The sequence below is a fragment of the Loxodonta africana genome, chromosome 10 (assembly GCF_030014295.1).
Source record: "Loxodonta africana isolate mLoxAfr1 chromosome 10, mLoxAfr1.hap2, whole genome shotgun sequence".
Taxonomy (NCBI): domain Eukaryota; kingdom Metazoa; phylum Chordata; class Mammalia; order Proboscidea; family Elephantidae; genus Loxodonta; species Loxodonta africana.
In genome coordinates, this window is record NC_087351.1 from 16,189,467 (window position 1) to 16,261,555 (window position 72,089).

The window sequence follows — 72,089 nt, forward strand, 5'->3', positions numbered from 1 at the left end:
GCTTCAGTCTTTTTTTTTTTAAATTTGTTTATAAAATTGATATGGTATTTGTCTCCAGATGACGCCAAGAACCTTCGAGAAACCTTGGAAGAAAAGAATTTTAAGAGCAGCAGATGGTATTTATGAATCTGTTTTTGAGCCTGAGTCAAAACAAAACATTCTAGGCTGAGGTAATAGGCCTTGCCTGCCCTATAGCGTCTTTCTTTGCCCTTCTCACTCTAAATGAGTCTGAGCCTTCTAGGTCTCCTGTGGTGACCACCACACCTGACCAACTGGACACTTGAGCTTCTGAGAAGGACTCTGGAATAAGAGCTACATGTTATGATTGTAGAGTCCTTGTGTCTCCCATCCTGTTTTCATCCAGCCTCAGGTGAAAGTGTAGGACCTGCTGGTTTGTCTCCTCACCTCAGGTGAGAGATCCTGACTTACCTTGGCCCCAGTGGAGCCTACCAGATGGAGCCACAAAGAAGTCATTTGGAGAAAGAGTTGTGTTTGGGGTCCACTTATTTTGCTTCATGGGGGGTGTATCCTTGGTTTTTGCTTGGGAGGGAGCCTAAATAAAAGGAATCCTGAAAAGTTAAAATCCGTTCTTTTTGATGAAAGGAATTGATATTTTTTTTTCCAGAAGAAAATTGAGCCCCTTTTGGAAGAAATAAGAAGGAGAGCCTTACTTTGTCTCAAGGGAAGCATTTGGAAGCTCAGTATCTATGTTCTTCTGAAGAGAAAGGGGGAGCCTTGAAATACTGTAGGGCTAAAGTCATTAAAATACTTTTTAGCATGTGATAGGGAATTTGGAAATGTGCTGGGTTTGTCTTTTGATCGCACCAGGAGGGGTAGGCTTTTCTCTTGCGCTGTGCGGTCTCTGGCAGTCAGGATCCTGGGTGAGAATCCTGCCAGCACACGGGTGGGGGGTGTGAGGGTGGTGCCTCAGAAGCCTCTCTGATTGTGCTGTGGCCTGTGATCGGCCTTGGCTTTCAGGGCATGGACGTGGAGGGGACGAGAATCTCAGCCTCAGATTCCTGCCCTGTTACCTACTGACTGTGATTCTAGGTGAACTATTTCATGTCTTTGGGCCTGGGCCTGAAGATAATGATATCTGCCTTTGAAAGTTGTGGAGCCGTGGTGGTGCAGTGGTTAAGAGCTTGGCTGGTAACCAAAAGGTCAGCAGTTCGAATCCACCAGTTGCTCCTTGGAAACCCTACAGGGTAGTTCTACTCTGTCGTATAGGGTTGCTATGGGTCAGAATCAACTTGACAGCAATGGATGTTTTGAAAGCTGTCTTGAGGATTGAGGGTGAGAACAGAGGTGATGGGTGGCCCATTTTGGGTCTTCAGCCAGCACTGAGCCTTCCTGAGGCCTCTCTTTGTCCGAGCTTACCTGAAGTTTGTCTTGAAGAAGGAGGTTCTCTATAGGGCTTTGTGAGCAGTGTGACCCAGTTAAGAAATTAGAAAGTATGAATGAATTTACGTCATTAAAAAACAAACATTGACTTTAGCATGAGACAAAGAGCACAAACTCTAATCTCACAGCTCCAGGTTCATATTTTATTTTTTATTCATAGCCCCTCAAGAAAGAGTAGCTATTATTTCTCCACAAAGCCTCTTTGCTACTGTAGAAACACTCAGTAATGAAGTGTTAGGGCTAGGCAAAAGAGTGCCCAGGTTTTCTGATGCTCAGTCTACTGGTTACTATGTTGCTTGTTGGCTCAGTCATTTAACAAATGCACAAACATCTATCAGAGGGCAGTGGTTCAATGGTAGCATGCTCGCCTTCCATGTGGGAGACTCGGATTCCATTCCTGGCCAGTGTACTCATATGCAGCCACCTCCCATATGTCAGTGAAAGGTTGTTTGCTGCTATGATGCTGAACAGGTTTCATCAGTGGAATAAAATGGACGAGGAAGAAAGGCCTGGTGTCTACTTCCAAAAATCAGCCAGTGAAAACCCTGTGGATCGCAGTGGGGATGGCGCGGGAGCAGGCAGCATTTCATTCAGTTGTGGGTGGGGTTTCAAATAGATGGTTTTAAATGCTCACTATGTATCAAGCACTGTGTTAAGAATTTTACACTGATTATTTTTATTAAATAATAGGAATTTTTACCATATATTGAGGTTCTACTGTCTGCTGGGAGCTGTATTTCATGATTTACAAGCTTTGGCTCTGATGGTCAAAAGAATACTATGTTATCTATCATTTATTAAACACTTACATTTTTTTAACATGTGTACACACTGTATCAAGCCCTTTACATACATTATCGCAATCTTGGACCACACCCCAACCGCTTTCTTCTATTTCCCAATATGCTCTGGGGACCTTGGACATCTTTGCAGTTGTTGAAATACGTCATGCTTTTTCCAACCTCAGGGCCTTGTCACTTGCTGTTCCATCTTCCTATGTGTTTGCAGGCTTGCCTTCTTCACATCATACAGATCTTAGCCCTAATATCTTTTCTTTAGTGAGCCCTTCTCTGACCATATCAACTCCACTACCACCCACCACATCAAGTCATTCTCTACTCTGTCTCTATCCTGTCAGCCTGTCCTTAAACATTATTTTTAGCCTTTTTTTTTTTTTTTCTAAGCAGGTTCCCTTTACAAAAAAGCAAAAGGTTTCAAAGAGGACCTATTGGCAGTTTGTAACCCCCAACATGTAAAGCTGAGATGATCATTAAAAAACAATTTTGCAAAAATGTTACAAATTCCACTAATTTCCAAGGAGTGCCTTAAAATTCCAATTTACTTCTGGTTGGAGTTGCAGTGTTATCAAACAAATAAAATTAAATGACTTTCTTAGGACACTAACTGGATAGACTAAGACTGGGTTCTTTTCTCAAATTCTGCCACGTGGTAGCTGGCAAATTATTGTCCTGGAGCCTCTATTTCTTCATCTGTACAATGAGTGCGCTGTGTTGATTGACCTCATTGAGCCCTTCCAGTACTATCTCCTAAATATGCATATGTTATTTTGTTAGTTGCTGTCAAGTTGGCTCTGACTCATGGTGACCTTAGGTATAATGGAATGAAACACTGCCTAGTCCTGTACCATATTCATATATGCATATACCCATTGCCATCAAGTTGGTTCTGACTCATAGAGATCCGATAGGACAGAATAAAACTGCCCCCATAGGGTTTCCAAGTCTGAAATCTTTACAGAAGCTGACTGCCACATCTTTCTCCCGAAGAGTGGCTGATGAATTTTAACTATGGACCTTTTGGTTAGCAGCCAAGCTATTGAAAGTGAAAGTGAGGAGGACTTGAAGCATTTACTGATGATCAAAGACTACAGCCTTCAGGGTGGATTATACCTCAACATAAAGAAAACAAAAATCTTCACAACTAGACCAATAAGCAACATCATGATAAAGAGAGAAAATACTGAAGTTGTCAAGAATTTCATTTTACTCGGACCCACAGTCAATGCCCACGGAAGCAGCAACCAAGAAATCAAACAATGTATTGCATTGGGCAAATGTGCTATAAAAGACCTCTTTAAAGTGTTGAAAAGCAAAGAAGTCACTCTGAGGACTAAGGTATGCTTGACCCAAACCATGGTATTTTCAATTGCCTCATATGCATACAAAAGTTGAACAACGAATAAGGAAGACCAAAGAAGAATTGACACCTTTGAATGATGGTGTCGGCAAAGAATATTGAATATACATGGATGCCAGGAGAACAAAAAAATCTTTCTAAGAGGAAGTACAGCTAGAATGTTCCTTAGAACCAAGGGTAACGAGACTTCGTCTCACTTACTTTGGACGTGTTATTAGGAGGGACCAATCTCTGGAGAAGTAGTACACCATGCTTGGTAAAATAAAGGGCTAGGGGAAATGAGAAAGACCCTCAATGAGATGGATTGACACAGTGGCTGAAATAATGGGCTCAAATGTAGCAATGATGGTGAGGATGGTCCAGGACCAGGCAATGTTTGGTTCTGTTCTACATAAGGTTGCTGTGAGTCTAAGCCAATTCCACGGCACCAAGCAACAACCATTTATTAAGGTTCAGCTACACGCCAGCTACATGCTGTCCATATATTATCTGATTTAATTCTCACAGCATTCCCAAAGCTAGCTCTTTTTATTCCCGATTTTATAGATTAGGAAGCAGACACTCAGAGTTTACGGGACTTACCCACCAAAATCACATTCCAATAAGGTTTTAGCCTGTATCCATCTGATTCAAATGTTAGCTCCTAACCACTTTGGAAAACTGCCTATCTTAGGGCCTCTGGTAGTTGAAGGCCTATCTTCCAAGTAGGAGGTTAGATTGCTGTCAGAAGAGAGATCTCTCTCTAAGTAGGAGTCATGGAATGATTTACAACTTCTGTATTATAACTAGAAGTTGAAGCAGCAAAGTTCCAAATCACACTGAAGGTTATGTTTATTCTTCCAAAGCCTCTGGCGTTTTTTGTGAATTCGGATCGCATCATCTCTGGAAATTGGATTTAGTGTTTTCCCAGTAACTTTGCAGACTTTACGTTAATTAATTACTTAGCTAAGTAACTAAAGCCTAGAATCTTAAATTTCAAATCCTTTTCTTGACCATATTTACAATAACTGGTTTCTTCTTGGTCTTTTTCAAATAGACTAAGCCGTTCCCTGCAACATATAACCATGTGTGCTCAGCTCTATGTATCGGGGAGGTAGAACCCATATGTTTTCCAAGTTATATGGATTTAATTATATTATGCAGACATAGTTCAAACGTTTTTTGGGAGAATTTGTTCTAACCTCTAAAATTAGATCAAAGTGCACGCACATGCAAATATGCACACACATATTTTGGCTTTATTCCTCTGTTTCTAAAGACTCTCCCTATTGACTGACCTAGTCTGTGAATTCCAGAAAAAACATTTTTTTTCCTGAAGACAGAATATGTCTTTGACTCCACATTTGCCCTCTTAAAATACTGCTGTGTGGGGAAGTGGTCGGTTCATGTTTGCTGACTTTGGGATCGATAGGACCTCACAACATACCTAGTCTAGTGTAACCTAGACTTGCCTGGATCATAAGAGTCATCTGGATATTCTTGAACTCTGAGTGAGAACTTTAGAGTCAGAATCTGCGGGGAAGGTGCCTGGCAATCTGTAGTTTTAACAAATGTGCCAAGTGATTTTAATCCTCCTGCAGATTTGGGAAATTGATCTCTCTGTTTCCCAGGGGATGCAAAGGTCTCTTCCACAGCACCACCAGTAATTTTTGGTTTTAGCTCTTTGGCTCAAGAAACACAGACCAAGCCATTTTAGCCCCTGTAATGGGGGAAGTTAGTATGAAGACATAGAGCATTCCTTTGGGAATCCAAGACTAGGTAGTGGCATATAGCTAGGCCTATTGGAGGGAGGCTTCTAGCCTTTCAGTGATTATGTCCCTTCTCTCTGTGCATCTAGTTCATTTTCCTCTTTCTACTAGCTGGCTTTCCCATGAGTTTAGCTTATAGATGGTTCATAACAGCCAGCTTGGCTCTGAGTCATCTCATGACACTTGACCCTTTCCCAAACCCCACTGATTGAGTATTTCAGTTTCCCGATATAATATTTCTAAGGAAGGACTCTGATAAGCCTAGCTCAGAGTTCTGAGCCAGGTCACCAGAGTCACAGTTATGGGCAGTCTATCCATGTCCTTGAAAATAACACTCCGAATACTGTTGAGGAAAGGCAGAAAACAGTCATTTTGTTATTTGATTATTATGATATTGGACATATATCTCCAGGTTGTAGATTACATTTGTTGAAAAACCTCTTGGTTGTAATTTTGGCCGATGGGTGAGATGTTGGAACTAGTTTGCACGGTGGCTTATTCTACTGAAGAAAAGCACTCTTCCATGATGTGGAGCTTTCATCGTTGTTAGTCGCTGTTGAGTAGGTTCTGACTCATGGTGACCCCCTGTGTGGAGAGTAGAACTGCTTCATAGAGCTTTCAAGGCTGTGACCTTTCGGAAACAGACCACCAGGCCTGTCTCCCAAGGTGCCCTTGGGTGTGTTGGAACTGCCAACCTTTCATCTAGTCGTCAAACAATTAACCGTTTGTGCCATACTGGGACCCAATGTGGAACTAGACGTACGCAAATGACTAAATAGCAAAAAATAATGAAAAAAAAATATGAGAAAACTTTGAACAGCTAGTAGGTTTTGTGTAGTTGGAATTCCTAGAGCTTTTCACTTCTATTTTTTTTGCTTTGGGGATTTAAATGGCCTTTCCAGGATGTGGGTGGTACCTCTGAGAAAGGATCAGGATCAGAAACACAGAAGCAATGGTCAAGGGGGGACCTGCTTTTCATAATGTTCCGTTTCACCTGGAATGGATCAGTGACTTTTCAGTTCTTAGAGGCCAATTTAAGAATCAAACCAGTTGACCTTACTTTGTTGTTGTTCCTGATTTTCTAATCTGGGTGAGCTGCTGCCCCAAGGAAGAACTCAGTCATGACCTGACTTCTTTTCAATTTCACTTCTTTGGGACTTGTATAGATGTTAATATGGCTGTCGCTTGACTCTCTTACTGAGCAAAGATTAAATCAAAATAAAATTTTCTTCTTTCTGATCTCAGATTTACTGTTGTTTTGGGAAATGTCACAGGAGCAAAGGCACTGTTATTTCACTAAAAATAGCGATGTCAGAAGTTAAGAGTCATGTCAAAAACTTCTAGAGGTTTTGGCTCCAGAAGTCCCATGATGTCTGGTGACAAGTTATTTCAGGCCCATATGATAAAAAAAAAGTTGTCTAGTGGGACTTTAAGAAAAAAACAAAAAACGACTGTATAATCTAGTCCACAAATTACCCTTGGCTTTTCTGCCTTTTTCTTTTTGACTGCCCTTCTTTTGTCCATGGGCAGAAAAAGCTTGGATAGGAGACTAATCTCAAATGAGTCAGGTTTTCTTCTAGTTGAAAATGTTGATGGATGTTGACATTAAAAAACTTGCTATAATAAAATTTTGGGTCTGAGGTTTTAAATTATTCGAACTGATCTTTCTGTGTGAACATTTAAATCTGGCTGTCTCACACTGGTATATTTGTGAGGCTACCCACTGCCTAAATGTGAGAAGGCTACAGAAGAAACCCGAGGAAAAGTTATGCCTCCCTATTTAAAGTGTCCAGAAGGTAAAAGCTATTACACACAAACAAAAGATCATAACCAGCCCTGGATTACCCGCCACCAAGGGCCACAGATACTTAGAGAAGGACAATTCTGTAATGCATGCATCTTTGAAATAGATTTCTCTGAGAAATGAGAGTATAAAGAAATTTGACATTCTGTCTGTTTTACATTACCTATTTAGAAAGTCATTTTCTGCTTTAGTTTGCTAGGGTTGCCATTAACAGAATAGCACGAAATGTGTGGCTTAAAAGAACAGAAATGGAGTCCTGGTGGCGCAGTGGTTAAGAGCTTGGCTGCTAACCAAAAGGCTGGCAGTTTGAATCTATCAGCTACTCCTTGGAAACCCTAATGGGGCAGTTCTACTCTGTCCTATAGGGTCCTTATAAGTCGGAATTGACACAAAGGCAATGGGTTTAGGTTTTTTTTTTTTTTTGGTTTAAAGAACAGAAATTTATTTTCTCACAGTTTAAGAGACTAGAAGTCTGAGTTCAGGGTTTCAGCTCTAGGGCAATGTCCTTCTTTGTCTCTTTCAGCTTCTAGTCCTTTTGCTGTCGAGTTGATTCCCATTCATGGCAGCCCCCTGTGTTTCAGAGTAGAAGTACGCTCTGTAATGTTCTCAGCTTCTGGGAGCTGCTGGCGATCCTTGGTGCTGCTTTGCTGCGTATAGACACATCTGTCCTCATTGTCACATGGCGTCTACCTTCCCCTGTGGGTCCGTCTGTGTCTGTACTCCCCTGTATAAGACACCACTCAGAAGAATTAGGTTGAAGATCCATCCTACTTCTGTGCGACTTCAATAACATAACAACAGAGAAACCCCATTTCCAAACAGAATCGTGTTCACAGGTACAGAGGTTAGGACTTCGACATATATTTTTGAGGGACACAATTGAATCCCTAACAATTTCCAACCAGGTTAGAAAAATGTTTGTCAGATTTATGATACTTTCATTGCTTCGTTTTTATACTAAAATTTTTTCTCCACCGAGGCATTTTCAGGTATCAAGTATGAACAAGGGCTAAAACCGTTCTTCACAAGGTTAGCTAATTGTCTCAACAACCCATGAGGACAAGAAACATGGCTGCTTTTTCCTGCTATTTCTTGGTGTATGGCAGAGCGATACCACACGGCAGGTGCTTGGTGAACACTCGATCAAGTCAATCATACCCTTGGGTGGTGGCTGTGATTTGGTGCATCAGGTGACAGCTTGAGGAAGTATATAAAGATGGGAACTAGCCAAATTAGAACAGAGGTTGGGGCACAGAGGATGGCTGAAAAGAACATTGTATAGTCAGGAGAAGGTAAGACTACAGAGGGTTATGAAAGTGTGTGTTCGACAAGACCAGCAAAAGAGAGCTACTGAGTTGCCAGAGCAGAAGAATAGTGTTGAATTTTTTTTTTTAAAGTATTTTGCAAAGTTATGCGAAAAATGAGTTGGAATGAGCATATAAATCAGCGACTTATTTGTGAGTTAGTGAGGCCTAGAAATAGCTGATGAAAGCTGAAATAGACCTAAAGGAGAAAACTAAAAACTGTTCTAAGGGACAGATGCTAGAACCTAGTGACAGGATAGAAATAAAGGGTTGAAGGAGAAATGGGAAGTAAAGTCTGGAAGACTAAAAGAAGGGAACTAGTATAGAAGGGGAGGGGGCAATTAGAAAGGGGAACCAATGTGGATGGGTGGGCAATTTGGGAAACGAAGTGCCTGGTTCAGTTTGTGCTGAAAGCAATTGTGGGACATCTATTTGTATATGATGGGATTTATGCAAGCTGAGAGAGGTGAGAGGTCATGAGAGATTAAGGTCAGGTTATAAATCTGAGGAGCATTAGCACGGAAGTGACAGATTATGGTATGGAAGGGTAGAGAGGGATGAGCAGAAGGCCAGGAGCCTTGAGGTCAAAATGAGGGCAGTAGCTGGTCAAGCTAGATGAAGTTCACCTAATTGTGAACCTATTTTGATTAGGGGATGTTTCCTGTTTATCTTTGTATCCCCAGTGTAAACTGCCATGGCTATCTACTAGTAGGGGTAATCAAGAAATATTTGTCAGGAGAATATAATTCCTGCTGTATTGTAATTAATTGGGGGCAATCAGAGAAACTCAAGGGGGCAAACATCCAAAGTCCTCACTAGGAGAAAGTGACTTCATTTTAGCTGCATTGATGATCCGTTTGGCCTCCCCTTGTGTATCATCCACTAGCCGCTCCTTGGAAACCCTGTGGGGGCAGTTTTACTCTGTCCTATAGGATTGCTGTCTTAGGCTGAGTTCTCCAGAGAAGCAAAACCAGTAAAGCGTATAAGAACATACATATAGAGAGATTTATATCAAGGAAGCTGCTTGCATGATTGTAGAGGCTGGAATGTCCCAAGTCCTGTAGATCAGGGATCAACTCACAGCAACAAGTTTTATCTATATTCCACTTTATTCTCATTAAGTGAAAAATAATAAGCAAGATGTTAGCACATGTTGGGTGTAAAAGGACAAGTTAAGCACCAGCATTCTTTTTTCTTAACAAAAATAAATAACCTCAACAGCAAGCTTGTTCAGTATTTATAGTGTGTTTGGTGCTAACGAAACGGCCCTGCCCTAGGTCTATAATCACAATGAGATAGGTTCTATGAAAGTTAGCTTTGGCCCTGTTCCTCATGCTGCCATCGTTCTGTCTCCTCGTTGGCTGGCATCCTTCTTCCATCACGGAGCAACAGTATTGCTTAAACAAACCAGCCTTCTAATTATTTGTCCTTATGAGTGGCAGTTCCATATGTAAAGGTGTGAGAATAGCCCAAGACTGTATGATATCATATCTCAAACAGACCATTCTTATCTCTACAATCAAACTACACCATTTTATGGTCTTAAAAATGTACACTTTCTTCAAACACTTGCTTTATTGACTCTGTACCCATCCTGTCAACGAGACATTGGCAAGGTCTTGGCTTATAGAATTCATAAAGTCCCAAAGACCTGCCAGGATATTTCCATTGCTTTCCCCCACTTTCTCATTCCTCAGCAGGCTTCTAGGGGAGCCTATGAGTGTACGTTTTGTACAATAGTCATCTTGGTGGATATGAAGTTTTAAATGGCGCCTTTCTTTGCAGGTACGTTGGCAGACAGAATATTGCTGGCAAAATGGACGATTTCAGACTCTCAGCCTAGGGTAGGAAAGTGCATTTTGAATTGCTTATTCATTCTCCCTTTAAGGGCTCCTTTCTCAACATTCCACTCAGCACCCAGTGAGTTGGGAGGATTTTATTTGCTGTTTATTGAAGAGAGTTTCTTCATGAAAAGGCAAAATCAAGACTTTTTCTTTGACATCTTTTGTTTTTTTTTTTTCTTTGACAAAGAGTAGATTCACAGCCCAAAGCCCTTTGACTTCTTTGGGTTTGGCATCTCTCCTTAGAGCCTGCTCGTCCTGTCTCTGTATTTATATTCCTGTAGACACCGTAGCTTTTTTCTCCCAAACAACTTGTGATGCTTTTCAGCTTAGACTTGGCCTCTGGCGCCTGGAAAGCTCAAGCACTCAGAGGCTATGTTAAGAGGTGCGTTAGGGAGTTGAAAGGGAAATGCTTCTTTGGGTCAGACTTCTCCCTGGGCATTATACATTGCTCTGTTTTCTTCATTCCCTTCTCCCTGGCCAAATGAGCACTATCTGAGAACTCACATGATTACGTAATACCTAGCTGGGGCATCAATTGGGATATCCCTAAATAGAGTAATGATTACATGATACATGGTATCCTATGAGTTGGATGCCTCTGAGAAGCTGAGCTTCCTTTATAAAAAGTCTAGTTTGGAGAGTGGAGTGTGAGGAGGATAATACAAGGTACCTACAGGTTGTCATTTACTCATTCATTCAACACACGTTTACTGAGTACCCACCACTGGCCAGACCTTAGGTATTCAGAATTAAAGCTTGATCCCACTGGCAGCATGGCAAAGTGGAAAAAAACTTAGGATTTAGAGTCAGAAGACCCGGGTTTGAGTCTTGGCTCTGCCACCTGCTGACTTGGGAAGGTCAATATAGGAGCAATGAGGATAGAGTGATTAATTTGGCCTGGGATAGTTGGAAAGAGAAATTCAGAATGAGTTATATTTGACCTGGTTCTCAAGGAATGATTGGGAGCTTGTCAGATGGAAGAGACAAGGTGGGTAGGAGTCGTAGGTCAATGGAACAGTAAAAGGAACGTCACCTATAATGAAAACACGCGACACCTACAGGGGATAGTGAGCCGTCTGCTGAGGCCAGAACATCTAGTGTGTGGGAAGAAACTGTGGAGGATATTACTGGAAAGGTGGATTGGTGCTAGCTTGTGAAGACCCTTGAATGCCTGGGAAGGAATTTGATCTTCAGCCTACTGCCGGGGTGCTCTAACCTTGGTTTTAACCAGAAGAGTCATATGGTTATATTTGCATTTTATATACTCCTGGCAGCCTGCTGAGGTGGATTAGAGGCATTGGGCCTGGAGGGGATGGAGGAAGACCAGGAGTTTTTTCCTAGTCCAGATGATAGATGAGACTTATGAAAGGTGGCATTATTGTTTTTCAGGTCTATTTCAATAAAGCATCACTGATACCTCTGTTCAAGGGGTGTCCAGTGAGCACACATAGATGGGTAGTAGAAAACTGTCCTGGAGAGTAGGTGACAACCGGCTGGTTACTGGGCTGTTCCATGGTGCCTTTGAAGTCCCAAGGGAGCAGGCCAGAGAGAGACCCCTGGGGTTCTCCAGTGCAAGGTTTCAAGAGCTCAGTGGTGAGGGCCCAGCCACTTTTCTAAGGGCAGCATGCCAGCCTTTTGGGGACCGTTCCTTGACCCAGAGAGTATGAGAGAGCCCTCAGTTTTCTCTGCATGAGCCTTTTGTCATTAGACCCCACAAGGGATCTATTTTGGCAAAAACCTTAGTTGAGCCTGGCTGGAAGCCTCTGTTGTTACATTTGTTGGACGCAGCTGGTACTCTATGGAGCTGACAGAATAAAAGTAGTCATAGCCACAATGCCAGTGAAAGCTAATAGAGGAACAATATTAGTCTAGGAACAGCTAAAGGAAAGGACCATTGGGCTGGGCATTATGATATGGTGATGAAGTTGGTATTTGCTGCAGGGTCATGTAGAGGTTGAATGGTGTCATCTGGATGAGTGAAAGGTTCTGTTATGGAAACTGATGGGAAGAGTGCAAAGTAAAATGTGGTCTCCTACAATTTATGACTTTTTATTTTATGTGAGGAAGAAGCCTAAGTAGCAGGACTACTGAGCCGATTGTCAGGAAATGTTTCAGTCCTGTGTTTGTTACTGATTTGTCAAGTGAGTCACCTAATCTTTTGTGCTTGAGATATACCATCTGCCATTCAAAGAGAATGATCTCTAGTCCTTCTCTGCTGACAAAAATGCAGGAAGTACACTTTCAATGGTAAGGATTAGATACTGTTGGAAATAGGCATCCACGTCAGTCCAGCTGGTGAGAGCACCATTAACTTTTATAAGTTAATGTTTTCTTGATCCATGAAATGGGGTGAATAGCTACCTTGCTAGGTCATAAGGATAAACTGTGATGAGGTATATAAAGTGACCAGCTTATTATAATTATTATTATAATTGGGTGCTTCCTTCCACTCTACTTATATGCCCACTCCAGTAAGCCTAGATTCAATCAGATGTGTGAGGTTGCCTGTTTCACAGCCACTGACTGTACTCTGATATCAACCCAATCTCTTTGAATTGCAGGAACTGGAGACAGGTAGGAATGTTATGTGCTCAGTCGAAAGCTGTCATAATTACAATGAAAACCACTTGGAGCTCACACATTTTACAATCCCAGATTAACCCTATCTTCCAATATGGAGCATGGTTTCTTTCCAAATCACCGTTATGGATTGTTAGATACATCTGGGATCATCACCCTTTGAAATGAAATCCAAGAGGCAGGAATTCTTCATATTGATCCTAAAATGACTTCACATTCCAGGACCTAGAGTCTTTCTACTTAGGGCTTACTATGCAATGGCTCTCACTGCCTACAGGATGCAGTCCCAAGTGCTCAGCATAGTGTATGAGGCCTTCCATGTGAATATCCCACACTAGACCACTTATAGTTTACCAGATGTGGCAGGCAATCACTGTCTGTAAATGCATGGGGTGTTCTCCTGCCCTGTACTAGCCTAACCCTCCTATCCAATCTATTGCAAATATCCCCTCTTCAGTGAAGCCTCCCCCGACTCCTGCCACATTCTCCAGGATAAATAATAACTGCTCCTTTATAATTCCATTATGACGTATACATACTTCCCTTATACCATTTCCCTCACTAATTGTAATCATTTTCATATTTGTCTCTGAACTATGAGCTCCCAGAGGACAGGAACCATGTCTGTGTAAATTGGCTGCATCTCAACTAGTTGTCCTTACAGAATTGTGTCATGAAAATAAAAAATTGTTCTGAATTTTACTATGTTATCTGCTCCCTGCCCTTTTTTTGGCACCAGAAAATTCAGAGGAAAACTTAACTGTAGTGTATAGGGATTTATGGTCAGTATATCTCTGTTTAATTTTCTCTTGGCCTTTACTTCTCCTTTTCATCTGATTTATATGTATGGAACATTTCCCACTTTTACGGTATATATCCTTGCAATCATCCTCAAATCACTTGAGGAATAGCTTGTAGTGTATATTAAAAATACCATCTTATTAGTCAGTTTCCTTTGGCTTACAAAATGCAGCTTTCATATTTTCAAGGTACGGAGCAGCTGGCATTCTGCCCTGGTTTCTTTTTCTTATTTTTAAAATAGTGTTATTGAGATATAATTTACATAAGATATAGTTCACCTGCTCAAAGTGTACAGTTCAACGGTTTTTTTTAGCATGCTCAGAGTTATGCAACCATCACCATAATCTAATTTTAGAACATTTTCATCACTCCACAAAAAACCTTGTACTGATTAGCAGTCATTCCCATCCCCCTCTCCTGATCCCCATACAGCCCTAACCAAAAACCCATTGCCATCAATTGGATTCCAACTCACAATGACCCTATCGAACAGAGTAGAACTGCCCCCTAGGGTTTCTTAGGCTGTAATCTTTAGGGAAGCAGACTGCCACATCTTCCTCTCAAAGAGTGGCTGATGGATTTGAACCGCTGACCTTTTGGTTAGCATCGGATCTCTTAACAACTGCACCACTAGGGCTCCTTTTCAACCAGCCCTAGGCAACCATCATTATCCTTTCTGTCTCTATAGGTTTGCCTTTTCTGTACATGAAGTTGAACTTACTTATTTTCTCTTTTGCTTCAATTATACATCTAAAGCACAAATGATAAAAAAGAGAAAAAAGATATTGGTATGTAATTTTCTCTGTCTTGTGATATCTTTTTCTGATTTTGGTTTCAGGGTAATACTCAGAATGAGTTTGAAGGTGTTCTGTTTTCTTTTCTAGAAGAGTTTGTGAAGGCTTGGAGTTAATTCTTCTTTAAACGCTTGGTAGAATTCACTAGTGAAACCATTGGGCCTGAGTCTTTTTTTGTGGGAAGATGCAAACTACTGAAACTAACTCAAAAAGTAGAAAATCTGAATAGACCTATAAGAAGTAAAAGATTAAATTAATAAATAAAATTTTTTAAGTTATTTATTTATTTATTTAAAAAAGTTTATTTATTTTAAAAAAGTTTATTTATTAATTTAATCTTTTACTTCTTATAGGTCTATTCAGATTTTCTATTTTTTGAGTTAGTTTCAGTAGTTTGCATCTTTCTAGGAATTTTTCCATTTCATCTAAATTATCCAATTTGTTAGCACAGCTTTTCATAGCATTCCTTTATAACTTTATTTCTGTAAGGTTGGTGATGATGTCTCTTATCTCATTCCTGATTTTAGTGATTTGAGTCTTCTGTTTTTTTTTTCCCCCTTATCAGCCTTGCTAAAGTTTTGTCAATTTTATTGATCCTTTCAAATAACCAACTTTTAGTTTCATTGATTTTCTCTATTGTTTTTCTAGTCTCCATTTAATTTTTTTGTATTTGTATCTTATTTTCTTCCTTCTGCTTACTTTGAGTTTAGTTTTTCTTATTCTAATATCTAGAAACTAACTTGAAAGATTGAATTATTCTATAGAGATCTTTCTTCTTTTTAAATATAGATATTTACAGTTATAAGTTTCCCTCTAAGTACTGCTTTGTTTTTATTTGTCTTAAGTACTTTCTAATATTCCTTGTGATTTCTTCTTTGACCCATTGATTATTTAGGAGTGTGTTGCTTAATTTCCACATATTTGTGTATTTTTCAAACTCCTCTTCATTTCTAATTTCTTGAAGAACATAATTTCTATGATTTTAATTCTTTTAAATCTATTGAAGTGTGTTTTGTAGCCAAGTACATCATTTATTTCTCTAGAATATTCCATGTTGTGATGGTTAATGTTATGTGTCAACTTATTGAGGCCATGATTCCCAATAGTATCTAATTATTCTCCATTTTATGTGTTGTAAATCCTAAACTGTATGAGACAGGGTTAGTGTGGGGTGTATCTTAAGTCGCATCCTTAATAGAGGATGTGACTGAAGCTACAGCCTTACTCAAGTCACACCCTTGTTCAAGTTACACCCTTATCTGATGTAAGGGGAATTTCTTTGAGGGTGTGGCCTGCATCCAACATATATGGATGCTCTGGCAAAGCTTTCTTTCACCCTGGATCCTGCATCTAGCTTGTTGTCACCTGACCTCCAGTTCTTGGAACTTGAGCCTACGTGTGACCTGCTGATTGTGGGACTCACCAGCTTATGCAGTCCTGTGAGCCAGCTGCCTACCATCTGACCTGTTGATTTTGGGATATACCAGCTTCTGCAGCTTTGTGTGCCAACAGCCTACCATCTGACCTGCTGATTGTGGGTTCATCAGCCCCTGCAACCATGTGACGCCTGACCCATGGATTTGGGACTTTCTAGCCTCCACAACCACATGAGCTATTTTCTTGAGATAAATTTCTATATAGGTATATGCTTCACTGGTTTTGCTTCTCTAAAGAACCCAACCTAAGATGTTTGGTACAAGAGTGATTCTAGAGAAACAAAATTGTAAGGATGAGTTTTCTAAATTGGTTCTCAAGACTGGCTTGTCTTAAAGGTGCTGATGATTGCCTCCAGTAGTAAAGAGGGCACTGCTAATCCATGGCATGAGGTGGCAATGGAAAAAAGCAAAATATCAACATCAACAGATCAGATATTTATGAGAAACAAGGCTCTGGATGACTGCATATTGGATACTTTTCTACAGTTTTATTAGAATGAGAAGTATAAGGAGGCTGGTTTGTTGATCTTATTTTCACTAGAAAAAGTGGTAAAAGAAAGAGATAAGCTCAGGGCTTCAGAGTCACAGCTCAAGTGCCACATAAAAGGCCTGAAAGGTGCCACTTGTGCTCTGAAAGAAAGCCTTATTTCTTGTGGTAACAGAGCTGATATTGCTGAAAACGAAACCCAGAGTCTTACTATAATAGTGGCTGAATTACAACTGCATTGAATTCCCAACATTGAATGGTGTCTGAAGTTAAAGTGAGGGCATTGACTGGGAAGAAATGGGATCCTGGAACTTGAGATGGGAACATATGGGCAGACAATCAGGAAGATGGGGACATTGGGCCCCTAAATTCCGTTGAATCAGTCCTGCCACCAACACCACCCTTCCCATCAGAAGAGGTTACTCCATCTCTGTCTGCTAAGCCACCTTCTGCATGAAAACCATTCTCCCTTCCACCTCCATTTGATGAGATTAGCCCAGCTGTGCCTGAGTTCAGAAGAATGTGTCTTTTGCTGTCGTTGGGTGGAGTGTTCTCTAGATGTGTAGTTTATAATTTTGTCCAAGTCTTCTATATCCCTACTGAATCTTTTAATCTAGTTTTCTTATTCATTATTGAGAGTGGGGTATGGAAATCCCCAACTGTTTTTGTTGAATCATCTATCTCTCCCTTTAATTCTTTCAGTTTTTACTTTATGCATTTCAACATTCTGTTGTTAGGTATGTATATATTTATAATTGTTATATCTTCCTGAGGAAATAACCCTTTATTATTACAAAATGCCCCTCTTTATCTCTAATAACACTTTTTGTCTAAAGTCTATTTTATCTGATATTAATATAGGCACTCTAACTCTCTGTGGTTGTTGTTTGCATGGTATATCCTTTTCCATCATTTTACCCTTTTTTTGGTTGAAAATTAAAAAAAATTAATAATTTTTGAAAATTGAGGTAAATTTACATACAGTAAGATGAAGAGATTTTAAGTGCTCAGTTTAATGACTTTTGACAATGATACACATTTCATAGCCACCACACCAAACAAGGTATAAAAAATTTATAACATCTCATTAAGTTCTCTTGTGTCTCTTTCCTGTTAATCCTCACCGCCCCCTGCTATAGGCAAATACTAATTTCTATCACAATAGATTTTTTTCGCCTGTTCTGGAATTTCGTATAAATGAAATCATACGGTATATATTTTATTTTATGTCTGGCTACTTTTGCTACACATGTTTTTAAGATTCATCCATGTTGTTGCATGTATCAGTAGTTCATTCTTTTTTTTTTCCTGAGTAATATTCCATTAAAACGAATATACCACAATTTTAGAGATTTTTCTTATATTCCTATTTTGCTGAGTTAATTATGAATATTTCATTTTTTAAATGCTTTTTCTGTACATTAGATGTATATGATTTTTCTTTTTCTTTTGTTAATATGATGCATTAAATTGAGTAGTTTTTGAATAGTAAACCAATCTTGTATTTCTGGGGTAAGCCCCACTTGTTTATTAGATATTATTCCCCTGGGAGGTACAAGTGGTTAATGTGTTCGACTGCTAACCAAAAGGTTGGTTGTTCAAGTTCAGCTGGCAGTGCCTCAGAAGGAAGTCCTTGAGATATACTTCTAAAAATCCAGCCATTGAAAACCCTTTGTAGCATAGTTCTACTCTGACACACATGGAGTTGTCCTGAGTTGGAATTGACTCGATGGTAACTGTTTTTTTTGGATTCAAGCTGCTAACATTTTCTTAATTACTTTTGCCTCTATAGTCATGAGGGATATTGATTTATAATATTTTTTACTTGTAATTTTTTTAGATTTTGTATCAGAGTTATTCTGGCCTCAGAAGATGTGTTGGGAAGTCTTCCCTCATCTCTACATTTTGAAGTAAATTTTGTAAGATTGCTAACATCTATTGTTTATATATTTGATAAAAATCACCAGTGAAGACACTTGGGCCTGGAGTTTTCTTTGTGGGGGAGGTACTTCGTAATGAATTCAATTTCCTGGTATAGTTTATTTAGATTTTCCATTTAATTGGTTTTGGTAAGTTTTATTTTTCAAGGGAGTTGTTCATTTCATCTAAGTTGTTAAATTATTAGCATATAGTTTTTAAAAATATTTCACTATTATCCTTTTAATGACTGCAAGATCTGTAGTGATATTCCCTCTTTCATCCTTGATATTGGTAATTTGTGTCTTCTTTTTTTCTTAGTTTTGCTAGGGGTTTATCAATTTTATTAATCTTTTTAAAGACTTAGCTTTTTACTTGTGATTTTCTCTCTTGTTTGTCTGTTTTCTATTCCATTTATTCCCACTCTTATACTTATTTGAATAAAAGATCTTGCCAAGAACCTGAGAGAATGGCTTCTTCCTTTTATTCGGGTGAAAGAATGGTCTCTGACAGCTATTTGCTTTGGAGCAGGATTTTAACAGGCTCCTCATCTCCAAACCTACTGGACACTACTAACATGGGGATTTCACTAGGCCCACTCAGAAGGAATAGCATTGCTTTTAATAATTTAATTAATTAATTTTTCATTGTTGTTGAAAATATAAACCCTGGTGGCGTAGTGGTTAAGAGCTATGGCAGTTAACCAAAAGGTTGGTAGTTCTAATCTACCAGGCACTCCTTGGAAACCCTATGGAGCAGTTCTATTCTGTTCTATAGTGTTGTTGAAAATATACACAGCAAAACATACACCAATTCAGCAATTCCTACATGTATAAGTTAGTGACATTGATTACATTCTTCAAATTGCACAACCATTCTCATCTTACTTTTCTGAATTGTTCCTTCCCCATTTAATATAAGCTCACTGCCCCTAAGCTTCCTATCTAATCTTTGGAGTTGCTGTTTTGCATTTGATTCCATACAGATAGCTCTTTAAAAGTGCACAATGCTCAAGGTAGACGGAATAGCATTGTTTAAATGGAGACATGCCCCAAATACTTTTATCTTAGGTAGGGAACCAAGCTGATTGCCTAAACCTGGCTCAAATGATTAAATAGGTAGCCTCAAGTCTCACAGATAGTTAATGACAGGCCTGAGATTACACTCCAGGTCTCCTTGTTCTCTGGGCCATGACTTTCCACCACATCCTGTTTCCTTACTTTCACATCTGTTATCTTATGGATGCTCAGCACAGTCAAGGAGACTAAAAGCTGAGGCACACTTTCAGGGCAGTCCCCAAAAGCAAACATTTATATGACCATGTAGTTGAAATGATAAAACAGGTACAGTGAGCCTCCTCCTCTCAGAACATTATTACATATTTTATTCTTAATTATTGCTTTCCTTTAAAAGGCATCTTAGTGTCATGGAAACACAATCATCATAAGCCAGTTGTAAACAACTGTCAGCACACGAGGAGAGCTTGCTTAATAGGAATTCTTGTGAAAAAAGGCCAGGAGAATTCATTGACTGTTTTCCCAGAATCAGTCAACACTGAAACTCAGCCAGTAAACAATTAATTCTTTCTTGGGCTACAAATATAGACAAAGTATTCATTGTCCTGATTATGAGAGAAAATAGTCCCACTGTACCCTGCACTTTAAGACCACATCTGAAATATCCCCAGTTATGAGTAAAACTTAAGAGTGATATTGACAATTTAATGAGCACTCAGAGAATACCCAACAAAAGGCACACTTCTGCACACTCCACCTTTGGTGGGCCCTTGTGAGAACGTAACACATTTGTTCAGATAGTGGAAGTGAGGTTTGGGGGAAGGAAAAAGACATCTTTTTTCCTGCAGGATAGAAAGCAAGATGATGATAAGTGGATGAAACTTTCAGAGGAGGAGATTTTGACTCAGCCTAAGGAGGGTATTTCTAACCATTAGGGGTGCTCAACGTCTCCATCATTGGAGGGTTTACATAGGAGTGGATAACTACTGGCCCAAAGTACTGGAGAAGGCCTTCCTGCACTGAAGAGTGGGAACTTGAACTATATGATTTTACTCCTCTGCCAACCATGAGAGATTTTGCCTTTACCTGGAGCTGTGGCCTGAGTAGAAGTTTTTAAGACAAGGTGAGAAACACCAGACTTCAGAGTCAGGAGGAGGGAAACACCACAGTTGGACTCACATGAGTGGCAGGAGGCTACCTAGAGGACATGATCTTGAGGTCTTAGTTACTTGGTTGCTTTATGTGGATTTCTCCTGATTCGCAGGTCAATTCCTGCATGTTCAGTTTATCTACTTTTTCACAAGACCATAAAAGCAATACTTTTTTGGAGGGAAGATGCAATAGAATCCAACAAAGTATGCTCTGGAAAAGCTTATTGAATCTGGCCTGATAAATCTTTGTTTTGACTGTTTTTTAAGTATATTCCACCTTTTAAATACTAGGAGGGTTTCTGATCAGTGTCTGGATACTTTGTAAGCCCTTATCAAGCATGTAGGGCACATCTAAAAAGCACTTGGTCAATCAAGTAGAGTAGGGGAAGAGGCAAGAAGAATAGAGCTATTTGAAGGTGAGGGTATTTAAAGCCTTCTCAAACTCCTGTCAGCATTAGTTGACTCCAAAGAGTTTGGGTCTTGAAGGACAGTTTGCCATTCTCCAATGAAGTGCCCACATTCATGTGAGGTAAAGTTCAGTGCTGCTCAGGCTTTGAACTTGACCACATAGTTGGCTATAAGCACTAGAGAATAGGACAATGAAGGTATATAAAATCTTTATCAGATGTGAGTCCCAACTTGTACATCAAAAGTTGCCCCATTGATTGAGTGAAAACAATGGATAGAAATATCACTTCCAAACTGTATTGAGATAGTAATCATTACAAACTGGTGTAGTAATCATAGTAAGTTTTTGTTAAGGATTTTGCTGTGTGGACTCCTATATGGATGGAGTTAAAGAGGAGTATTCCTGTCCTTAGGGGGTTTGGTCAGCTCTTAAAAGTCTGTTATGCAGAAGTTTTCATCACCATGCAGACAACTATATCATCACAAAGCTCAGTGAACTAGATATTTAAATCACATGTAAGAAATGAAGCTAGTGTAAACAAAGAGTCTGCTCAGGAAAAAATAAACAAAAACATCCAAAACTTTATTGGCACTAAGCTAAGAGGACACTGGTTACAGGAAACGTGTCACTGATAGTTTCCTGAGTCCTGGGATGCATATATAGGTTTGGGTCCTTTATTATTACATGGGCCTCTGGAGTAGATTGGGATTAAAATAAAGCAGGTGATGGGAAGAAGTGAAAAATCAGATGACCCGACAGAACTAGTGGCGTGTCTTATTGTGATATTGTGAAAGTACGACCAGTTCTACCAGTTTATTTTTGGTGAATGGGTCAAAGTTTAGAATCTATTTATGGGGATCAGTTATTACCCAGAAGGGTACAATGTTCTTTGCAGCAAGAGCAACATAAATATCTACGGGTTTAGTGAGTCACAGTTTTTCTTGCTGGAGGCTGGTTTTAGAGTCTCCACACTGGGAACTCTGCCCGAGCTGGTTAACCATTACAGGTAAATGCAGCTTCATGAGGTCCCTGTTGTCACCTCCTTTCTCTAACCACCAGCACTTTGGGATAGGATAAAAAAGTTATGATGATGACAATGACAATGATGATGACAGTAATAATAATAGTAGCTTTCATTTTGAGTGCTAAGGACCCATATATCAAAGACTGTTTATGGAAAAACAATCTGTAAAACTAAAGGCACTTAGCAGCTATGTTTTGGTTGATATCTTCCGACTGTATCCACTGTTGGTGGCTCATCTTACTTTCTATTACAAACTTTAATAGATTGTTATTTGTACGCATGATGCTGACATCTTCAGAAGTTTCCATGTTTAAGCTCAAGCAAAATTCCATTAATTGCTCTGCGTGAATATTTCCTTTCCCACTAATGCAGCGAATACCATTGTGATGACACAGGACACGGCCAGTTTCTTCAAGGTCTTGGCCCCTGTATACACTTCTCAGGGAATTAAGACACCCAGGAAATGCCAGTATCCTGATGAGAAGAGGCAAAGAGGCTTTTACTTCAAAGGATGCTTAAGACATTGCTGGAGACTGGTCAGACTTGGGGGTGTGCGTGTAGAGGGTAGGCAAGCTAGGGCAGGAACTGCCTCAAGCAGAGTCAGCTCTTTACTGCCTCATAGGTGGCTCCTTTTCATTCCAACAATTAGAATGGAAAGATCACAGGGATGTCAGTGAGAATAGGCTTGATTCAAGAGGAGGCTTTCTCTTTGTGGGAAGATTCTGGAGTTCACTTTGATGTCAAAGGCATAATGGTTAAGAACACAGGCTTGGGGGCAAGACCCAACTGAGCATCTATCTTATATGATCCTCAGGTTTTTCTTTTGTGATGGGGGATAATGCCTTTTAGTTCACAGGTTTGTGTGGGATGGATTAAAGCAGCCTTTCATACAGCTAACTCCCTTAATTCTTTCAGGTCCCTGTCATATTGCTTTCTCAGAAAGGTTTTCCCTAGTGGTGCAGTGGTTAAGTATTCAGCTGCTAACCAGAAGGTTGGCAGTTCAAGTCCACTGGCCACTCCTTGGAAATGCTATGGTGCAGTTCTACTCTGTCCTACAAGTTCTCTATAAGTCAGAATCAACACAATGGCAATGGGTTTGGTTTTGGTTTACTTTGTGTAAAATAGACCCTACTGCTTTGTTATAACTTCTTATACCCTTATGCTTCTTTAGTTTTCTCTATAGTGTTTACCATTACTCAATTTATATATATATTTATATATATATATTTTTACTGCTTCTCTCTTCCTCACTAGAATGTAGGCTTAATCAGGGTAGGAATTTTTAGCCTTATTCTCTGCTGTATCCTTAGTTCCTTGAGGAGTATCTGGCACATAACAGGTGCTGAATAAATGTATTAAATGCATAAAAGGATGGATGGATGAATGAATGTAAGATGTTTTGTATAGTAAGGAGTACTTGATGGATGGAGACTTGTTATCAATTATATGTTGATGGGGTTTTGGGTAGAAAGCTAATAGCCTTGATATAGTCTCTTCAATTCTGGAAGGAACTGTCTCATTCTACTTTTGGTTGGGCTAGACAAAACATGGAGGGCCCAAGGGCTGGTGGTCAGTGCAGCAGTGTCTAGAGACCCTAATCAGGCTTCTGGTGGCATGAGATTCAGTCGATAGGATCTGGAGGAAATTCCTCAACTCTCTCTACACATGGGAATCAAGCAGTGCTTCCAAGTCACAATCGGATACTACAGATGGCCACTGCATTTGGGGGGTCAGCATGGTCAAGGCAACATTAGCTTGCTGCAAGGTCTACACCATCTTCTCCCTCTTTTCCTTCTGTTATAGGGATAGGGAATGGGCTTTTGCTCAATGTTTTCCTTCTGGTCTAAACTTGCATGATGAATATTTATTTCTTTTTAACAGCTTTGCCTAGAAAATAAGGTCACAGTCATAGTTAATCAACTTGAACTCCTCTACAGTGTTCTGCGGCTTTCACGATCATGATAATCTCAAGAAATCTTCAGGGTCCTAATTTATATCCAAAGGATATTCCTAATCACTTCCACTTTGCTCCTGCAGACAGAGTTCAAATGTGCCTTATTGTGCTAACCAGGGTCCTCTGAGAAGCATAGGCCAGGATGAAATTAAATGTGCAAGGATATTATTAAAGAAAATGCGTATGTGAAAAGATACAGGGAGGGAGCCAGAGAAAGCTGGGATGACAGTCAGATCATGATGTGAGCATGACTCTGAGGGAAAAAGAAAGGGAAGGAAGGCTAGGTGGAAGCATCTGAGACTGTCATGATGTTTAAAGTTTGGTAAAGCCACTCAGAAGTCCTGTGTCGAAGGTGGCTAACAAAGGAGTCCTGCATCTCCCACGATAGAGTATCCCTGCCACACTCTGTCGTTTGCAGGAAGGAGCCCTTAGAAAGTGTGCTTGGCACAAACGAATCAATGGATTTAAAAATGCAGCAGCTAGGACCCTAGTTCAATTTCACTCTGTTTAGTAGGAGGTTATGAGTCACATTCTCATGGTCGTCACTTTCCTTGAAGCAGGAAGATATGTGCCGTAACCATCCCCTAAACCTGGTTGCTTTGGAATATAGTACCAGGCTGCCAAGTGGGTGAGCTGGTCCTAAGCCTCTCCATGAAACTTCAAAGGAAATGAGCTAACAAAGACATGATAATGGCAGGGGTAGAGCCTCATCTTTCAGTGATTGTCCCAGCCTCAGTGGTTCTCCAGTGTTCCAGGACCCAAGAACGCACCACTTGAAAGTTGATTGGTGTCCCCAAATATCAGGACTCTTTGGACCGCCCTAGGTTTCCCCTTCCTCAGGACACAAGCTTGTGCTCAGTAGGGCTAGGTCAGTACCAGTTCCAGCAGATACCACCTCAAAACACCAGAACCACTCTTCTCATTCTCAGTGGTCCAACTTGGTACACAGGCTATCCCACTGGCCCACGCTCTTTCTACTCATGATTCTTTATCTTCATGAGACCTGTAGCTCCTTGTCCTGGGCCAGGATCAGGGCCACCCAAGTCCATCTTGACTAGTTTCCACTAAGGGGATTCTCAAGGACTTGTAGTCTCTTTCCTCTCAAAAGGACCACTGGGATCCTTATGAAAATTTGCTCGCCCTTTCCTTAGCACCTTAACATTCATGCTCCAGTAGTTTACCTCTGGGAGAAAATTAGGGAACACATGCCTTACTGTATAGCTCTACAACCCTTGCTAGCTGAGAATGAGAGCAGTTGAAATAACAGCTCAGACAAATATTTTCCATAATCTGTAGAGAGTAATCAATACTTGTAAGGAAAGTTTCTTGGCAACAGGGTGAACATTCCATTTTCTGAAGTGTTTTTGTGTGCTTGACTTTGTGGCCTCATGCCTTTTCATTATATCTCAACAACTGGTTAACGGGAATTCTCAGAACCGTTTGTGCAGCTGATTTGTACTGAGTTCCTTCTGTTTTCCTAGATTTTTGGTATAATGGGAGTAGGTCTAAGTCAACTAAATGGCTCATGTCTTTCCCTGGGACCTTCATCTCCTGTGAACACTTGCTCTCTGATTTGTCCGTAGGAAGACACGGCTGTGAGCCAGTGGGCTGTGTGCCCCTTAGCAACTGATGGGAAGCCTTCTTGGGAACTTCAGAGCACATACTGGGGGTGGGAGAGGCCTTGTGTTTTATCTTTTTAGAGCTCCTTGCTCCCAAATAAATGGCTATAAATGGAGATGAAGGGATAAGACTTGTGACTAATTTCTCTGGGGAGCCTAAACATCTCCACTCTTGACTCCAGTGTGTTGCCTCCTCCGTCTTCCCTCTGCGAGACTCACAGCAACTCTGTGACAAGGTGGGTGTTTGTGATCTAGTTCAGGATGGGGAATAGTCCAGTCCTCCTCATGGGCGGTGTTCTTTCCATGACGGGGCTGACGCTCAGGCTGTGGAATCTCAGTGAGCTGAGGGAACAGGCGGTGTGTGTCAGATTGATTCAGCTGAGGAAGTCACAGCCTTGTTTTGCCTCATAAGGCTGTGATTCCGGTGGAGAAGGAGCTGTCTCAGTTTGAAAATCCAGAGCTCTGAGCCATCCCAGATGACATCTGTAGTTTTTCCAGTACACATTTGCCTTCCTTGGTTCCTTGCAATGCTTTCGTTGTGCAATCACACTTGGCAGGGTCTTCGTCCTTTGAATCTGTACTTTTCAGCTCTGACGTTTCAAAAATAGCCACTGAAGCATCTTTATCAAGGTGGTTTATCGTAAAGCAGAACTGCTCCCATTGACATTTCTTGTAACCAGTCTTAGGAAAGGGATGACCTAGGAGGGCGAAAAGTGTAGTGGAAGGAGGGCTGGCTTTGGAATTGGACAGGCCAGAGTTCAAATCCTGGCTTCCAGGTCCATTTGATGTTCTATAAATGGAGAAGATAGCATCAACCTAGTAGGGTTGCTGTAAGGATTTGGCATGATGTAAACCATGTGTTAAGTAAATAGATGGACTCAGTAAGTTTTGTATGAATATGCGGCCTGTGTGTGTGTGTGTGTGTGTGTGTGTATGTGTAGTGATGGTTTTAGTGCTAGAGGTGGGAGTCCTTAAAGCTGATTGTATATGTGAAGAATGTCAGCTCTCTTTTTAGCCCTTAGTAAATCACACACACTCACATGTTCCTTGGAAACCTTGACATTACTTTTGATAAATAATTTGCTTCTGAGGTTGGTCAAAGATGACATGTGTCTGAGTTAGTCCTCAAACCTCCAAGCTCGTATGCTGTCTGGGAATGTCCGAAATGGGTTCTGTGCTGATATGCCCAGACACAGGCCAAGGTCTTCCCTTTTCAACCATCAACTGGTAGCAGGTACAATCAAGAGATGACCAACTGCTTCTCTCACTAACGTCCAAGATTTCCTGACAGAAATCTTTCTGAATCCTAGTTTGAGAGGTCTGGGAAATAGAGAAATATTTTTCTCCAACTCTTGCAATAATTCCCCATCACTGCAGCATTTGTGTTGCTTTCAATGAGTTTATGACAGACCTTCTTTGGCACAGTAAGAAAAGACACAATCCCTTCCCTTAAGAAGCCTCTCTGCGAAAATATGGGTTGCCAGCATCTTAACACATTTAGTAAATGTTTGATGTTTCATAATTATAAAATGGAGCCCCAAGCAATATATTTGAAACAAACAAAACAATTAATTTGTGCCTGGGACAAGTTTGCAAATTTACCTCATCACTTCTTTTAACTATTGATGTGTCCAGCTTTGCTTTCATTATTTAATTCCTTACCATACTGATTAATTAAACAAATATTTATGGATACCTACTACATTCCAGGCACTGTTGAAGTGGGGATACGATGAGGAACACGAAAAAGAAAACTGCTGTCTTTTAGGGAGGTTATAGCCCATGAGTTGAGCCCAGGCAATAGGAGAAGGGCACTGAAGCTAGACTTGGCAGCAGAAGAAAGAAAACCATAACCAAGACCTCAGAATGAGTTAGTATGGCTGGGTCCTGAATGCAAGGGAAGAAATGGCTGCTGAGGGGAGGTGGGACCAAATAATCAGAACTTGCCAGCTTTGAAAGCTATGGTGAAGACCTTAGGTTCCATACTGAGATCACTGGGGAGTCTGTGAAGGAATTTAATTGTGTGTGTCGAGAGGAAGGCCAGCATTTCATTTTTGAAAAATCTCATCGGTGGCAATGTAGAAAATGGGTTGGAGGGGCTAAAATCTGGAAACTGGGAGGATATTTAGGGGCTATTCCGATAGTCAGTGCAACACATGATGGTGACCTCAACTATGGCAGTGGAAACAGAAGGGGATGATGGATTTAAAATATTATTTAGAAGATGGAATCATTAGGATTTAATAGTTTGTTGGGCAGACCAACCAAAGAAGAAAGAGAAGATAAATATGATACCAACTTTCCTAACTTGCATAACCGTTATATGCCGGTGGCATTTACTGAGATAAAGAGCATAAGAAAAGGAACACGTTTAGAGGAAAGAGTGAATTCCATTTAGGATATGTGGAATTTGAGATATTGGTGAGATCATTTGTGGTTATTGAGTATACAGTTAGATATTTATATCTGAAATTCTGAAGAAATATCAAGCCAGTAAAGATAGATTTGGAAGTTATAGATGGTAATTTAGGCCATGGGGATTCACCCACTGCAGTGTGATTGATTACTTTTTTGTGGCCTTTGTAGTTATGGTCTTGCAACTCCCACCCAGGTGATTGGGTGGGACTGTGTGATAAGGTAATTGTGGCCCACCAAGGGGATTAGAAGAACAATGTCCTGGGTATTCCTGAGTCTGAATTGTAACTGTTACTTCCCTAATAAACACCATATTTGTGAATATGGCCTGTGAGTTCTGTGTGGTCATTGCAATGAATTATCGAACCCAGTAGAAACGGTTGTGGGAGGGACAGCTGGTGTCAGAATTGGTAAAGATGATGGAGAGAGAAGGCTCGTCTAGCCTCTGCCTCATGGAAGTCAGTCTTGCACTGTTGATCTTGATTCTTCTTCTGCCTTATGGGGTTGGAGGAGGTCAGACATGGCCCCCAAGCAGTTTTTATACCCACCAAGAGTGTGTAGAGTGAGAAGAAGACCAAGGGCAGATTTTTAAGGAAAATATGGGCAAGGGAAGAGAAACACCCAAAGGAAAGAAGGAAGAGCAACAGAGAAGTAGGAAGAGAAGTGGAAGTTGTGGGCAGAGTGGTGGGAAAAAGGCAGTTTCAAGGAGGAAGAGGTCAATGTGTCCAGTGCAGGTTAGATGTCAAGTAAGATAAAGATTGAAAAATTTCCTTGGACTTTAACGCAAATGGGGCTGTTGTTTATCTTGACTTTAACTGTTTTAGTGAAGTAGAAGTAGTGATGGAAACCAGATGCCAGTGAGCTGGTGAGTGAGTGGGAAGTGAACTGGTGGATGAATATGTGAGGGAAACAACATAGATAAGGCAGTAGCTAAAAGGGAACATTGGAGACAGAAGATTTTGAATTCTTTTGCTTTTATTTCCATTTGGTTTATTCTTCCTTTCTATTTATTTTTTAAAGATAGGAGAGACGCGAGGGTGTTTAGATGTTGCTGAGAAGCTTAGGGGGAGGTTAAGATATGAGAGATGATGACTTATGGAGTCCCTGGGAGGGAGAGAAGAAGGTTCCAGAGCACAGGTGGAGGAAGTATCCCCATAAGGGGGGCCCCTTTACCACCATAAAAGAGAGAAGAAAGGATGTATTCAAGCTGGTATGTGATGGTTAAGGTTTTGTGTCAACTTGGCTGGGCCATGATTCTCAGTGGTTTGGCAGCTATGTAATGACACAGTGTGGCAGTTATGTAATGATGTAGTTATCCTCCATTTTGTGGTATAACGTAATTTCCTCCGTGATGAGATCTGATGTGAACAACCAGTCAGTTGTAAGGGGAGTTTCCTTGGGGGTGTGGCTTGCATCCAATATATATGGACATTCTGACGAAGCTCAGTGGTTTTTGCTCTCTCTGGATCCTGCATCCACCTCATCATCATCTGATCTCTGGTTCTTCGGACTTGAGCCAGTGGCTAGCTGTGTTGCCTGCTGATCTTGGAATTCATTGGCCTCTGCGGCTTGTGAGGCAGCATCCTACTGTCTGACCTGCCAATCTTGGGTTCATGAACCCCTGCAGCTATGTGAGTCAGGAGAAGCCTCCAGCCTGACACCTGACTCACAGACTTGGGACTTGCCAGCCTCTACAATGACATGAGCCATTTCCATGAGATAAATCTCTCTCTCTCTATGTATACACTTCACTGGTTTTGCTTCTCTGGAGAACCCTGCCTAAGACATGGTAGTTTTGGTGGCTAAAATTTTAATTTCCCCGTCTTCATCCCTTTCCCCAAATTTGTTATTATCATGGCCTCTTGCCCTCAGTTTTATCCTTATATTTATATATTATTTTAAAATATAAGGGCGTGTCTACCTGAACATTTCTCCTTGTGCTTTAGGTCATCAGGTGGTATATTGAATGACTTAATGTGCACATTTTGGATGCTGGGCCCTCGTGGCACCGTGGTTAAGAGCTTAGCTGCTAACCAAACGGTTGATGGTTCAAATTCACCCGCCACTCCTTGGAAACTCTATGGGGCAGTTCTACTCTGACCTATAGGGTCACTATGAGTCAGAATTGACTCTATGGCAGTGGGTTTGGTTTTCTTTATTGGAGGCTGGGCATCTGTTTGTCCACCTTGTACTGCAATAAAGTGTCTTGTGTGTGAAGAGTGTGTGGGGCTCCTGCCTCTTAGGCAGTTAAGTATGTAGTTTTGAGCCACACATGCCTTTGCTGAATGGATAGCCAGGGGTTAGGGCAGCCTGTGGCCTAAAACAGAACAAAATGGGATTAGGAACTGGCCCTTAGTCATCTAGTACTAACTGCTTCTCGAATCAGCCACAGGCGCTGCTAGTCAGCACTTTATGGAAGTTAGTGCTTCATCATGATAAGAGGTTGTCTGAAAAATAACTTTAAGAGCTACTTCCAGTTCATTAAGTGAAGAGCATCTTGATGGGTTTTTTTTTTTTTTTTTGCTTACTTTTTTAATTGCTCAAGCAATTTGAAAGCATGGCAAATATAAGCCTTGTTTTCCTTCAAATTAATTTGGTTTGCTTGGCTCTGACTTTATGTCTTAGGATAGGCCTATCCCAAGGGAGACTGGCTCTGGAGCAAATAAATTGCTTCTATCTTCTATATAAATATGTTGGTATGTGTGAAGTTGAGCTACAATGACCATTAAAGGTATCTTCGAATGAGGGAAAAGAAGCTATAAAGTGGCTGCTGAGGCCATAGTGAGGGTTCCCGGGGCAGTTGTAAAAGATAAATACCAAGCCCCTAGGGTGTCTTTTCATCCTCATTTAGCAGAGCTACCTCCTTTTCTCCACCTGCCTTCTGGGCAACTTGGACTTCACTTAAATGTGTGGCCCAGGTGAGTAGCTGGATTTCCCAGACCTGGGCCATCTGTCCCCCGGGAATATGTAAACAGGGGTGAAGATTATTTCTGATAGTTGTCTCTGAGGAGGCAGCCATGGGTTGGGGCTACTCTTAAGGTAGCTGAACAAAGTCTTGCTGCTCTGGGTTTGGCTCTCAAACTTGGCTGAAACTGCAACCACCTAGAAAGTTAAAACAAACAAACAAAAAAATGAATGCCCAGGTCCCACATGTTCACATATTCGGCTGGTTTAGGATGTGTCACAGCATTGAAATTAAAAAAAAAATCTTCCCAAATGATTCTAATGGCCAGCCAAGCTTAAGAAGCACTGTTCTAGGTAGCCGAGAGATTGGTTGGACTAGAGATCACAAGATGCAAGAGAACCATGGATAATTGATGAGCTCCTAAAAATACATTTTCTTGTTTGAAAGCCATTGCAATATAGTGCACTCCTATAAATTTGTTTTCCAGGGTTGCATTCATATTTATTTCCTGGAAACCTTTCATGGTGAACAGTTCTCTTATTACCATGGTTTGCTACATTCAGAGGCTCACAATGCAGGCATATTCACCAGAGTGACATTTGGACAAAAGAACAAGGCTTATAGAATTTCTAGGGTCAACTATTTGGTTTTCACTAAGTAGCACCTGTGGGGAAGATGCAAACCAAGGTAAAGTACTACTACTCCAAGGAGTCTGAACCTCATTTCAATAGTACTTGGTAATGTTGTTTAAAGGTGAATTTAGAAATGGTTTCTTTACAGAATCAGAATTACTGAGGAACTGGGAGCTAAAGCAGGATCCAGTTAAACCCAAAACATCCAGAGCCTTATGGCCTAATTCTATACTTCTAGCATGAAATGAGCCAGGTTTTATTTGTTACCATGGCTCCAAGTCTTAAAATGTGTATGGCTTCTGTAGGAAAGAACATAGTCGCCACTTCCCCTGGAGCCAAGCAAAAATTTTTTAGATGAAATAAAACCAAAGCACATCTTACTTAATTATCAGTACTTGCAGAGATTAATCAGGTGATGATGTGATTTCTGGAAAGGGTATCAGAGAAGACATAAGGTCTGAGAAGCCTTCTTTGTGGCTTGAACAAGCCTTGTCATGAACATTAGACCTATGTTTTCTCCCTTTTGCTTCCTCCTGGCCTTGTATTTCTTCAGGACCTTTCAGAGATTTAATAAAATGCTATTGCGAAAGAGTGTTAGTCTTTCATGGATAAGAAGACCTTCAGAGAACTGGTGGTTCCTCAGAAGGAAGTCTTCATATATGGAAACCAAAGACTTCTCCTTAGTAGACAACTCCTTTTGTTGTTTTAAGTTCCAGGTTGTTTTTCTGGTAACGGAGTTATTTATTTTCATTTTCTTCTCTGGAATTTTATGGTTGATTTTGTAATTTTCTCAGCCTGTATTATTCAGGGCAACATTAACTTTTTATGAGATCATTTTATAGCTTTCTCAGTCCTGCCTTCTAGGAATTACATTCATCTGTCCCTTGAATACTTTTTGAGAAAGAAGACATGGCAGTTCATTAGAACTTCTAGATCATACAATGCCAGCTCCTTTAGGAACCAGGTTGGACTGAATGTGGTAAGAATCAGTGCTCCCTGTCAATGTGGTCAACTAGAAAACTCTGCCCAAGGGTATTAGGAGATTGGGATTTTACACGAGAAGAGTCTGCTCTGTATCATGATTCAACCCACAATGCCTCATGAACTGTCTCCTGGCAGCCACTCAGCATTACGGCTTTCTGTAGAAGAAAACAGGGTCAAAACAAAATTCTCCCAATTTATTGAGCTAGAAACACTGGATATAAGAGTTTATATCCAGTCTTTTATGTTTTTTCATAGTGTCTTTAAAACCCATGCTTCTACAGTTAACTCTTTCCACTCTTTTCAGTTTGTCAACCAGGGCAAGGGCTCCAGTGGATGGGGTACAAGGCAAGGCCTGAGTCACACAGGAACTGTGGGACCAGCCAGCAATTTAGTTACAGGAAATTCATAATTCAAGGCAGAAAGGGAACTTGAAACAAGAGTGACTTCTGCTGAACTGATGAACTATTGAACTTCTTATATTCCCTTTAGAACATGTTTGAACAGAGTCTGGGGTAGGTTTGACCCTACCTGTGGAGCTTAAGTGGCCCAGTGGTGAGGACCAGGAGATAAATAAATCCACACATTGCTGTAATGAAAGGGCTTTTAACATTTTTCTGCTGTAGACCCCTTTAGCAATTGAAGAAACCTATAGGAAACCCTGGTGGTGTAGTGGTTAAGTGCTATGGCTGCTAACCAGAAGTCAGCAGTTCAAATCCACCAGGTGCTCCTTGGAAACTCTATGGGGCAGTTCTACTCAGTCCTATAGGGTCGCTATGAGTTGGAATCGACTCAACAACAATGAGTTTGTTTTCAGTTTATAGTGTCCTGCTCAGAAAAAATATTTTTTAAAAATTTAAAATATCTGGGATTGCAAACAAGAATAATTTTTAAAAATACAGTTATTAAAATAAAAAAATACACTAATACATGTGCTACTTTATTCATGCATTAGAAAACAAAATTTAGCAGTGGATTTAATCACGATCATAATTCAAAATACTGATGCATAAACAGATTTCTGTAACAATTGTAAAGTGATGTAAAGCTATCTGATTTTTATTGGTGATAAATTCACAGGCACTGCTTAGACTACTAAGTTCACTGCTTATATTCATAATGCAAGAAAATGCCAAATTTTGGTTAGAAGTTAATGCAACAAAAATGAGCATTTCTTCTTCTTTTTTTTTTTTCCATCTAAGTTTGCAGACCTCCTTAATTCTGTCCATGGATCCTTTGGGGTCTAGCATTCTATCTTAGAAAGGCTTGCTGTAGTTTGCTCCTCTTCTTTGCTCATTGGTAACTAGTTGGCCCACAGCTTGCACTGTGCGCAATGATGCTGCCTGCCAGAGAGGAGCTAAGAGCTCCCTGGGACCCTGATTTTTGTCCCATTCCCCTGCAGGGGGCACAGGGAGCAGGAGCAGGAAGGTGGAGTTAAGATAAAGATGGGCTTTCTTATGCAAATGAAATCTGTTTTGGTGTGGAAATGCCACCTTTTGTCATTCATTCCTGAAAGTTTCAAAGCACTTTTAACCTTTAAAAGATCACCTTTGGAACTTTGCTGTTTCTGGATAGACCAGTACCTTAATCTTTCCTTAGAGAGGGAAGGAAAGAGCAGATGGGAAACAAGAACCAGGAGACCGGGAGCCCAGGAGGCACAGGGCCTAGGAAAGGAGGTGAGGGAATCTCAGAAAGAGGAGAAAAAGCCTGAGCAGCATTACTTTCTACTGTGAAATAACAACAACAACAAAATGACTTTTTAATAAGTCCAGTGTCCTTAATAGACCTAGAGTAATTTTCTAGCTTCATTTCTCTAGGGTTAATGATTGTAGTTTCTTTTTCCTCAGAGGTCCTATTTCTTCTTCCACTGGGGGTACATTTCATTTCTGTTGCTAACAAAACACATTTTGGAATTGAGAGGTTTTTGCTTTGAAGACTGATTCTAGGACAGAAAGAGTGAGACCCTGTGGCCCAAGACTGAACGGGGCTCTGCCAGCTGAGGTTGTAGAGACCAGCCTACCTAAAGCATAGCAGAGCTTCAGAGGGATGGAGGCTTGAGCAGTAATGTGGTGTCCAGTTGTGAAACCATCATGATCTAACAGCCCACAGTTAGGGCTGCCAAAGTACTGTTGCAGGAACAAGTGTATGGCTGGAGACCCCTGGGCTGATGATGCAGGCAGTTCCACCCATCAAGCTGTTTTTTATTGAGCGTGTGTATGTTTAAGTTTGAAATGTTCATGCATTCACATTTGCCATTTGGCTTCCCAATCCAAGGAGTGATGTCTTTGGATTATGGATTAATTTAAAAAGATATATGGAAATGATTATAAAGTAAAAACTAAACCATCTGCCATTGGCAGTTGAGTGAAGATGATCTCTTCTCTTGAGAAATGCTGGGTAGAGGGATGCAGAGCTGGGGGTTCAGGATCCTCCGGGACGTAGAGAGGAACTCCAGGGACGTCTAATGATTCCATGCAGTCAATGGGCCTAGTATGATTAATGAAGTATTTCTCTGGACAGTGCTCATTGAACACATGGGCAGGTATAAAAGAAGTAGAAAAATGGCTCCATTCCCTGGGGTCTTTACTCGGTAGACAGGGAGATAAAGTGTACACACATTAGCCAGTTGGGAAACCAAGACAAGGCAGTTTAACATTCATTTGCTTAAGGTTCATGTGACCTGAGTTGATTGGTGTTTTGATGAAAAAGAGATGGGTGGGAGCAGAAGTGGTTGGGATGGGCTCTCCAAACTATAGCTGGAAAGAGCTGTTGAATGCAGCTAGTGTATGGAGACCCCAAGAAACCAGTCCCCAGCCCTGCTTAGACAGAGCTATAGATTACAGGAGTCAGAGCAGGAAATGGTCCCAAATGCTTTCAAATCAAGTCTTCTCATCCTATCAAAGACTAAACCCTAGAAAAGGGAAGTCAGGTCCAGAGGGCACATGGTATGAAATCAGCTATCCTGAGTTCTGTGCTCATTTCTATGGCACCATGTTTTTGCTTCTGTGTATATTGGGACAAACCAAACCAAACCAAACCAAACCAAACCCATTGCTGTTGAGTCGATTCCAACTCATACCAACCTTACAAGACAGAGTAGAAGTGCCCTATAGAGTTTCCAAGCAGAGGCTGGTGGATTTGAACTGTCTACCTTTTTGGTTAGCAGCCAAGCTGTTAACCATTGCACCACCAGTTATGAGAAATAAGGTTTTATGGTATGGTAGTTTAAAAAATATGTTCACAAATTCTTTGATACTCCTTCTTTTAAGACATGGAGCTTAGCTTCCTTGTAAGTGGGCTGAGCACTAATAGTGACTTGATTCTAATGAATGAAATAAAGAAGAAATGAAGGTATATGATTCAGAGGCTAGGTCATGACAAGGCATTGTGTCTTTGGTCTCAGTTGTACTCCCCACCCCTTTCACCCCCATGTCTCTCCCTTATCACTTGCTCTAGGGTAGGCCAGCTGCCATGTTGTGGATACTCAAACACCCTATAGAAAGGCACATATGGCAAGAGACTGAGGCCTCCTGCCAACAGGCATGTGAGTGAGCCATCTTGGAAGTGGACCCTTCAGCCCTAGTCAAACCTTCAGATGACTACAGCCCTGGCTAATATCTTGACTACAACTTTTTGAGAGACCCTGAGCCAGCTAAGCTGCTCCCAGAATCCTGAGCATGAGAAAATAAGTTTGTTGTTTTAAGCTGCTAACTTTTGGGGTTATTTGTTATATAGCAATGGTTATCTGATACAGATGGCTGAAGGGAAGATAGGTAGTGAGACATTAAGCCAGCCTGCAGGGCTTAGATCTGATCTTGTAGGGAGACACTGAAGATTTTTGAGTAAGACATTGCAGGAATGTTAGACTGGTAGTAAGGATAAAACTGGAAAGGGAAAAATTATACTGAAGAACTGTTTGAATCTCCTAGTGATATATTTTGAACCCACATTGAACAGATAGATTGGGTAATTGTTCAGTTCTCCACTTTCTTTTGTCAAAAAGGCAGCTTAGAAGAAGTAAGGGATGATATTGCTTAGCGAGAGGCAGTACAGAGTAGTGAATATGAGCAAGAGTTTTGGGGCCAGGTAGTGTGGATGCAAATCCTGGCCCTGTTACGTAATGTCTATGTCCTTAGTTTCATCATCTGTAAAAACTAACTCATAGTTTTTTTTTTCAGTGAAGGTTAAATGACTGATTATTGTAAATCACCTAGAAGAATGCCTGCACATAGTAAGCATGATGTAAGTATTTATTAGAATTCAAGCTCCACACATCTTCTAGTTCAGTTTCCTAAGACTTGAATCCTGCAGCTTTAGTCTTCCAAGAAACTGCATGAATTGATAGAACATTTCAAATGTTTTCTTCTTGGGGGTTTTACTACTAAGCAGTACATGGACCCCTTCCTAGCATAGCAGGACACTGATAGAAGTGATCTACTGCCTGTTAGAATCATGGACCCTTTTGGGCAGTGGTTCTAAACTTAGGATCCATGGATAGGTATCAAGGTATTTTTGTTTTTGTTTCTGGTATATTATTTCTTCATTACTCTAGCAAAAGGGTTCACAACTTCACAAGATTATAAAAGGGTTTATGACTTTCCAAAAGTTTGGAATCACCATTTTAGGACTTGTCCTATCATCCTGGACCTCGCTTCCTTGGGTACAGCAGGACATAGGGTGTACCTGAGGACTGATGGCCGTATCTTTGACTAAAATTGTCCATATATGCACCTCATGTATACAGGGCTGCCCACGTGGTCTAAGAAATAAATGAAAGCCCAGAGGAAAAAGTGATGGCATAGATATAGGTGCATATTGCGTATAAGGCATGATGGTAAATGTAGGGATATATAAGGATACAAAAGAGAGTGTCCCTATCCTTATGTGTTTGGAGAGCTTCAAAGTTAGACATTTGCTACATGTCATGACTCCTGGTGGGTCCCGGATCTTTGTGGATGAGGCCAGATTCACAATTTTGATGCTTCTGATCCTGTGAAGCTCTGTGAACTTGGCAAGCCTAGATATTCCATGTGGGTCCATGGAGGCCACCAGCCTTTCCACAGGGGTATCTTTGGATAAGCAGCTTTGTGATTTGGGCTGGTCCCAAGGAAGGGCTAGGAAAGAAAAGAGGGAACAAAAACTGACAATACTGAATGCTGATGAGAACGCAGAGCAACTGGAATGGTCATGGATTGCTGCTAGAAATGCAAAATGATGCAACCACTTTGAAAAAACAGCTTGGCAGTTTCTTATAAAATCGAATATACACTTACCATATGACTCAGCAGCACTAATCCTCAGTGTAAGCTCCAGAGAAATGAAAACTTATATTCACAAAAAAGTCTGTACACTGACGTTTAAAGAAGTTTTGTTCATAATTGCCTGACAATGTAAACCACCCAAATGTTCTTCAGTTTATGAATGAAGAAATAATCTGTGGCATATTCACAGCAATAAAAAAGTAAATTATTGATACACACAAAACTTGGCTGAATATCTACTGCTTTATGTTAAGTGAAAGAATACTCAAAAGGCTACATACCTTATGATTCCATTTGTATACATTCAGGAAAAGCAAAACCATAGAGATAGAGAACAGTCATTGGGTGCCAGGGGTTAAGGGTAAGGAGAAGATTTGACTATAAATGGGCATCAAGAAGGAGTTTTGTAAGAGTGAAGGAACTGTTCTGTGTCTTGATTGTGGCGGTAGTTATGTGACTCAAGGCACTTGTCAAAACTCAAAAACTCATAGAACTGTACATCAAAAAGAGTGAATTCTACTTATCTACATTTAAGAAAGTACAAAAAAGAAATTAAAAAAGTAGTTCCGTTTCTATAGTTTGTGGCTGGAACAGAGCTTATTTCAGAGCTAAGAAAGGAGTTGGAGGTCACAAGGAGACATTCCATTTGCTACTCATGTTCCATTGGCTTTAGCCAAACTGTTGGTATAGATGGGCAACGGGAAGAGCGTGGCCATTTTCAGGGTTCAGGAGCCCTAAGGTTTGACTCAGGAAACTAGAAATAGAGATAAATTCTGGTAAGACTGAGGACCCCAGGCTGTGGAAAATTCCAGTGCCTCAAGCAACTTGCTTGGTATGTCCCGTAGCTTTACATTAGAATCCTGGTTCCCCTCTCCTTAACTGCTGCCCCCAAACTAGAGGAAATTGGTGGAAACTGGTTTAGGCACCATGTTGACATTCAGGATAACCTTTTAGCTCATTAAATACCTCATGCATAGTAACCTCTGGGTGGAGTTTAACCACCATTTTCTGAACATGCGATACATGAAGTTACGTGTAAACCCCATCGTGCCTGCATACTATGATTAAGAATGTTGCTAATGTAACTTGTGTGAACTTTCTACTTGTAAACCCCTTAAAAGTAACCTTTCCCCTCACTTTCACTGAGCGCTCTTGGCAGCAGCAGCCCCGACTGCTCCTTTCCTTGCACCAGGAAATAAAGGGGCCTTTCTTCTATTCCACCTCAGTCTCTTGTTTATTAGCTGAGACAAGCTGTACAAAGCAGAACCTGGGGTTTCCACCCAGTCACACTGGGAAAGGGCAGTTGTGTTGAGATGGGCACATCGGTCTTCTCCGAATGAAGCTGGGAACAAATATTTTGGAATTACCTCTTTGGGAAAGGACAATGCACATCAGGGCTCATGGTGTTTGGTCTAGAAATCTGAACAGGGACTGGATGGCTTCCAAAGCTTAAACTCTTCTCTATATTTTTCCTCTCTGCTAGCAATTCAGAGTATGAAAGGGAAGCCAACTCTCTGGGGCCAATCAGGCTTTAATTGCCTGACAGAACTGATTTTAAGGGTTTATATTAGGAGTCGATAGCACTATTTTTTTTTTTTTTTTATTAGGAGTCGATGGATTCTTCTTTTTCTCTATAATGTCAGGCAGGAAGGAAACATAGTGGAGAGAACAAAGGGTGTAGCCTCAGGAATACTCGGGTTACAATAGACTGTGTGGCCTTGGGATAGTTACTTGATTTCTCTTAACCTCCATTTGTTCCTCTGGCTCTTAAAGTTGTTGTGAGGCTCAAAGATGCAGGTGAGTGAACTGATCTCCCCACCCATACCGCCCCACACGGGCACATGTGAGGAGGCTGGGAGAGCCATCCTTAGCCATTGTTCATGAAGAGCAGATCAGGGTCAGTCTTGTTTACAAGACGAATATTCTTTCCTTACATGGGATCAAGATAGTGGTGTTTTCAGAAAAATAAAATGCCCACCTTAGTGCGGTGGCATGCTTCTTAGGTAACAAGTGAGAAGATCATTGTAGCTCTTTCCAGTGCAAGGCTGGATAAGAATGAGAACACCTGTATCTGCTCACTCCTGGGACTGGGGTCCACTCCATTGCCTTCAGGTCTGGCAAAACTTGGGCAGAGAGGAGTCCCCATTTACCTCCTGACCAAGCCTGAGAGATAGATCTGAAAACCTTGTGATCTTGGGGAGGGTTGAAGATTTCCACAGGTGGGAACACAGGATTGGGGTGCTTGAATGAGTGGGTTATGAGAATAAAACATGGGGTTCAGGAGACAGAGTGAGCACCTTTGTGGGTATTAAAAAAAAAAAAAAAAGACCAAACCAGTTGCCTTTGAGTTGATTCCCACTCCTGGTGACCCTATAGGACAAAGTAGAACTGCTGCATAGGGTTTCCAAGGAGCAACTGGTGCCTTCAAACTGTGGACCTTTTGGTTAGCAGTTGATCTCTTAACCTCTACACCACCAGGTCTTCTTTGTAGGTATAGTACTTTCTAATGCCTACATCTATAAGCCTTCTTTACCTGTGGTAAAAAGGAACAAATAAGGTAAGAAAAAATGACAATTTCCATTCCTTTTATACTGAGCTACCCTATTAAATATGAGTGACCCTTCATCTGATTTTGCATACTTCTGTCATGTTCTGTGTGTTGGATCTGAGGAAGACTAATAAAGTTGCGATACTTGCTGGATATTGCAGGCAGGGACCTTAACTGTCTTGTAATCAACATTATCATCATTACAGTTAATGTTTACTGAATGCTTCCAGATCCTGTTTCAAGCACTTTAATCATTTAAACATATATTAAATCTCCATGATAACCCCAAGTGTTGTTGTGTGCTGTTGAATCGATTCCAACTCATAGTAGGTAATTTTGTTTTAGAGAAGAAGAAATTGGGGCATAGAGAGGTTAAGAACAAGCTATAAGTCCTGCCATTCTCTTATCAGCTAACACTTTGGCTTGATGGCTAGGTCCCCCACTCCTTGATATCTCCATGCCTTTGCTGAGCCTGTGGTCTAAGTGTGGAAATGTGAATATCCTCCCACATCCCTGTGCGTGTCCCTGCATGTGCACATGCACACATATATGCATACACACCCTTGACTATTTGGTGAAGTCCAACATATCTTTAAAGACCTAATGATTCTCTCTTATAGCTTTTCCGTCATAGTAAACTTTTGGGTTTAGGAGAGCTGAGATTTTTTTGTGAGCTCCACTGTGCAGCTGGATCAGGACTCTCACCTTTCAATGTTTTCTATAAAATGACAATAGTAATCCCTTTCATCAGATAAGATTTATTAAGTGTTAGCTGGAACGTGCAGATAAAAGAATTAATTTAATGGAATGAATTTTGTGTAACTTGACCAGTGAGCCAAATTCTTTCTTGCATTTGTTTCTGATTTGTGTATGTGTCTGTGTGTGTGTGTGTGTGTGTGTGTGAGAGAGAGAGAAAGACAGATTGAGGGAGAGGGAGACAAAGAATGAGAGAGAGAAAAACATGAGGTGAAATGTATGTGTGTTATTTGCCATGAGCTCAGCTAAATGTACCCTGTGGTATCTACATTTAATTTCGCATAGTATAGAAAAGACTGACTTTTCAGTCAGTGACAAGTTTCCAACATTCGACGGCTCTGGAAGGAAGATGGTGTTAGGAAATGCCCAAGGTTACACAGTAGGACTATAAAGTTTGATTAGTCCATACAGTACATTCTGTACTTTGTAAGGGAAGCAAGGCAGATGTTTGGCTCAATTTCCTGTAAAAGGTATTTTCCTCAGATCTATACAACTGAACCATATGACTGATGTTTTTTTCATAACCTTCTCACCCCATGTGTTACATATTATGGATTCAGATGACTGGAAACACCAAGCCAGTGTGAGTCAGCAGAGGCCATTGGAGATAATAGATTGTCACCCCCTCATTGGGACTTCCCTCACCATCCTGACTATCACACAATGCTCTCCAGAATCCAGAGTGGGACCCTGGCCCTCTGGGGAGTAAATGCTAGGGCTTCAAACTGGATCTCCTGGCTCTTCCTTCAGGACCTTTCTGTTAGCTGGAATTTTATCCTTGGAAGCATTCTTTTATTTACTAGATTTACTAGGGGGAAAAAAAGAAACCTTTCTAAAATTTGAGCTACATTATTCATCTTTATTCGAGGAACTTTTGTACATCTAATATGGGCTAGGCACCTATATACCAAGGATATAAAGATGAACAAGATGAAATCTTTGTCTTCTAGAGCTTCCACTCTGCCTTCAAAAGACAAAAGGCAGTGTAAAGAGAGCCATAACTCAGGCCTGGATCGGGGCCATGGGGGTGGAAGGTGGTATGACTAACTCAGACTGGTGAGGTTAGGAAAGTCTCCTGGAAGAGGTGATAGTTGAGTTTAGTCTTAAAGGACGTGTAGTTTCAACCTTATAGATATAAATAAAAGACTGCTTTCTTTCATTTTAGACAAAAATAAATTGACATACCAAAAATCTAATTTACCTGGCAGAGAGTCAAAAAATAAGATTTATTTGAAAATTCCAATTCAGTGGTCAAATGTAGGCCACTATCTGTATACAGTTGAAAACAAATACTTTGATAACACATGATATTTGGCCCTCCATCCAAGAATTTCCCAAAAATGGGGCAAAAAAGAAGTCATTAGAGATTTCAGGCCCTGGTAAAAGGCTTCTAGTGAAATATTTTCTAATGCAGGCATTCTTTGCTTTGCACTGTTCTGATATGCATGGGTTCCAGTAACCATGACTTAGTTAAGTAACACCAGTCCCCCAGCAACATGGTTCAAGTTTCGTTACCATGGTATATTAACTGTGAATCAATGCATCGAGTACAAACTTTTCAGTCCACAAGTCACTATGTAAATCACAGAAGCACATCATGATCAGTGACCAGTTATGTTTCCTACTTGTTTTCCAGGGATAAATCCACGTGATGCTTTACAAAAATGGATAATGCAAAGAGAGAATTGGCCCCAAAATGATGAAAGTGCAGCAAAGAAACGAAAAATGATTATGCTGGAAGTAACAGTTGAATAAGATGTAAGTGGAGATATAGAAGAAGCGGGTGACCAAGGGAGTGCTTACCATTAGAAAGACTCTAGATCAGCAGCCAGAAGAACATAGTGAAGGCGAACTTATTGAGATAATAGAGGAAAGTGGCTGTGACAAAAATCATCAGCATGAAGGTCGAGGAGGAGCCCCTGGCAGAAAACTTCACATTAAAGGATCTTTTGGAGATATTTAACAACATTGAAAGCACAAAGGATAAAATGTTGGAAGCTGACCCAAATTTAGAAAGAGTATGATAACATGGGAGTCCCTCAGTCATGCAAATGGTTCTGTGCTTGGCTAGTAACTGAAAGGTTGGTGGTTTGAATCTACCCAGAGGTGCCTTGGAAGAAAGCCTTGGTGATCTGCTTCCAAAAGGTCACAGCCGTGAAAACTCTAAGGAGCACAGTTCTACTCTGCCATACAATGGGTCACCATGAGTCAGAATTGACTCAACGACAACTAGTTTATGATGATATGTGGAGCTCCCAGACTAAGAAGGACTAGGAAGAGAAGCCTGGCAATCTACTCCAAAAAATCAGCCAACAAAGACCCTATGGATCACAATGTATTAGATCTACAACCTATCATGTGGATGGTGCAGAACCAGGCAGTGTTTTGATCCATTGGGTGTGGGGTTGCCATGACTTGGGGACCGTATGATGCCAGATAACAACAGCAACAACATAACAATATGCCAAAGCATAAAAAAGATGCTCATTCAGTATCATAAGTGATACGATGAGAAAAAGAAGGCAAGCCCTGTGCAAATTACTCTTGATAAGTTTTTACAGAGAAACTAATTATTGGCGGTTCTAATTTTTTAAATTACAGTGCACTAAATATTAGTTTTACTGTTTTTCCTTTACCTATGTATTTGTAACTGACTAGTTGGTTAAGGGAGCCCTGTTGGCCCAGTGGTTAAGAGCTTGGCTGCTAGCCAAAATGTTGGCAGTTCAAATCCACCAGCCACTCCTTGAAAACCCTCTGAGGCAGTTCTACTCTGTCCTGTAGGGCCACTATGAGTCGAAATCCACTTGATGGCAACTGGTTAATATAGCTTTTAACGTTTTTAAAAAAATTTCCAAGGTCATGGAATAATTGTACTTTTTTTCGTTGGTTATTCAATGGGTTCAGATTGCGCAATCATTTTTAGCTTCCACTACCATGCAAAACGAGGACTGTCTGTATTTTGAAAAGACCGAAGATACTAAGTACCAGTAAAAACTCATAGCAGGGAAATCTATGAAGCTGCTTTTGTTGTCAATTCCACTCTTAAAACAAATGCTCTAGTTGTTTAAATAGCATGCTTTGCTTTTAGGTTTCAGAACTGTTTCACTTCATAGGCAGGGGGTCCTTCCCTGCTGCAACACTTATCTGAAGAGATTGTGTATAAATTTTGTTCAGTGGACTGTTTTCATCTATTTGGCTTCCTAAAGACTTTTCCAAGAGCTCTTTGAAGCTGATACCAGTCTTTACCTTCATGGAGGGCAGATGTGTTCTACCCATTGAGTACAGAAAATTTTACGATGGGATTTGTTTTTCTAATTCCCCAGTCATCTACTTGTAGGGTCACCAGGTTGGTGAACACTGTTGTAAGGAACACCTGCTTTTATCTGTTCAGCATCCATTCCCCAATATGCTGGTAGCAGTAGCCTGGTTTTGTTTTGGGCTATGCATTTTTCCATTGTATATAGTTTTGGCGGCATTCTATCAAAGGCCAAAGATTCCTTGGCCTTTCTGTCTGAAATTCAAATATTGAATTGAGTGACCCTTGTGGCTGGTTTTACCCTGCAACACTGTTTACTATTTCTGCTCCTTACATCCCCAGAGCTGCCCCAATTCCCATTCTGAGTCTCAATCTTCAGCCTTCTCTTTAATTTTATAGACTAGCTTATATTCTTTAAATAGATTTCCATTTTTTTTTTACCCAAGTTAGCCAGAATTGGTTTCTTTGCTTATCTAAGAAATTTAACCTGTAAAAGTACTTTGCTCTTAAATTGAGCCTAGATAAAAAGTAAGGACGATCTTTAAACCTTCACATAAAAGAGTAATAATGAGATGTGTTTCCAAATCTTAACACATCAAAGGCTAAGGAAGTTATATTAGGGTTACCCGTTTAATGGGTTTCTCACTCTGTCTCCAGAGGGAGAATTTTCCTGGTACAATAGCTCCAAAGCTCATGAAAAGGTCACACGATCTAAAAATGGCAGCATATTAGAGACATTGTTTTGTTCATTCAAGATCCAAGTGGGATGGGAAAGGAATATGCTGCCACAATTTCATTTGTTTATTAAACTATTTGTTGAGTACTCAGTGTGTACCAGGTGCCGTTTTAAGCACTTGGGATAAATCAGTCGACAAGACAGACAAATATCCCTACTCTCTTTGAGCCCCTATTCTAATAGATGAACTCCTAAATGGAACCTTTTTTGGTCATTATTGTTTTGATCTAGGAGCTATTAAGTAGAAAGTATAGCTCAAGTATAATGGAAGATTTTACTTGATGTTTAGACTTTTTGCTTCAAATAGAAGTCAAACTCAAACTAATAGCTTTCAGAAGTGTTAAATTCTTTTCATATTTCTGGCTTTTCCAGTTATTTTCCGTTTTGTCAGTCGTGGTCAAAATTGGAAGACAATCACGTCTAGCTTGGGTGAATGTGAATCTCACCAAGAGATCTGACAGTGTCTGGTGTCTGGGCTTGGCAAAAAACCCTCCACGCTCTTGTTGCTCAGTAAACATTGGACGATGGATATATTTGATCTGAAGCTGGATTTCTGAATAGAAGATTGGCGTGATTCTGCCTTGGGAGAAAGACAGCTCTTTTTCTCCCCCAACTTCTGCGATAAAGGGAAAATGACTACGGAAATTAACACCCGGAAGGCATGTACTGGCTGAATTTCGCTGATATTAAAGTAAAAGGGATGGGCCCGTTGGCATTAGATGTGAATTATAGCATCTCTAAATGCGTCTGGCCAGTTAGGCATTGCTATTTAAGGAAAAAGTTGAATAAAAGCAACTTTGTTTTCCTGAAGACTGCCAATCAAACTCCATTATAAAACCCTAAAGATAAATGTTTGAAAACAATCCATTGCCCTGTGTGTAGAACCATGCTACTTAGAAACTCTTCACAGAAGCTGTGAAATCTGGTGTAAAACACATAAAGTGGAAAGTCAGGTGGCACCTAGATTTTAGTTTAAGATCTGCCAATAATTGGCTCTTTAAATCAATTTGGGTTTTTTGTGTAGAATATAGTTTATATATTGAAGTATCAAATACAGCTCATGAGCTTCCCAGGTTCTCTCACCCTCACCTGTCTCTAGGGCACAGGCTGCTTCTGCCGCCTGAGCTATCCAGTCATGGCAGTGTTCATGTGGCCTGTGAGGTTCTACATCTGAGGCCCAAGTCTCTGGCTCTTCCTATACTTTCAGACTAGGAAAGTAGTGCGACTACCTTCCCCAGCAGCTGTAGGGTGCGCCAGGTGACGCAACACAGAAGCATGGGGAGTTAGCCCTCACGGGGTGAACTATAGCCAGTGGGGAAAACTAGAGAGAAGGGAGTCAGCAGATAAATTCTCTCCCTATCCGCTCTTCCAATGGGCTGTTCAGAGGCACTGTCTTTTATGCGGTATATCTGAGGATGTCCTGCATGACCATGTGATGGCCATGTCTCTTTATGAAGCAATATCCATTGCTGTCCAGTTGATTCGGACTCATAGTGACTGTATAGGACAGAGTAGAACTTCCTTACAGGGTTTCCAAGGCTGAAATCTTTACAGAAGCAGACTGCCACATCTCTTTCCTGTGCAGTCGCTGGTGGGTTCAAACTGCCAACTTTAGGTTAGCAGCTGAGAGCTTAACCACTGTGCCAGCAGGGCCAGCGTTATTTCACCATTTTGTATTAGCTTCCCATCTTTCCTTGTCCCATTTTCATCTCCCTCACTCTTACTTTCCTGGAACTGCACCTTCCAATAAGCATTAACACTTAAGCTTTGCTTTGGGTACTGTTTCTAGAATACCCAAGCAGCTAAAATAGAAAGTGTTCCAAATCCATTTTTCTTCAAATGGTAGCCCTTTGTCATCAAACTATTTATTAAATAATTCATTCTTCCTCACAGTATAACTGGTTATATTTCTGGACTCTGTTCTGTTGATTTATTTGCTTTTTTTTTCTTTTACCAAAACAGTAGTTCCTATAGATTTAGGGTTTGATATCTGGAGGTTCCACATAATTCTAAAATTCACTATCAATTTCTTTTCTTCACTTATGTTCTGCTTTCAACTCCGTCTTGATTTTGGTTTGTTTCACGTCTACCCTTGTTCTTAGCATCTAACCTGTCACCAACTCCTCCCATCTACTGTCGGCATTTGAGCTAGCCAAATGTCTTAGGCTGTGCTCTCTAGGGAAGCAAAACCAGCGAAATGTATATACCTGTTGCTGTCAAGTCGATACTCATAGTGACCCTATAGGACAGAGTAGAACTGCTCCATAGAGTTTCCAAGGAGCACCTGGTGGATTTGAACTGCACTTAACCACTGTGCCACCGGGTTTCCTATACATATACACTACATATACACACATATATACCTATACACATATACACACACACACATATACATACACACACATATATACACATACACACACACACACACACATACACACACACATAGAGCCCTGGTAGCGCAGTAGTTAAGAGCCATGGCTGCTAACCAAAAGTTCAGCAGTTTGAATCCACCAGCTGGTCCTTAGAAACCCTATGGGCAGTTCTATTCTGTCCTGTAGGGTCACTTTGAGTCAGAAATGACTGAATGGCAAATGGCAATGGGTATATTCCAACCCATGGAAACCCTATAGAATAGGGTAGAACTCCCCTATGCGGTTTCCAAGGAGTGCCTGGTGGATTCAAACTGATGACTTTTGGTTAGCAGCCATAGCTCTTAACCACTACACCACCAGGGTTTCCATATATATATATATATATATAGTATAGTTATATGTATGTGCATATATACATATATATATACAGTTTATAGTGCGAGAGAGGGAGATTTATCTCAAGGAAATGGCTCATGTGGTTGTAGAGAATGGCAAGTCCCAAGTCCATGGGTCAGGTGTCAGGTTGGAGGTTTTTCTGACTCACTTAGCTGCAGGGGCTAATGAACCCAAGATTAGCAGGTCAGACATCAGTCGCTAGCTCACAGGCTATGGAGGCTGATGAATCCAAGATTGGCAGTAAGATGGCAGGCTGCTGGTTCACAGACTGTGGAGGTCAACGAGTCCCATGATCAACAAGCAATACAGCAGGCAACTGGCTGAAGTTCTAAGAACTGGAGGTCAAATGATGATGAGCCAGATGCAGGATCCAGAGCAAGATGAAGCTAACAGAACAGAAGATATCAAAGGGTCTCTCAAAAAGAAAAAGTGAAGTATTGTATGTGCAAAGATCTGGAGTTAGAAAACCAAAAAGGAAGAAGATGTGCAACATTTCTCAAGCTGACAGAACTGAAGGAAAAATTCAAGCCTTGAGTTACAATATTGATGGATTCTATGGGCAAAATTTTGAAAAGACACGAGAAGCATCAAAAGAAGCTGGAAGGAATACACAGAGTTACTGTACCAAAGAGAATTGGTCGATATTCAACCATTTCAGGAGGTAGCATTATGATCAAGAACTGATGGTACTGAAGGAAGAAGTCCAAGCTTCACTGAAGTCATTGGTGAAAAACAAGACTCCAGAACTGACAAAATATCAACTGAGATGATTCAACAAATGGTTGAAACACCAGAAGGGCTCATCTATGCCAAGAAATTTGGAAGACAGCTACCTGACCAACCAACTGGAAGAGATCCATTCATATTTGTGCCCATTCCAAAGAAAGGTGATCCAACACAATGTGGAAATTATTGAACAATGTTATTAATATAACACACAAGTAAAATTTTGCCAAAGATAATTAAAAAATGGTTGCAGCAGTACATTGACAGGGAACTACCAGAAATTCAAGCTGGATTCAGAAGAGGATGTGGAACAAGGGATGCCATTGCTGAAGTCAGATGGATCTTGGCTGAAAGGAGAGAACACCAGACAAGATGTTTGCCTGTGTTTTATTGACTATACAAAGGCATGCTACCATGAGGACCATAACGAATTATAGATAACATTGCAAAGAATGGGAATTCCAGAACACTTAATTGTGTTCATGCAGAACCAGTACATAGACCAAGAGGCAGTCATTCTAACAGAACAAGGGAATATTGTATGGTTTAAAATCAGGAAAGGTGTATGTCAAGGTTGTATCCTTTCACCACACTTATCCGATCTGTATGCTGAGCAAATAATCCAAGAAGCCAGATTATATGAAGAAGAACATGGCATCAGGTTTGGAGAAAGACTCGTTAACAATCTGCAATATGCAGATGACATAACCTTGCTTGCTGAAAATGAAGGGGACTCAAAGCGCTTACTGATGAAGAGCAAAATTATTACGGCCTTTTTAGTATAGATTACTCCTCAACATAAATCCTCACAACTGAACCAATAGGCAACATCACGAAAACTGGAGAAAAGACTGACGTTGTCAAGGATTTCATTTTACTTCGACCCACAATCAACACCCATGGAAGCAGCAGTGAAGAAATCAACTGCATTAGGGAAATCTGCTGCAAAAGACTTCTTTAAAGTGTTCAAAAGCAAAGATGTCACTTTGAGGACTAAAGTTTCCCTGAACCAAGCCTTGGTGTTTTCAGTCTCCTCATATGCATGTGAAAGCTGAACAATGAATGAGGAAGACAGAAGAAGAATTAATGCCTTTGAACTATGGTGTTGGTAAAGAACACTGAATATACCATGGACTACCAGAGGAAAGAAGAAATGCGTCTTGGAAAAAGTACAGCCAGAATGCTCCTTAGAAGTGTGGGTGGTGAGACTTTGTCTCATGTACTTTGGACATGTTATCAGGAGGGATAAGTCCCTGGAGAAGGACATCATGCTCAGTAAAGTAGAAGATCAGCAAAGAAAAAAAAAATCCTCAACAAGGTGGATTGACATAGTGGCTGCAACAATGGACTCAAACATAGCAATGATTGTGAGGATGGCGCGGGACTGGACTGGACATTGTTTCCTTCTATTGTAAATAGGGCCACTATGAGGTGGAAACAACTCGACGGCACCTAACAACAACAACATCTTTTAATCCAAGCATTTCTTGCTATTTAAAAACCTATCACAATTGGTAATGTGAAAGAGACTTCTAGTAATGCCCCCAAATCTATTATCTCCTTTTCCCATGATGGCAGTGCCTCCCACTTTTGACTGGCCACACAGTCTCCAGAATGGAAATCCAGTTTCCTGGACTAACTTGTATCTAGGTTTGGCCATGTTACTAAGCTCTGTCCACTGGAATATAAGCAGAAATGTCATGTGAGAACTTCTGATAGCCTTCTTAAGAGATAACATAAGGCATTCTTTTTCTCCATTTCTTCATTATCCTTTCCTCTAGCCTACTGCCTGGGGTGTACCAGCTGCCATATTGGGCCAAGAGTCTTAGTCATGCACAGTAGAGCAATAAGATAGAGGGGCCTGGGCCTCTGCCTCTGAGGAAAACCATACCAACCCTGGATCACTTACACTGAGACATAAGTCAACTTCTGTGTTGTTGAAGCCATTGTTGTTTAGGGTTTTCTTGCCATTCACAGACAAACTGAATTTGAGCTCATATGTTGGAGAAATGAGATAAAGACTATAGTGCAGAAGGAGGGCATCGCCTAGAGGTAGGTATTTAAAGTTTTCTCTCCCAATCCTTATTTAGAACCTTAGGCATCTTTAAGAAACTTATAGATTAGGCCTAAAATGACTCTTGTGGACTTTGAGCAAAATCTAGCATGATGAAGTCTCAGAAAAGGTCATTCAGTCTTTCATATAGTCCAGAAGCTTAGAACTTGCCTCCGCCCCACTCCCATACTGAATTGCTCTAATGTTGCACAGAAGTCAAATATTTTCCTTATGTGGGTTCTTGACAAGGGAGAGTGAATAAAGTGAAGTTTTCTGGTTATATGAAATATTCCAAAGAGATCTGCCGAGGAGGCTGGCTTCTTGAGAATTGCTGTTACGTACCTCTGTAGTTGAAGACATGAACCATTGGCTACTGAAAAGAAACACATTAATGATGATTCTCTCATTAGCTTAAAATCAGGACCTTTTTTCTGTCTTCAGAAATGAGCATTCTCTTCCACTTTAAAAGTTTCTGTGGTGCCTGACTCCCTAACGAGTCAACATGCCCTGGAGAAAGCCTTCCTGTGAAAGGTTCAGGAAACCTTTTCGGCCAGGCATGATGGACTTAGTCTAGCTGAGGGAAGAGAATCCTGGCTCTAGGGTTAAGAATAGGGAAAGTTATATCTTCCCTTTGGAGCATATGTTTATGTGGACCCACCCAAAGGGCCTCGATCTTCCACACACCTGCAGACCTGGTTATGCAGAAGCCTCCAGGAAACCAGAGCTAAATATTTTCATACTTCCATAATGACCATCAGAGTGAAAGTGCTGGAGGCAGAGAAGAAAAAAAGCCCAAAACTTCACAGCTCTGGACTCTCTGGAGAGTTTGTTCAAAGATCAGAGCTATTCAGGCTGTGGCTTATGTAAGAAAAATGACAGGTGTTGGAGACACTGGATAAATAATAGTACCGATTAAAAATAAACTACGAATAATGTCTCCAGTGCTTGTTGGTTATTTTGCTTGCCCCTTTTTTTTTTTTTTTTTAACAGAGACTGGGGATAAAAAAAAAATAAGAAGGAAGAAATCAGAGTCAAAATAGGACTGGGTCTGCAATCATTATGTGGGAGGTGGTGGGCAACAGGGGAATGGCCACAGCCCCTTGTCTAGCCTCTCACCATCACTAGTCCACCTTCCACTCCCTCAGGGTGTTTAGATTACACTATTGCTTCTAAAAATACTGTTTAAAGGTAACTGAAATCAGAGAAGGCAGTCCATCAGCACACCCCCTCAGATTAATCAGTTAGTTTAGGAGTTCAGGCCCTGGGAGAGTTGAACCCGAGGCAGGTACATTGGAAAGTTGTTTAGGGTCAGGATATTTGAAGACCAGGCCACTGCTGGGTTTGGACAAATAGAGGCTAGAGCCATGCTTTCCAATAGACAGCCAAGGCAGCGTAAGTAGTAAGGCGCTAAGAAGTGAGATAAATATCAAAGGCAGCACAGTTTTGTATTAACCTATTACTGTCATGGATTGCCAAGAGAAAGAACAAATCTGCCTTGGAAGAAGTACAACCAGAATGCGCCTTAGAAGCAAGAAGGGTTAGACCATGTCTCGCATGTTTTGGGCATGTTATCAGAAAGGATCAGTCCTTGGAGAAGGACATCATACTTGGTAAAGCAGAGGGTCAGCGAAAAAGAGGAAGACACTCAACTAGATGGACTGACACAGTGGCTGCAACAACGGGCTCAAGCATAGCAATGATTGTGAGGATGGCGCAGGACCAGTGTTTTGTTCTGTTGTACATAGGGTTGCTATGAGTCAGAACTGACTCAACAGCACTTAACAACAACAACAACATTGCTAAAAAGTCTATTCTGACTCATGGTGACCCTATATGACAGAGTAGAACTGCCCCATAGGGTTTCCAAGGTTGTAAATCTTTACGGAAGCTGACTATCAGATCTTTGCTCCTGTGGAGCGGCTGTGGGATTCGAACTGCCAACCTTTCATTTAGCAGCCAAGGGCTCTCTTGTTTTGTATTAAGTATTTTTTTATGCAATACTTCATTGTTGTTGTTATTGTTAGGTGCCATCAAGTCAATTCTGATTCATAGCGACTTCAAGTGACAGAGTAGAACTGCCCCATAGGGTTATGTAGGCTGTAATCTCTATGAAAGCAGATCTCTAGGTCTTTCTCCCACTGACCTGCTGAGTGGGTTTGAACCATCAAACTTTTGGTTAGTAGCTGAATGTTTAACCATTGTGCCACCAGGGCTGCTTGAGGAAGCCTATTTCCAAATCCCGGTTCTTCAATTACTAATTTACACCTTCAAAATTATGGGAGTAATGAATATCAGGAGTTTCTTTATTTTTTCCTATTTATGAAGCTCAGATTCAGAGCTTCAGAAATCAGATGAAAAACAGGGGAACTGGAAAAGTTTATTTGATGTTTGTGTGGCTTGGAAATGTGAGGCATTTAAAGTACAGAGCTCTCCATGTGGCTCTCTAATACCGGGAGGAAAGTGTGAGAAACCCAACCTCAATGATGAAACACACATGCCTTGTCGGCTTGGAGCCTCAGTGGCAGAATCTATTTAATGGAGTTTGATGCTACTGTTAGAATGTGTGTCCAAAGCTGGAAGCAAGTGCTCTGCTCTTGGCACACTGGCCACTGGGAAAACAGTGAATGTCCTCTCCTCCAAGATCTGGAATGTCAACATAATGAACAGATTGGGATTAAGCTGAGCTCCTGGCAACTGGTAGCAACAGAACAAAATAACTTTACCAAATAAATAGAGATAAGAGGAAGAAACTGGCGCCTTCTCCCCGGCTATTGCTGATGGCCCTGGAGAAGAGTCTCAAAATATTCTGAGCTCTTACTTCAGTTATTTTCTTAAAATTGAAATCTCCTGACTTCCTGAATAGGAATGCTTTAGGGTCAAGAGAAAGCCAGCTTCACAGGAGTTCTGAGCGCTGACCTGGCCACCTGTGGCCACCCTGAGCTCTCAGAGAAATACCTGTGCAGGAAGCAACACTAGATGAGGAGGGTTTTCAGAGTGGAATCTACAGACCACCCGGACCATCTGATATGGTTGCTCTAAAGCGAGGTTTCGGGGCCTCTTCTTGGACCTAAGGAAGCAGGATCTCTGTAGTTAGGGTCTGATAATCTGTATTTCGACAAGTTCCAGGTGATCCTTCTATGCGCTAGAACTTGAAAACTGTTGATGCATATTCATAATACTCATAGTTTAGTGAGCACTTAGCAGATGCTGGACGCTAAAGTGCTTTACGTGGTTAATTTCATTCAATCTCTGGGGGGGAAAAATCATAGCCGGTAGGTGTTCTCATTTTATAAGTGAGGAAACTGAGGCATAAAATGGTTAAGTAACTTCTTCTAGATTACACACTAGTAAGTCCTGGAAGCAGAATTTGAATCCTGTTGTTTCTTTCTGCCTTTGCCCCCAGTACTGCATCATTGAGAAGAAATGAAGAACACACAGCAGCGTGGAGTAGGGGGAGGGGAGCCAAGGTGAGTGGAAATGCAGAGGCTTTGAGGGGGAGAATGAAACACGTGCACAGGGGATGGCAAATATTCTGCCTTAAGAAAGGGTTTTAAAAAGTACAAAGACATCTTTCAGTCGGTTTTCCCCAATTGTATTGATTGCATTTAGAACCATCCTAGTTGTGTCCCATGCATGACTGGTCACCAACAGAAGAATAACTGATAATTTCAGGCTTCAGAGTACACTGAGGAAGAGGGTGAAGGAAACTGGGGGCTCCCACTAGGGTAAAAAAAAAAAAAAATTTTTTTTTTTGTAGAATGGGCTAAACACAGCCTTTGTTGCGTTTAATCCTGTCATACACTTCCCCATGTTGCGAATACAGTTAGCTTTGACCTTCACAAATTCAGAACCCCTTTTGCACTTGAAAGTTCTTGTGAGCGGTCTGCTTTCATTGTATAACAAGTCTGCACCCTTATCCAAGGGAATTCAGTGAATGTTTCATTCATTGTTTTTTGTTTGTTTTTCCCCAGACAGAGGTTGGCACTAACCACATTTTCCTGCGGTGGGGTTATTAATTACCACTCCGAGATAAAGTCTAAGCCTGGAGGATGGAATCTGGGCTTAGCTCTTGGATCACCTTGGGATCACTGTTCTAATATCTTCTCTGGCCTTGTTTATTTGATTCTATTAATATCATTTTGGGGAATGCTTAATTCCTAAATATTGACTATTAGGAGTGAAATGCCAGACGAGGCTGCCCTTTCTCCTTCTCTCACTTCTTTCCTTCTTTCTTTTCTTCCTTCCTTTCGTCCATCCATCCATCCATCTAGCCTTCCTTTTTTCTCTCTCTCTACCCTTCTGAAACAATGACATTAACTGTCATTTCCCTATAGTTTTATAACACAATCCTGAATTAGGCAAGGAAACTGGGTGTCAAGTTTGTCAGCAATGATGTAGTTTCCTTTCAGAGCAATATTACTGACTCTCCTGCTACAAATTTAAAAACAACTGGAAAGTTACTGTCTTCTCAATATTGTGAAATTTTCCTTAGATCTTGCATACCCGGTATAAAACTGAATACAATAGATTTTGGTGATCCCAACTCCTCTATCGTTTGTGTGTATAGCTTGGAGACCCAGGATAACTGAGTCTGTTGAAGTTCCAAAGCATTTCTAATCAAATTAAGAATCTCAGAGGTACACAGAATACACACACAAACATATACGTACTAACACACATACATGCAAACACACACATATGTACACACATGCACACACACCCACTTTTTCTTGAATGACCCAGGCTTGGTGGGGAGAGGGAAGGAGAAAGCACATTTAGAGGCACATGTCTGTCTTGCCCATCCACACAAGAAAACGGATGTGTACACTCTTCACATCACTTTGAGGAATCCTGGTTCATGCATCCTGATATGTAAGCGCACAGGGTTTGCTGAGTAGAATCTTCAGGTGTCTGCATGCTAAGCTTCCTTGCACTCTGCCTTATTCATCCTCTTTACAAAAAAGGTTGTCTCAACTCATGTGTTCCTGAAGTTTATTTTACAATGGGAGATTGTCAGAGTCTTCTTACCTGGTCAATGAGCTGTTGTTGCCAAGTGGGTATGACATACCTTAGCTGCTGTCTGCCATCATTGGAGATTCCATCTGGCCTGTGAATGGCGTAAAGGATACAGAAGTGGGAGCTTGGAGATCCATGCTCGAGGTGGGACTCTGCCACTGACTGATGGTGCCACCTTAGACAAATAAGTTCTCCTCTTTGGAGCTTAGTTTCTTCTACTTCTGCCAGTGTCTTTTCCTCTCACACATCTCCTGTGCAGCTCCAAAGTGATTTTTCCAAAACACAGCTAGAATCCCATTACCTCTTTGCTTCAGAGGCTATCCATAGCCTACAACAGTGACTTTCAACCATGGTTATGACCCTCAGTCAACTGTAAAGTGAGTCAGAACTTCTGAGCATGGAGCCTTGCCATCTAAGTTTGCTCAGAAAAAATCTTTTAAGCCCCTAAACTCATGCATCCAAGGGTATTCAAGAGGTTTCACCAGGGTGCTGTGGGTGCCCTGCTCTAGCTTGGAAGTCCTACTGCTCACTTCCCATAGCAACGTGTTCTTGACCCCTCCAGGCATCTGAGTGAGCCTCTTCACCCTCTCCATCTGTGAGCTGTGGCTCAGGCTTCACAGACCAACCTACACTTCAACTTCCACAGGGCTTCCTGGGAACAGCGGGAAACCTCTTATTATAAGTCAAATTGCACTTTATTAAATGTATTCACTTTCATATCTATTTCCATTAAAAGACTAGGTTCTCCTTGAGAACAAAAACAATATCTTGAACAATTTTGTACACATTGCACCCTGTACCAGCATCACATTGTTTTAATACTATAATTATTTGTCATTGATAGTTGCTGTCAAGTTGGCCCTGACTCATGGTTACCCTGGGTACAACAGAACAAAACGTTGCTCAGTCCTGCACCACCTTCATAATCGTTGGTATACTCAAGTCCGTTGTTGCAGCCACTGTGTATTTTGAGTGCCTTTCAACCTAGGGGGCTCATCTTCTAGCACTATATTAGACAATATGCTATTGTAATCCCTAGGGTTTTCACTAGCTAATTTTTGGAAGTAGATCACCAGGTCTTTGTTTTTATTCTGTCTTAGTTTGGAGGCTCCTCTGAAACCTGTCCACCATGGGTGACCCTGCTGGTATTTGAAATATTGGTGGCATAGCTTTCAGCACCCTAGCAACACTCTATACACTGACAGGTGGTGGACTATAATTATAGGTTATACCATGGGCAAGCTCCCCATCATTATTCTTTTTAATTTTTGCGTTTGTCGCATATTTTTTTTTCCTTCAAAATGAATTTTGGGTCCATTTTCAAAAAACTCAACAACAAAACGACAGCAGCGAAGAATGATTCAAAACAATAATAACATCAAAAACTTGGTGGCATTTGGATGAAATCATATGATATTTATAGAGCACTTTAGAAATAACTGACATGCTTTTGGTATTAAGTTTTTCCATCAGTGAATATTGTGCGTTTATGCACGTATTCAAGTCTCCTTTAGCGTATTTATAGGCATTTTTTAATGTAGATGCTTTACATTTCTTGATGAGTTTATTCTTAGGTAGTTTATTTTTTATTACTGTTCTGCATGGATTTTTCTAAATTTTATTTTTAAATTTGTTACTTCTCATATGTAGGGAAGCTAGTGCTTTTTTGTTCCATTTTTTCACCTGGCTACCTTAAGGAAACCTTATTCATTCTAATGGTCTTTCAATTGATTCTCACAAATTTTTCAATTGAATAATCACATCATTTGCTAAAGAATATTCCTTGTATCTCCTTCCCTATATTAATATTTCAATTTACCATTGCTTTTTCTTGTTTGGTTATATGGAACAGAGCTTCTGTAACAATTTAAAATCATAGTAGTGATGATAGACATTATTTTCTTATTCCTGATTTGGATGGAAGTGCCTCAACTATTTTACCCTGAAGTATGAAGCTGATTATTAGTTTCCAGTAGGTATACTCGGGATCATTTTTAAGAAATGCCCCTTATTTTCCAACTTCAGTATGATTTCTTTAAAAAGAAGAATGAATATTGAATTTTGACAAATGTCCTTTAAGCATCTGTTGACATGGTCGTATTTTTTTCTTTGCTTTATTAATAAATTACACTAATATAATCTCGGATATTGAATGATCCTTATATTCTTGGAATAAAACTTACTTGGTCATTTTGAATTACTGCTTTGGTACTTAGCTGGATCATATAGATGGGCATATTTATGATCTATGTGTCTTATGTGATATTAATGTGTGTGCGTGTGTTTGTGTGTGTTGATTTTGTCATGTTTTGGATAGCAGACTTTAAAAAAAAAAAAAACCTGAATGAGTTACCGTTGAGTTGACTCCAACTCATGGTGAGTCACGTGTTTCAGAGCAGAACTGCGCTCCACAGGGTTGTCAACGGATGCAATCTTTTGGAAGCAAGTTGCCGTGCTTTTCTTCTGAGCTGCTTCAGGGTGATTTGCACCCCAAGCCTTTCTGTTAGTAGCTGAGCACTTAACTGCTTATGTCACTCAGGGATTCCTCAGGCTTCTACCAACTCCTTAAAATTAACTAGAAAGCGTTCCATCTTTTAAAATACTCTGAGATAATCGAAAAAACATAAGAATATACAATCTGGCCTTTTTTTTTTTTTTTTTAATGGTATTCCTTGATAACTTTTTATCTTTTTTCCAATTTTAATTAACATATTAAGGTTTCTGTCTTGATAAGTCACCTTCTAGAAAGTTCTCTAATTCATTGATACTTCTAAATGCCTTAGCGAAGAGTTGTATGCAGTATGTTGTTACATATTAACACCTTTCTTGTTATAGTTATATCTCCTTTTTCTTTCCTAAAGCTCTTTATTAATATTTTTATTCTCTTTTCTGCCCAGCAACTTATTTTATTCCTTTTTATTTAACATGTATAGAGCAATGACTTTTTCTCTAAATAAACTTTGGCCACATCCTATGCATTTTTATATATAGTTTTGCCAGTATCGTTATTTTTTTCTAAAAACTATGAAACTGCAAATTTGATTTCCTCTTTGTCCCAAGAGTTATTCAGGACGTGTTCTATCAGCTCCTTTCTAACAGTGGCCGTTTTCCTGTGGTAACATGAAAAGCACAGAGCACACTTTAACAGCAGGAGACACTGAGGGAAGTCTAGACCGAGACAATATTGGGGCAGGCAGCGTGGGTGGAGTGCTCGACAAGCAGTCTGGGGGTTGCTCCGAGGAAGCTGCAAAAAATAGGGCAAAGGATTCTGAAAGGAAGCTTGAGAGAGAATTAAAACCAAATGTCGTGATTTAATTGAGGGCTGTCCTTGGTCTAGCTTCTCCATAGGTAGTGGTTGGTGGAACACAGTCCTTTTCCTGGATGAGCATCTTCTCTGGGCTTAGCAGCTGCTGAGGGCTGCAGGGATGTTAGGAGACACACCACACCTGTCCGTCTCCCAGTGCACAGCACCCACTCAGGGAGCCAGTGTGGCAAGGCAGTGTGCATATGCCACTTGGGAAGAAGAGACCTTTCCTGCACCCCACATGCAAGGACCTTCTCTCAGGAGCTATGAGAAGGCCCTCCCTATAACTGGCAACACGTGGGAACACTGAGTAACACATTTCTCTCTCCTTCACCCTTGAATAGCACCAGCGTCTGTTGCTACAAACGACTGAATGCCTTTGGCAGGAAAGGACTTCATTTTTGGATACTTCTCTTTTGGTGTGGCTCAAGTGATACCTGGGTCAGACTTGACAAATAAACCTTCAGAATGACAAACAGTGGCTTGGAGGAGGCCCGAAATGAATGGAATGTGGGGTCAGCCTGTACCTTTTTTTTTTTTCGGTCACAGGTTGTCAGTATTCCTTTTCCTTTTTTTCTTTCATGTGGACAGGCTTGCTGGGTCCCGGGTGGGGGAAGCGTGCCCGATGTTGTTTGCCATTTTCAGATTGGATAGGCTTCTCAAAGTGTTTCAGCCAAGGCAGCAACTCTGCTTTTACCCGGTGCGATGGCTTTGGAAGTGAGCTTCCTGGTGGCCCTGCCTTTACTGCCACTTCCGTATTCACATTCCCAGTCGGGCATTACATGGTGGCTGGCGGCCCCACCAGACGCAGCCTGGACGTAGCAGGCCCTTTGACTGGAAACCACTCTAGGGTCCATATGAATTTTCAAACAAGCTATGGGGCTGCGTTGGCCCCAGGGAACATTTAGCGAAGTTGATCATCAGACTCATTCTCTTCTATTTTGGATATTTTCTCCAAATACGATGCCTTCTTTTTCCCTTTAGAGAATTTATTTCTTCCTCCAGTTCACACTGCCTCCAGGAAAGGTTTCGTTAGACTCATTCGCCCTCAGGCAATATTTCTTCACGCTGCAGAGGATGCTAGTTGTCCACCGATACCAGCCCTTTAAGCATCAGAAAGCCAGAATTTTCTCTGGGCCCATGGCTGCATTTGCCAGTCTCTCTTGAGGCTAACTGTGGCCATATGACTAAGTTCTGGCCTCTCCTGCCTCTTGCTCATCCTCTCCTGTCCCCTTGAACCGAACGCAGATGTGCTGGGGGCCTTATTGGGTCATATGAAGGAGACAACAAACCAGGGATGGCAGAGCAACAAGACGAGAGGAGCCTGGGCTTCTGCATCAGCCCAGCTTATGCCTACCCTACCTTATCAGCTGCCGCTGAGTCATTTGAACTCATGACAACCCTCTATCTTGCAGATCAGAACTGTGCTCCATAGGGTTTTCAAGGCTGTGGCCTTTCAGAAGCAGACAGCCAGGCCTTTCTTCCGAGGTGCCTTTGAGTGGGTTCAGACCTCCGGCTTTTTGGTTAATAGTTGAGCACTTTACCATTTGTGCCACCCAGCTTATGCTTAGACTATGAATTTGGTCCTAATGAAAGTGATTGTAAGGTGTGGGTTAATGGAGTCTGAGTGGTGAAGACGCACTTGTTCTGTCAGAAGGAATCAGTAACATGCAGGTGTCTGGCTTCACACTGCTACGCAACAGGGCTTGTCACACACCCAAGCACACCTGTGCTCAGTGACCTATTTCACACAGTACAGTGATAGGCTTTCCATGTTAAGTTTTCTACTTCTGAACTCCCTACAAGCTTACCTAGCCCATCAGATATAGACAGGAGAAAGTTTACCATCCTTTCTAGGCAAAAGTTTTCAGATACATAAACTTCTTGCCATTGAGTCAATTCCAACTCATAGAACTGCCCCACCGGGTTTCCAAGGGGCACCTGGCGGATTTGAACGGCTGACCTTTTGGTTAGCAGCCGAGCTCTTATAATCGTCCTTTAAAACCATTCTCTACATCAGTTTCGGAACGGGTAATAAATCCTTTACAAGTATGAAAATTGCATGTTCTTTCTGTTTCTATAAAAGGAAGTTGTAATTTTAAGTACTTCCTTGACATAGAATATATCAGGTAAAGATAAATAACCAGAGACCACTTGTTTGAAAATAAGTTGTGTGAAAAAATTGAGGACAGGGATTGGCAAACTATTACGGTAAAGGGCCAGACAGTAAATACTTCAGGCTTTGCGGGGCCAATCCACTCTGTGTCATAACTACTCAACTCTGCTCTTGTAGAGCGAAAGCAGCCATAGACCATCCATCAATGAGTAGCTGTGGCTGTGCTCTGGTGAACCTCGATTTACGAAAACGTGCATCTGACTGGATTGGCCCCACAGACTGCAGTTTGCTGACTCTTAGTTAAGGGCCTTTTTAAACTATTCAGCTTTCAGGAAAGTTGGATTCAAGAACACTTTAAAACACTAATTGTTTTTTTGCGTTGTGCTTATCACGAATCAGAAGTATTTTGACAACTGCATTAATAATCATCCTATTTAAAATATGTTAGCATTTCAGTTCACTTTTAGGCTGTACAGGAATTATCTTGTTATTAGCAAATTAGAACAGCTGTCTATCAAGAGGCAAAATCCTCATGCCAACCATATGGTATAACTCGTGGGACTTAGAGCATTCCAACCATTTTTATGCCTCTGGAGTTCTTTGGGAAGAAAGTTGCTGGATTTTCACATGTTTAGCCTCAAGGTGGGAGCCTTTTGAAATGTACGAAACTCGAGAACCCTGACTTGGAGCCTCATTTTTGTGTCGCTTGAATGTTGTCTTAGGTGACGCCTGCTGCATGTGTGAATTTTCTAAACTTTTGACAAATTTGCCCTTATTTCTGTGAGATGAGCCTTCTCACTGTTTTCCAATTACTGTGTTCTCCTGAGAATGCACTTATCACACGAGTAAGCTATTGTCAGTCTTCATTCAGTCATAGTAGCCATTTTCTTCTTTGTGCCATTCATTGTTTCCAGGTGTTACTGTCTCCCTGCTTGTCTCATTTTTGAGCAGTAAATAATACCTTTGCAGTAATGAATAATGCACTGCAGTGGTACTTTTCAGGAGATTGGAACTCCTATAAGTTATTCTTATCCTACATTCAATCTTAAGGTCCAGTCATTGCTTCCATGTGTAGCAGGTGGACTACATTGCTGTGAGCGGTTCAGCAGTATTCCAGGGCAGCTGTTTCTGCTTCTTAGCTGTTAGTACTGCTTTTGTTATAATGAAGAATACACAGTAGTGGTAATTTTTCTGAGATACAAATTTCTTATTTTTATTTATTTGGCCTGTCAGTACTGCTTTTTGCAGTGATGAAGCCTGCATTGTAGTGGTAATTTTCCTGAGAAAAAAAATCCCTTGGCTTTATTTATTTGGGCTGAAAATACTGCTTTTGCAGTAAGAAAGAATGCATTGTACCATGTTTTGAAAAGTTTCATGAAAAATAATAATTAAAAAAACTAAGAGAAAGACTAAAATAAAATGTGTGTGCAGTCATTGCCATGTGCCTTCATGTTTTACCAATTTTCAAGGAAAAAAAAAGTTTTTATTATTGACCTATATTGGCTAGGGTCCCATGGGACACACATGATCCCAGATAATGGGTATCAAAAAGCCAGAAATCATAACAAAAATTCTGAATTGTTCTTTTAATCATCATGCCTTCTGTTACTGAAAACACATGTACCAACAAAAAAATTCAAAGGAGAACATAATTGAGTCTCAAAAGATAGACACTCATTGATAAACCAGCAAGGGAAGGGCAGAAACTTAGACTAAACATCTTGGCTCCGCTATGCTGTGGAAATATTTTGGGGGAAAGGAGGTTTACCCAAGACAACAAGCCTGAATTATACACTTTTTTTCTTTCTTACAGATCTTGATGTTTATTGTTATTTTTTTATGTTACTTCCAGAAACTGGCATGTGTGAAAGATATTGAAGATAGGAAAGGGTTTGAAGATTTGTGTGTCTTCTTTGCTTTAGTCACAATTTTAAAACATGCCTTCAAAAGTAAGCACTCAAGGATTATTTTTTGGCTTTTTCTCCCACAAGGGAAGAACCAGAGATGATTGGGCATTTTTGTGCTTTCATATATGTTGAGGAAATCCTGACAGGAAAGGGGCACACCCATCGAGATCAAAGTACGATTGGAGAACCATGTCAAAATATCGGAGGATTTATGTATGTGCTTTCTAAGGCATTTTGATAGTAAAGCTTGCCCGTGACTTTGGAATGAAGAACGAGATGTTTATTTGCCTCTTGGAAACTTGTGCTCATGCTTTGATTTCAGTTCCTTTAACTCCAAAGGTTTTCATTGAATGCTTTCTATGTGTTCATTCTTAGAGGTGGAAAGGGAAAAAGAATGGGAGATAGATCCAGGAGAGTCCTCAGAGGCAGGAGGCCCATGGTGTTTGGTTTTTTTTGTCAGATTCTCATTGTTTACATAGATTATCATTGTAATGCAGAATAATTGTATGGTTTCCTCTGCTGTTTTATATCAGTACTTGAGGGAAAAAATATACAACCCTTGATCCTGGCATTTTGGACCAATCCATCTAAAATGGTTGGGACTCTTCTGGGCATCCCCCTTCTTTCAGATGTGTTCTGGGAACATGAGCTCTTAAAAAAAAAATTTAATTTTATCAAGGGTCCCCTCAGAGAAGTGTCACTCTGTGGTACTGAAAGAAATCCAGGCTCCTCTCCCCTCATTAAACCCCAGCTTCAGACCCAGGGTAAACAGAGTATGTGGACACAAGATAACCCCCTCTGCAAACAGGGTGCCCTTTGAAAGTGAACACAGCAAATATTCGAGGCGCTTTCCTTCCCACCTTTCCTCCCCTGAGCCATATTTGGTAGAGGGGCCAAAAGGAACAGTTTTGCTGCTTTCAATAAAAGGAATTCTTTGATGTGTGAGATTGGACTGGGCCTTTTGTAGACTGCGGTGGGAGGGAGTCAGGGAAAGGGGAATTAAAGTTCATGGAGGAAGCTGTAGTCTCTAGGTCAGGCTGAGATGTGACCCTCAGAGCTTGCCAAGTCCATGAGGGAACATAAGTTGCCTTTGGATGGCTTCTCAGCGGCCCCTCTGTGGCCCAGAGTCCCAGGCCCTGGTGAGCCTCTGTCTGATGTGAACTGGGAGGGTCAGCCCACACAGCAGGGATCTGCCCTCTCTGAAGAGGAGGCTAACCAGTGGCATCTTCCAATTAGAGACCTGGGGATTCAGCAGACACAAAAAAAACACTTACCCCCATGCCCTAGCTACCTGCCTCTATGCTAATTGGCTTTCTTTCCACCAATAAAGAAGAATGGTGACTTAAAAAACTTCCACTGCTATGGAATTCAGTGGGGCAAGGTAAACTATCTTCTACTTAATTTGCAGGCTTCCAGCCTCCCTGGGGTCTGCGCAACTGTCTCACTATGTGCCCTGCTGATTCCCAAAACTCTGGAAATGACCATTGCTTTCTCTGACCATGACCCAAACTCTTATTTATTCAGTCCTCTTAAAAGCTGGAATTATTGCCAAGCCATTGTTTTTGTTTGATTTTATGTTTTGTATTCTCCCAGGGACACGAGCGACATCAATTTTAAAAGGGCATGTTTATGGTTATTGTCTGGTAAGTTTGACTTTCTAGTTCTCAGGCACTGACCTAAGACTGTTGTGTTTGGGATCCCAACACTACTGGGAATGTTGGTAGTTTAAAATCCTGCTCAGTTCTCTCTATCTCAGACACATACACATGCATGTACATGAAAAAGTAAGAAAAAGATCTTACTTAAAAAAATGCATGAAAAAGAATTTTAGGTTTTTTGTTCCTTTGCTCTTGATATTTTGCATTTGTATCACTAGGATTTCTTAAATTTTTTTTTTTTTTTTTTGTCTTTTGGACTTTAGTTTTTGGAGCCTAGAAGCTTGAGGGTCAGTCAGAGCACCTGGGAAAAGTTTGAGTCGACAACCAACATGTTCTTCCAAACTGGTTCTTTCCAGGCCTCTTGAGAAGATTGATACAGGTTAAAAATCATCTGAAGCCTGGTCCCATTTTCCTAGGAAAGTTTCGTGGGGAAAATGAAGAAATCAGAAGGACTCGGGCTACAATCCTTACTCACATTCTAGTTGTGTATCCTTGGACAAGTTACTTGATTTCTCTACATCTCAGTTGCCACATGTGAAAAATGCCCATGAAACTTGCTTCCAATCTTTCTGAAGATCAAAATGATCATGTCTATAAAATGGCTAACTCAGTGCCTCTGACCTTTTGGTTAGCAGCTAAGCTCTTAATCACTGCACCATCAGGGCTCCATCCGATGCACAGACAGTGCATAATAGATGTTTCCTTGCCCTTTCCCAACTTCCTCCATGTCTGTGTGTTGACTCCTCTACTTGTGTGGTATGTGGAATACAGCCAAGCTAGCCCATTACTCTACAGCAGTTCCCATGAGGTGAAGGGGAAGTGTTGAGATTTGGCAATCTGAAATTGTGCTGTCAACTGAGGAAGTGCAGAGAGAGTTCTTCCTGGATGTGCTGAAGGCAGGAAAGGCACATTCACCTTTACTGAGCACCTCTTATGCACCAAGCACTCTTAGGCTTTTCATTTGTATATGCATTCGTCCCAGGAATCAACTGGGAGACTGAGCCAAAGGAGACACAAACAACATGGGCTGGTTTAGCTGGGCGGTGCATGGTTGCTGCACACAGGTCAAGAAGGAATGACTGTACATACTTCCTGTGATGTGGTAGTGACTATGGAACGTACGTAGAAGCTCACCTATCTAAGGGGCCACCAGTTCTCTTTTGACTTTCATTACTTGAAGGTTTGGCTCTGGTTCTCTTTTGACTTTCCTTACTTGAACTAGTAGCTAACCAGTTGCCATCAGGTTGACTCCAACTCATGGCAACCCCATGTGTGTCAGAGTAGAACTGTGCTCTGTAGGGTTTTTGGTGGCTGATTTTTTGGAAGTAGATTGCCAGGCTTTTCTTCTGGGGTGCCTGTGGGTAGACTCAAACCTCCAACCTTTTGGTTAGCAGTTGAGAGGGCTAACCATTTGCACTACTCAAGGCCTCCTCCTTACCAGAAAGGTGAGAGAAATGGCACAACATAATGTACTCTAGAGGCAGGACGCCAGTTTACAGGAACTTTGCTGGTGCTCTCTGAGTGTTCATCCTTGAGCTCATCCTTGACAGCAAACCCCGTGGGTGAGTACACTGCTTGGTGGATTTGACGCCCTGCTGAGCACATTGTTGGCATTAAAAAGATGAGTTGAAGGAAGGAAAGAATCCCCACCCCAACTGACTATAGCTCCTTCTACTAAAAAGACTGTTAGCCTGATGGCATAACTTCATCTTTGTATTAATCTCCTATGGCTGTTGCAACAAAATACCACAAACTTGGTGGCTTAAAAGCACAGACATTTACTTTCTTGTAGTTCTGGAGGCCAGAAGCCTGAAATTGGTATTGCTGGGCTGAAATCAAGGTGTCGATAGGGCTGTGCTCCCTCCAGAGGTTCTAGGAGGACAATCTGTTCCTTGCCTCCTCCAGCTTTTGGTGGCTTCTGGCATTCCTTGCCTTGTGGCTGCACCATTCCGATCTTAGTCCCTGTGAACACACCGCTTCCTCCTCTTCTGTGTATGTCAAATCTTCTACCTCTTCTTGTAAAGACTCTTGTGATTGTATTTAGGAACCACCCGGATAATCGAGGAGCCCTGGAGGTGTAGTGGTTAAGAGCTTGGGTGCTAACCAAAAGGTCAGCAGTTCGAATCCACAAGGTGCTCCTTGGAAACTCTATGGGGCAGTTTTATTCTGTCCTATAGGGTCACTATCAGTCGAAATCGGCTCCATGACAATAGGTTTTGGTTTGGATAATCTAGGATAATCTCTCCATTTCAGATTCTTAACTTGATCACATCTGCAAAGATCCTTCTACCAAATAAGGTAGGATTTACTGGTTTCAGAGATTAGGATCTGATATATTTGGGGGACATTATCCTGCCTACTGTAATCTCTGCTCCCACTGTTTTAGAGTAAGAGGTTATTGTCAAGTAAGCCACTGGCCAGTGTGCTGAGTGGTATTCTGAGAGGAGTTTATTCATAGGAGCTGGTCCAACTTTGCCAACTTGATGGTCGTCATCTAAGAGGTCCTTCATACTTCTTGACCTTTGGGCTGTAACTCCAAATGGTTGTAGACACTGGCCTAAGTAGTTTCAGCTTGATAATAGATCTGGGAATATTATTGAAGTTTACCACCTGTCTGCCATTTTATCATACAGTGGTGGCTTGCATGTTGCTGGAAGCAATGCCACCAGTGTTTTAAACACTAGCAGGATCACCCACAGCAGACAGGTTTCAGTGGAGCTTCCAGACTACGAGAGACTAGGAAGAAAGGTCTGGAGATCTACTTTAGAAAATTAGCTAATGAAAACTCTGTGGCTCACAACAGAATATTGTCTGATGTAGTGTTGGAAGATGAGCCCCCTAGGTTGGAAGGCACTCAAAGTACACGGTGGCTACAACAATAGACTTGAGCGTACCAGTGATCGTAGAGTTGGTGCAGGATAGGGCAATCATTTGGCTCTGTTGTACATGGGGTTGCCAGGAGTCAGAGCTGACTTGAAGGCAACTAACAACGACAATTACCTAAGTGCAAAGCACCGAAGACCCAGGCCCTAAAATAAATGGGACATTCAAAATATATTAAGCTGAAGAGATCAAGTGAAGACATATTGGAACTTTAGGGATATCGCCACAGAATCAGCAGCATATTAGCTAAGGCCGCCAGTGCTCAAGACTCTTGGTATCTCATTGCTTTGATGTTGATATAGGGGCTAAGGATGTTGATTAAACTAACAGATTAAAAAAAAATTCTTATAATTTTTGATCCTATTAAATCCTTCCACTGACCTTACAAAAGATCCCTGGAGTGCTGACCCTGACAACCTATTAATGGAAATGTACATATAAAATAACTTGCTTTCTTTATATAGATGTTTTCTCATGAAGATGTTGGACCTTGGAGACACTTTGTGGCCAGGAAAATAGAGTCATCTGAAAGGACTCCGGCAAAGAGCACCATATGCAGGAGGAGGTGCACTTTGTGAGACTCCTTTGGAGAGTAAGAAGGACAGCGAGGGTTTGAGGAGCGCTGAACAGGGCAGAGGAGACTTACTGAGCTGGGACATGTGATGGAATGAAGGCAAAGACAACCTAGGATGCAATCAGGTGAGCGCCTAGAGAGTGAGGTCCTGAAAGCCTTTTGTAAGACTTTTCCCCAAGGAGGAATCATTCCCTATGAGGTGGACTAGTAGGGGATACTTCAGGTCTAAAGCGGAACTTTTCAAAGACTTTTAGACTTGCTGTGTCTCTCCGTATCATCAGGGATTCTTCACTGTGCTCAAGGCACTGTGATAGACCTAGGAGTTACAAAAAAGTATGCAGAAGACTCTCTACTTCACAGAGCCAGCAACATCTCTGGGGGGGCCCAGACCTACATGGAGACATGCACGATCTTATTTTTTGAGTGATGGGAATTCATGAAAACACGTGTAACGCAACATAGCTCATGGTATGTGGCGGGTGAATCAGACTGCTGAAAACCAGAGTCTGATTCACTACTTGACAATCTCTTTCTTAAACAATGAGTTATTTTTCAAATTTAAAAGAATGTCAAACTTCTCTGAAATGACCAAAGATTTTTTGTTTTGTTTTGTTTTCAATAGGGAAATGTACAGTAAGACAAGGAGATGGCTTCCAAGTTTTTTTTCCTGCTGAAAAGGCAACAGCGAAATAATCCTTAAAAGGGGCCCTGTGCTCAGGCTTATGTGCCCTAGGAAATTGTGGACAACTGAAATAGAGACCTCAGGAAGTTACTTGCCCAGCCTGAAGTGGTGCGAATTATTCTGTGGCTTTTTTCCCCCTTATTATTGGAGCTTCTTATGGAGGATCTTGTGTGCTTACTCACTCACTTATTCAACGCATAATTTTGACCCCCAACTATGTGTTAGGCACACTGTAAGTCATTGGCTGTCTACCCAATGATATGTAGGCCTAAATAGTCCCTGCCCTCAAGGAGTTTCAAATCTAGCTAGGGAGGCAACATCATTAGTTTAACAATAATTACACACACTATTTTTGTTTTTGTAATAACGTCTCTACATAAAAATCACAATTAGGTCAATTATGAGATAATTTACAACATGCTCAACAACTAATGAACACGGTGGTCGTTCTTCAAATAGTCATGCAACATCATCACGTAATTACATACTGATGAGAGCTACACTGGGAAGGAGTGTGTCATGGTGGTCTACCCTAGCCTGTGGGGGTCAGTGAGAACTTTCTTGAGGGAGTAACTCTTAGTTTCAGACTGGAAAAATGTATAAAAGTTGGCCAGGGGAAGAGGAGGTGGGGATAAAGAGTGGAAAGTGGTTCAAACAGAGGAAACCGGATGAGCAAAGGGCCCAAGGCCTCTGAAACCAAGTCCGGCTGGAGGTCTAAATCTTTCCAGTGATGATCCAGACTGGTCCCCTTCTGCTTTTCAAACAATGAAAGTTCAGACCCCCAAGCAAGCTCAGTTGTCTACTTCTATGTGTTGTCAATTTATTCCCAGATTCCCGACTTTCTCCCATCTTTTGTACCCTCAGTCTCCTGCCCATAATATCCCTTCATACAAAAGAGCCCACGTGTTTTACCAGCCTTTTCCCTGACCCTGGTCAGCAGAGTTTTGGTAGGAGACATATGTGTCTAGACAAAGGATTGCTTAGTCTTTGTGAAAAGAAGTGTTCCAGGTCTGACTCAACCTGAACAAAAGCCAAGAAAGAGGTGATAAGGCTGATAGAAAAGATCTTAATGAACAGCAGCAAAAAACAGCCCAAAGGTGAAGGAAAGAAATAGCCTTGGCTTTTTCTGAGGCTGCTGGCCCCAAGAAGGCTCTCAAAAACACTCAACGGTAAGAGGTAGGAAGGTTATTTCATTTCCTCTCTCACTCTTTGTATTTTATCACTTTCCTTCCTCTCATGCACCACACAGTCACCCTTCAGTTTTTTGGGGTAAATATTATCAGTCTCAAGTGGGATAATATGTCTAAGATACACACCACTGGAATGGGGCTTATTCAGTCAGCTTTCGGAGTTGGCCCTCTTTTTAACCCTTGCAACCTCAGTTTGTTCATTTATAAAATTGTTGGGAAGTCGAGCCTATGATGTCAACATGAGGACTGAGAGTTTGAACAACAGGGTATAAATTATATGGAAAGTTGAATATTGAAAAGGAGAAAAGCCCCCTTTATATTCTCTGGTATCTCTCGGTGGCCATTGTCTGTGATGAGGGAGTTGTCACCTTAAATACACTTGAGGGACCTCTCTTCAGGGATGACCAATGTAATAATTTTGTAGAATATTTTTTTTCTACCTAGAAATAAAAGATATAAGCAAGATATGATTAGTAGCCAAGAGACATACTTTGCTCTCCATTTTAATGAAAATTAAAACCATATTCATTTAATACATACCATTATATATTCACAGGTCCCTGGGTGGCACGGTTTGCACTCCACTACTAAACTAAAGGCTGGCTGTTCACACCTATCCAGCAGCACACAGAAGAAAGTCCTGGCTATCTGCTTCTATAAAGATTACAGCCAAGAAAACCGTATGGAGCAGTTCTACTGTGTAACACATGGGGCCGCCTGAAGTCAGAATCCACTCAATGGCAAAGAGTTCGGTTTTTTGGTTTTATTATTCTTTGAATATGATATTTCATTTAGGTTTCAGTCTTTCTCTTCGCAATGACCCTTGTGGGAGCAATACTGCAGCTATTTATTTTATTAAAAAGGAATTTGAGGTTTGTTTGAGGTTCTTTTTACAGAAAAGGAGGCCTGGTGGTGCAGTGGTTAAGAGCTCAGCTGCTAACCTAAAGTCTGGCAGTTCTAATCCACCAGCTGCTTCTTGGAAAACCTATGGAGCAGTTCTACTCTGCCCTGTAGAGTTGCTATGAGTAAGAATCGACTTGGTAACAAAGGCTTTTTTTTTTTTTTTTTTTTTTTACACCGAAAAGGATTTTGATGTTCAAAGAAATTAAGTCTCTAGCTCAAGATGCTATAACTCATCAATTGTAGAGATAGGATTTGATCCCTGGTGTTTGGATTTCAGGTCCAAAGATCTCTCAGTGGTACACATTGCCTCATATGTAGGCTGTGAGAGACTTGATTAATTAAACAAGCAAAGTCCCAAAGAATCCAGTTTCTTAGGGCAAGAAATAGCTCAGTCAATGGAGGGCCTCTACCATGACTCACTGTGACAGTCCCATGTGTTATGGATGATGGCAGTATTGGAAAAGCAGAATTTATTTATTTTTTATCTGGTACTCAGGAGGGCAATTCAGGTCCTGTAAGGGAGCTCCTTGTCTTCCCACACGGGCGGGAATTTGGTGGATATCCTAAAGATCCTAAAAGAGAATAAACAAGAACTTGGTCTGGGCGGGCGGAGGTAGGCATTTTATAAAAGAGGGGAGTGTGATACAGAGAAGGGTCCCTCATGCTGACCTCTACTACCACGCATCTCACACCACCTCCTTCCTGCCCGGGAGCACTTCTGAGTTTTTAAAAATGTTTTCACATCGAGCAATTGAGGCCCAGGGAAAATCCTCAGAGAAGATTTAAAGGCTCTCGGTCCTGGGACTGCCCTTGTTGCTTGTTTGTATCTCGCTTCCCTTGCCGTAGAGGGAGAGGCGATGGAGTAGAATGATCATGGATTTGGAGCCAGACACTGGTTCAAATTTGGGCTCTACCATTTTTGGGCTGTGTGATCTGAACTTTAGTTTTCTTATTTAGCAAGTGAGGTTAATACTTTCCTCATAGGATTTCTCTGAGGATTATTGGGCTAACAGGGGGTCCACACAGCACATGTCATAGTCAGTGCTCAAACACTGTTGGATTTTGCCTCAGTTTCCTAGTGGTGCTGTAAAAAAATTATCGAGAGTGAGTGACTGTTAAGACCAGAATTCAGAACTTTGGCTCTAGAGGAAGCCCTTGCTTGTCTACTTCAGCTTCTAGTAGCTTCCAGCAATCTTTGGAATTCTTGGATTTGTAGACGCATCTGGTTTTGTCATTACATGGAGTCTGTCTTCCCCATTGTGTGTATCTCTCTGCATCTGTTTTTCCTTTTTATGAGGCCACTCAGAAGGGATTAGGTTAGGACCCCCCCCCAACACGCACACTCTATATGACCTCATTAATGGAAAAAA